Source organism: Camellia sinensis, chromosome 2 (assembly GCF_055761805.1).
Source record: "Camellia sinensis isolate YWXY chromosome 2, ASM5576180v1, whole genome shotgun sequence".
In the NCBI taxonomy this organism is placed as follows: Eukaryota; Viridiplantae; Streptophyta; class Magnoliopsida; order Ericales; family Theaceae; genus Camellia; species Camellia sinensis.
This window is the reverse complement of record NC_138962.1, coordinates 53,596,424-53,668,512: the sequence shown is the minus strand read 5'-3', so window position 1 is coordinate 53,668,512 and position 72,089 is coordinate 53,596,424. Positions and strand designations below refer to the sequence as shown.

Below are 72,089 nucleotides of genomic sequence, written 5' to 3'. Positions count from 1 at the left end.
GGGGAAGTATTTTGTGAGTGGTAACACGTGGCAAAGGTGACGTCGAAGTGTCAGTCAAGGTGTCATGTGGCTTGGTCACGCTGTCGAGATGATCTCGACTAGGTCGAGGTTATCTACAGAGATACTGGAATTCGAGATAAACAGATAAGCGGCAAGAATCCTAGAATAGGGAAAGATTTCAGTCTAGATAAGGATAAGGCTCAAGGAGAGTTTATCCCTATTTAGCTGAGGGTCCAAGATGAGCATTGAGCCTAAGTTCATTGGAGTGAGGCTTCTAAAGAGATCAAGTCGCTACTAGATATAAAAGTAAGACACCCTCATGGGTTCGAGGTAAGTTCTTTCTTGTGAGTTTAAGCACAATTTGTTATCTGTGAGAGATATTGATTACTGATTTGATCGTCAGAGTGCCCCCAGGTGGATGACCCACCGCCAAATTCTCATCTTCTTGTGCAGGTTGTTGGGCTTAATCTATTCTGCCGGTACTCTCCAACTGAGTTCCCCATTTGGTTGTGTGATCAAGAATCAATACCCACAATTTGGCGCCGTTTGTGAAAACTTAAGGAGAATAGATGGCCAACGACAAACAAGAAGAAAAGATTAGGGATGACATTAACAGTGAGAGTTGTGAACATGCAGATCCTAACATCGGGAAAGAAAACCGTACTGAAGGAGCACAAGATCTGAATCTTGGTGAGAAGGACGTCGGCAAAGAGGGTAACACCCCAAAGAAAGCAGGCCGAGATGAGTATTACAACGAAAACGACCTCCAAATACAGAAGGATAGATGCTTGAGAAGGGACGGCGAGATGAAAGAAATGTCAAACAAGTTGGCAGACCTATAATTGGTTGTTAACTTCATGATACAAAATAACATGATGCAACCACCGTTCCCGTTGCAGGACACGCGGGTGCCAGCAGCCAAGATTGACGCCCAGTAAGGAGGGCAGAAAACAATCCCAGCTGTCCCACAACATGGCAAGGAAAAGGAGCACTTACATCGGCCTTCACGGGATATCGGGCAAGCAAAGTCAGTAAGAGGTGAGTCACAGAAGACGCCACGAACCAAGGGGACCTATGCCAAAGAACCTCGGCATATCCAAGGGAAAGGACTTTGCTTTGATACGGTAAACGAAGAGAAGTCCAAGAGGATGCACAATAATGCGGGAAGCAGCGCACCAAAAAGGCTGAAATCTGTTGATAGTCGAACTCCAGGCCGAACGAAGGAAGATCTGAGAGACTACCTCCAGAGGAAGCGACTCAACGTCAAGGTTACATCCCCCGTCAAGTCGAGAACACCGTTCTCAGTGGAGTTGGATAGATTTGAGGCCCCAAAGAAATTTCACATGTCGAGGTTCCAGATTTATAACGGCAAGTCTGATTCAAACTTTCATGTTGATTTATATTTGAATTCGATGGCTTTGTGGAGTGGGAATGAGCAGTTGTTGTGTAAGGTATTCCCCTCATCCTTTGGGGAGATAGCATCTGATTGGTTTCATAAGTTGCTGAAAGGAACTGCAAAGAGTTGGGAAGGCCTAGCCGAGATGTTCGTGGCCAGGTTTGTTACAAACAAGTTGCAGCCACTAAGGGTAGACTCCCTACTGGTTTTGAACGTTAGCAAGGATGAAAGCCTCAAGGCTCATGCCAAGAGGTATTACGAGGTGCTCAACTGAATTCCTGCCTGCAACTAGGAGCTGGCGGTCGTGTCTTTTGAGAATGGCTTGGATGACGAATGCCCTCTTCGAAAATCGCTGACAAAAACTCTACCAAAAACTATGGAGGAGCTCATGGAACGGATCAAGAAATATGCCAGGGTAGAAGAGGACACACAAGAGAAGAAGGCACTAAAGCAGGAGAAGAGAAACGGCTCGCTGAAGCGAGGCCGAGGTAACACTAGTTCTAACAGGCAAGAAACAGGGTTGAAGGCTACACAGGTAGTCACCATTATGTTCAGGATCCCAGTGTACAAAGTTTTGGAAAGGATCAGGAACCAGCCGTATTACAGAATGCCGAAGAAGATCCCCAGCGAATTTGTAGGAAGGAGCCTTAGGAAGCATTGTGCTTATCATAGCAAGGATGGACACTTGACTCAACGATTTAGGGCTCTAAAGACGTACTTGGAGGATTTGGTCAGACAGGGTCACTTGAGAGACCTAGTAGATGAGACCAGGACAAGGGAAGAGCAAGCAAGGCTACCCTAAGCACCGGCAGCACCACATCCACTACCACCACTGCCACCTCAGCAAGCAAATGGACCTCGGGTGATTAATGTGATTCACTCTAAGGTGAATGAGAGTGATGTACGAGGGAGACTCAAAGAGTGAGGCACCTACAACATGTGTATTAGGTCCAGCAAAAGAAGCCTAGGACAAATGAGTACTAGGGACCAATTGTTTCTTTTACTGAGGCAGACCTGGATATAGTGCAGCATCCACACAACGATGCCCTAGTGATAACGCTGAAAATTGGAGAGTGCTAGGTGAGGCGCATACTGGTTGATCAAGGTTGTTCTTATGACATCATGTATATTAAATGTTACAAGGAGCTTGGCCTTCACCCAGATGATCTGGAACAATCTAACAACCCGATGGTTGGATTCAATGGAACGTCAACGTGGCCTCTAGAAGCCACAAATTTGAAGGTGCAGGCAGGCACCAAGAAGGTAAGCACGAAGTTTAAGGTAATTGACACCCCTTCCTCTTATAATGTTACCTTGGATAGACCATGGTTGCAAGCAATGAGGGTTGTTCCTTCAACATTACACCAGCTGTTGCGATTCCCAACCGAACATGGGATTGAGGAGGTTAGAGGGGATCAAGTGCAGTCAAAAAATTTCTCCATGGCAGCAATGAAGTCCACCTACAATGTGCGAGAAGCAGAGACAGTAGAAATTGAAGACGAGGATATGGAGGTGCTAGATGATGTCAGCAAAGAACCAACCGACAAAAGTGAGAAAGCTTTGAAGAAGATTCTGGTCTAAGAAGATGATGGAGAGCACTTCTTCCTTCTCGGCTCAAGCTTAGCCGAGGAGGAGGAAAGGGAGTTAGAGGCTTTCTTGCGAGCAAACATATAAGTATTTTCTTAGACACCCTATAAGATGCCAGGCATCGACCCCGAGGTCACTTGCCATAGGCTCAATGTAGATAGGTCGGCTAAACCTGTCATCCAGCAGGCGAGGAAGACAACATTAGTACATGTGGAAGCAGTTGAAGAGGAAGTGGACAGGCTGCTGGAAGCCCAAGCCATCCAAGAAGTACACTACCCGACCTAGTTGTCTAACACATTGGTAGTGAAAAAGAAGAACGGCAAGTGGAGGGTCTGAGAACACCCAGACTGATCTTGTCAGCAAGAACACCTTTTTCTAAAATCAAAAAGGATTTCTCCTTCACATAACTTTGTAGTTTCTTTGCATCCAAGTCAATTTGTGCTTGATCTGCATTAAATCATGGACAATATTTAAGCACGCAGGATTCAAGAACTACAAAGACAATAACGTATTTGGAGAATAATGGAAAATAAGCTGTTAGTGTATGATATGTCATTCAAAAGCTGAAGCAGATAACAACAATGGCATTATTCGACTTCAATATCAAAGCTGGAAAAAAATAATTAATTAGTTCAAACATCTAGAGAATGCCTAAGAAATTACTTGGAACCCCAAAGACATTAGCATTTGCAACCTGCTAATGCCGAAATAGATGTTTCTCATGGTGATCACCTACTAGCTATTACTGCAAAATGGACAAACCTTTGAAAAGAAGTTAAGTTCTTTCACAAAAATCATAAACTAAACTATGCAGCAAGTTGAATACCTTGATGTAACGCAACTACGTGCCAACTTCATTTTATTCCCTTCTCCCCACATTTTCCCCATCCCTTTATATAATATAGATTTTTTTTTCTTTTCTTTTTTGGATCGTTTTTTGATTGGAAACAAAGAAAATTTCATTAAAAAGGGGAAAAAAAAGAAAAAAAAGAGGATCAAGTACAAGAGGAGGGGGACAAGAAGTACATTGAGAAAAAAGAAAAGGAAAAGAAAATAGACCTTTGCCATTATCACAATAGTGATTGCTCAAAAGACAAAGGTTTTCTTCATTTCTTCCAATATATCCCCACTTCCTCTTTCCTGAAAAATTAGTTGAAAAAGCTGTCACCATCAGGCAAAGGTATTCAATTGATTACCGAGAATGGAATTAATCCCACTAGGCACATCTAAGCAGTAAACAAAGTACCTCCCACTCAAGCTTTTCAAGGACCACTGACTTTAGAAAATTTACTAGGAATTGTAAGAAGATGAGTTCAAGTTCTTATGACATTGGACTTATCATTCCTCATTTGTTCTTCAGTCTCATCATCCATTTCACAACATAGATTACTTTACCTTCAAAATAAATGGGTAAAAGAAAAACTTTAAATAGTAACAAAACTTGTACATAGAATTTTGCTTGTCATCAAATTGGAAGAGTTCAAATGGAGAATGTACTACTTACGATTACTACTATCATATTAAATAGTTAAAATAGATGTCAACAATTAGTTTATCCTTGATTGACAAATAAGATGATATAGGGACCTATTAGGAGAATACAACAATTAGTTTATCCTTGATTGACAAATGAGATGATATACCGACCTATTAGGAGAATAATTATAGGAGGCATTAGGAATTGTGGAACACACTTCACTGGGATCGGTGAGACATGAATAATAGAGAAAAACAATAAACAAGAATTGTTAATCACATGCACACACAAGGATACAAGATTTATGTGGTTCACTTCAAAATTATGGCTATGTCTATAGTCATTGTGGTTTCACTATGATTAGAAAGAATTACAAACCAGATACAGAGACAGCCACCACCCTCAAACTACATGTACATAGAATTAGGGTCACAAGTGTAGAGATACCAAAGTACTTAGCAGTGGAGTGGTTAGTTGTTCAATACTTATCAATATCCACACTACCAATAGGAAGTAGTATTGTCACGACCCAAACCCGACCCTATGGGTTTAGCACCGTAACCGGCCAGTAATCCGAGATTACCGAAGGCCTGCAGAACAGTAGAATAGTAAAACAGAGTACAGGGCCTGGCGGAAGCCAAAACAGTAAATAAACAATGTCCAATGAGCTGTGACAGTCTATATGCAAAAAGACTTTTCATACATTTGTACATAAACAGTGCAAAATAGTATGCACAATATATACAATTATTCAGACTAGGGACTCCATCCATTACATAGCAATACGGTAAACGTTCAGTCTATACAATCCATTCGATTATAACAAACAGCAAGACAGTGCAGAAGGGGGAATTGTAAAACACCCCTAAGCCTTAACACGATAGGCTCGGAACCTCGCAGTGAGGCACATAGGCTGGCTTGACAAAACTGGAGTAACCCTGACGCTTCTAGCCGCGGTCTGGTGCCTGTACACCTACATATATATATATATATAAGCAGTAAGCTAAAGCCCAGTGAATAACATAATGCGTAAAGAGGTTAAGAATGAATGTCCTTACAGTATGAAAACAGTTCAATTAAACAGTATTTCAGTTGTTCAGTCAGTACAGTCATATGTGGTACACCCATTAGCATAACAGTACAGTAAGCAGTAGGTCTTAAAAGACCGAACAGTAATGATGGCCTTCAGTCAGTAAACGGTAGTGGTTCCAACAAGGGAACCGACAGAGATTTCTGTCACAGTAACAGTAAACAGTAGGTGCTAAGGATGCCACAATACAATTCAGAATATAGGACATACATTCATTCAGTTAACAGTATTCAATTCAGAAACAGTACAGCTCAGTTGTTCAGAAAATAATCATTTTTGAACATATCTTTACACAATCGTTACTCACAGAGTTCTGGGTTACAGTAAGCTAGAGCGTGCCTCCCCAGTCGCCAACCCTACACAGTTAACAGATTGAACACACTAAGCTACACAGCTGGGAAAGATAGTAACTTAACCCCTAATGCCTCGGTGTGTTCTACATCTATATCCTCAGTAAGATGCCTTAAACTAGGCCTAAGAATGCCTAGAATGGGATGAGGATGCAAAGATGTACTCAAAAAGCAGTTTCAGAAGTTTCAGAAAAACAGAGTCCCGCTTGAACTCAGGTTTACCCGCTTGAGCGGACATGCAACAAAGGTACACGCTCGAGCGTAAACTCTCCCGCTCGAGCGTACTGTAAAAGTACTGGATGGGTGAAATCTCCGCTCGACGGGCGCTCGACGCCCGCTCGATCGTGAGACACATGCCTCCGCTCGAGCGCCCAATCCTACGCTCGAGCGGACTGTAAAACAGTGCAGAGAAATACTGGATGCTTGGATGCCACGCTCGAGCGTCATTATCCCCGCTCGAGCGGAAGTACAAAATCTGGGAATTCCAGATTGCACCTCCAAGCCAAAACTAGGTTCAAATGCATCAAAACCGATCCTCTTGGGCTGAATTTCCTAGAAAACTCTTATAAACTCATAGTAAACCATGATTCAAAGCTCAATTTGAGAAATCAAAGCCCAAGGGTGTTTAATTCAACTCAATTTCAACCAATTTTCATGAACAAGGAGAGTATGGAAACATGCATGAATTCAAACCAATTCAAAGCTTCAATTTCATGCTCCAGTGAGCCAAATCTTTCAAGACATGATGAGTTCATGGTCTTTTGTAAAAATATGGGCATGCATGTACAATTTGATGATAGATAACTTCAAAACTTCAAAATAAAGGCATGCATGCATGAGCTAGGCTCCAATTCAACATATATGGACCAATTCAAGGCTCAAATCACTAGAGGCTCAAAAACTAAGCATGAACAAGTTCAAATACAGTAATAGAAGGTTAAATTCTCTTACCTAAGTCTAGTATTCAAGGCAAGGAAGCTCAACTATGCAAATCTCTTACAAATTCTTCAAGTTTCTAAGCAACTTGTGAAGAACTCAAGCTTTCTCTCCCTTTCTCCCTCTCAAGTCGGCAAGAGCAAGGAAATGGTTGAACAAAATGTTGCCTACGTATCTAATGAGGTTCAAATATATTATATTTAGTGGCCACTAAGTGGTCTAATGGTAATTAAGTCCAAAACTCGCAATCCATCAATATTTAATCTAATTTAATCATACCTAATCAGTTTTCAGGTAATTATACCATAAAATCACATTAATTATGATGATCATAAAACATCAATCAATTCCCGGTTCGGCCGCCGATAAGGCCTTCAATTAGCAGTTTAAACATAAAACGTGAACAGATCAAATAATCAATCAAACAGATAGAATACAGATTAACGCACATACTCAGTCAATTCAGTTGCAGTTTTCAGTCAGTCAGTTCAGTACTTTAATCAGTTCAATTATCAGTCATAATTAGTTCAGGTATCAGTAATCAATGTTCATCGATAAGCAGTGATGAGGGTTATTACAAGTATAGAGAACCATGTAATAATAGAAAGCAAAGAACATAAAAGCATGCAAATAACTAGGAGTGCAATGACAAGTATTAGGTAAAAGAAATTATTATATTTTGCAACATCTAGTTAACTCGTAAATACAAAATTCATAATTTTAAAAAAGTGGTTCATGTACTAGATTTGTGTAAGTGTCTTGTACCTCCATCAATTTGAAATTATTTTCCCTATTTCCCACTTTGTTGATATCCCCTCTTTAAAAAATTTAGAAGAGACTAAATAATTTCTCCCAAAATTGGCGACTCTTAGCTGTAAAATGTTATCCAACTAAGCATCAATTATAATTGTATGAATCAGTAGGGCCAAGAAAGATGAAAAAAAATATTGTTCATAATAAGCCATACCCAACCAAGTTCTAATCATCATTACAAATCTACAACCTACATTATCAATGCTCTCAATTATTACATTGACCTCTGAGACATTTGGCATCCATGTTAACTACCATTCCCTTAATTTTTAGTTTCAGAAGAAACTCCCCTGCACCAACATCACTAACAACCTCTTTGTTGTTCTTGCCCAAAATTCTTGCAACAGTTCATTACCAGCAAAGTTGTGGGATTATTTTCCATGTGTAATACAGCTGGAGCACCTAACGTTTCATTTCCCTTAATGGATTAAATAAATAATAATAGTTTCACATGTATGCAAACTATTATTATTTATTAAAACTAAATGCATTGTATCTTAGGTTAATATATAAAGCAAGTAAAATAGTCTAAATTTTCAAAGAAATTCTGCTTGTACATTGTGACATTTGATCAAATACGTAGCATACATGAAGAGAAGTTAAGGAAATCTAAGAAAATAAACCCCAAACAGAAAGAGAATAAAGATATACAAAGGGGCAATCAAAAAACAAAGCAATCATAAAAAGGAAATGAAACAAAATATTCAAAACCAAACCGAGAGAGAGAAGATGAAAAGTATATTCATAGCCAAAACCGAATCAATAGAGAGAGATAGAGAGGGGATCAAAAATACCTCGTGATGTTTCTCAATGTCTGTCCCTAATTCTTGAATACTCGAAGAGACGACAGCGGTGCTAACGTTAGCTCGGAGATACGATGTCGGTAGGAGCGCTGAAGAAGGAGAATGGGCAAAGTCGGCGGCGGCGCTGAAAAGGGAGTAGCTAGGGTAGAGAGCAAGGAGAGCAGAGAGTGAATGTGTGTTTCTCAATTCTCAATGTCTGTCCCTCTTCCTACTACTACCAATACCATCGTAGTCCGACTCTCCCCTCACAAAATCCCCCAATTCTTCCCCATCATCCTCTTCCCCGATTCCAAAATCAAGAGTGCTCTCCTCAGCCGTCGTGTTCTTCTTGATGAGTCGCTTCCGAGGCTTCGACTTCACATCCGAATCATTGTAGATTGGGGTCGGAGAGGGGCTTTGAGGGAAATCGAAGGGCCTTGTAGAGATGATGGAGATGGATGATTTGAGAGGGGTTTTGTGAGAGAGAAAGAGAGAGAGAGAGAGAGAGAGAGGCCTTTTTTCTTTCTCTTCAAATGGGAATTTTCTCTCAAATTAGGGCTCAAAATGGTGAAGTAAGGTAGATCAACATCCTCACCCTTTTCATCTCCGATCTGTCCCTCCCCACTCAAGTAAGGTAGATCAACGCTGGGAAGATTGAGTGGGGAGGGACAGATCAGAGATGAAAAGGGTGAGGATGTAGATCGGCAATGGAGGAGCATCGATGGATGGTGAGAGTTTTATTCCATCAATTGCTTTCATTTTTCATTAATGTTGGGGTGAAGATGTATATGTTATTTTTTTAATATATATATATATATATATTTTTTGGTGAATTGGCGCCATAAAATTTTATTTTGGCGCCCTTCTTTTTTTTTCTTTTTTTTTTATCATACAATTTACAACATGCATTGTGCGTCGTAAAAAGACAATACTTTTAACGGCAAGTAATGTATGTGTCGTAAAAAGTACAATACTTTTAACGGCAGGCGCTGTGTGCGCCGTGAAAAGTGAATACTTTTCACGGCTAGCATATGTGCGTCGTTTATAATTAATGTATTAACGGCACACCATATGCATGTCGTAGAAAGTTTTATTATTTACGGCATGCATTGCAAGCCGTAAAAAAATCATTGTTATTACCATTCACGGCCTACGCAATAGAGGAGCCGTGGTTGGAGAAGTATTTACGACACGCAAAAAAAGCAAGTCGTAAAAGTGAGAAACTACGGCGTGTAATTATTGTATGCCGTTGATGTGGTGCCGTAAAAAGTCAGTTTTGTTGTAGTGAAAGTTAAGGGAACCAAAGACAATCATGATTGATTATCTAACAGGGCCAAATGTAGAGCCTCTAATAACGGAATACGAAGCCATGTGCGTGGAAATGGGTCCCAAATGGATGAACGCCATAATTGTGTTCCTCAAAAAAGGCAAACTGCTGGACGACCGAAAAAAAGCACACAATACCAGGTTAAAGTCGGCCAGGTTCTGCCTGTCAGCAGAAGGCCATCTGTACAAAAGATCATTCACTGGACCTCTACTCCGGTGTGTGCATCCCTCTCAGGTAGAGGACCTTTTATATGAGATCTATGAAGGAATTTGTGAAAGCAATGTAGGGAGTAGGTCACTTGCCCATAGAGCTATCTTCCAGGGATACTGGTGGCCATACATACAAAAAGATGCTGAAGCCTATGTTAAGAAGTGTCAGAAGTGTCAAAGGTTTGCATCGCTGATACATCAGCTAGTAGTCGATCTAAACCCAATGTCCAATCTTTGGCCATTTGCCCAGTGGGGTATAGACCTGGTGGGATCACTGCCCCAGGCAACTGGATAGAGAAAGTTCTTGCTAGTAGCCATAGACTATTTTACAAAGTGAGTAGAGGCTGAACCTCTTACGAAGATTCGAGATATTGATGTAAAGAACTTTATCTGAAAGAACATAATAACCAAGTTCGTGATCCTAAAGGCCATTATAGCAGACAATGGCACTCAGTTTGATAGTAAGCTGATTAAGAGATTTTGTGCAAAATACAAGATTAAAAACTATTACTCTACTCCTAATTTCCTCTAGAGTAATGATCAAGTAGAAGCATCCAACAAGACCATCTTGGATGGGATCAAGAGGAGGCTGGAAGCAGCCAAGGGCAAATGGGTTGAAGAATTACCTAATGTGTTGTGGGCATATCGGACTACACCGAGAAGATCAACTGGGAAGTCCCCTTTTGCCATGGCATATGGCACTGAAGCAGTCATCTCACTGGAGGTCGGCATCCCTGGAATCGGAACCCAGGGAGTGGAGAATGGGACCAACGAGGCAATCTTGGCCCGAGATCTGAACCTCTTAGAAGAAAGAAGGGAGAGAGCAGCTTGCTAGGGCTTACAACAAAAAGATCAACCCAAGGGAGTTCAAGATCGGGGACCTCGTCCTTAGAAAAGTCATCGGCAATAAGAAGGATCCCAAGGAGGGCAAGCTTGGTCCAAACTGGGAAAAGCCTTACAGAATCATCTCGGTTGCCAGCAATGGAGCATATCGGTTAGAAGACAGTAATGGCAAAGAGTTGCCAAGACCCTGGAACACTTGCAATTTGAAGTTTTTTTATCACTAGTTTTTGTTTTTTGAGATTTATGTAATTATTTTCTTAGCCGACGTTTTAATAAAACACTAGGTAGATTTTGTTTTTTTATTCTTGTTGAAATTTGTGCGATAAGATTGAGCAGTCTCATGACGATGTTTCTGAACGAAACATGACGACTAATTTAGACTTGCCATATGGTAGAGTTGAATTCAACTTACCTATGGTAGAGTTGAACTAAGTTTACGATATTTCCGAATGAAACATAACGAATAACTTAGACTTTTCATATGGTAGAGTTGAACTAAGTTTGCGATATTTTCGAATGAAATGTGATGAATAACTTAGACTTGCCATATGGTAGAGTTGAACTAAGTTTGCGATATTTTCGAATGAAACATGAAGAATAACTTAAACTTGTCATATAGTAGAGCTAAATTAACACTTGTCATATGGTATAGTTGAACTAAGTTTGATCTAGTTGGATTAACAAAGACACCAAGGTAGATGACCTCAGCTAAAATTTATTTGAATCAACCGATGTATCCAGATAAGGAACACTCGAATTATTTGTTACCCAAGATCACCAACCAAGTTGATAAAAGACAGTAAGTACAAGTAAGGAAACAATACTTATTGATTATTCAAAGAATGTTTTTGAAATGTCCGTTGGCCGAGTTCACAACAAAAAATGAACTCCGAGGTCCGAGATGACCGACTAAGGCTGCACCCGAGATGAAGTGGGTCCAGGGTAATACATGTCGGATGTGTTCCAACCCGAAGTGATTACAAAGTGTGGAAAAATTTCAAAAATATTCTAAGTGTGGAAACATGCAAGATACAGAAGCAATGAAGTAAGCATATACACAGAGAAGCATTCAAGACTTAAAGAAAAAAAAGTATACATTTATAGAAGAAATTTGTTCAAACTACAAAAGAAGGCACATTGGCCAAATTGAAACTTAAAACTGTTCAAAGTTACAACTGAAAGAAGAAAAGTACTAAGAAAGAACTCTAAGCAGACTGTCCTACTTTGGCGGTTGACGGTGTTCTAGCCTCGACAGACAGTGGAGCAGTCTTCTCGGTAGTCTTTTCAGCCTCAATCTCAGCGTCGATCTCGAGAAGGGTCTCATCAAGGCTCTTCTCGACGACATGGACCTCGGCTTTAGAAGTGGTCTTTTTGGGAAAGACACTGTTGGAGACCTCGTCCTCCTTATCTTGAGTTAAGTCCAGGACTTGATCATTTAGAGTGAGGGACTTAGCCCTAGTAGCAACCTCCTCCTCTTCATTAGTTTCCTCAGCCTCGGCTTCCTCCTCTTAGGCTTCAGAGTCTTTTGGAGAGGAAAGGAAGGGCACGCTGAACTGGTTGATTTCTCAAAGTGAAGAGTCCATTGGGACAGACAACTTGTTAAGCACCGCCGTCCAGCCGAGGTAATAACCTCGGTTAAAGGCTTGATTAACCTAGGCTTTGTATGTATCCCGAACGGTGGCTTGCCCTTCTGAGAATGCCTTTTCGTCGACCGCCTTGATCTCGGCCTCTTTTGTAGCCAAGGCCTCCTAGAGCTCAGATTTGGCTTTCGTAGTTTTGACCCCAATGTCCTTGATCTTAGACTTGAGTACCTCGGCCACAACCTCGGCTGCCTCAGCCCTTTCTTCAACCTAATCTTGTGCGCATCTGATGGCCTCGGTGTTGTTAAAGGAAGCAAGGTAGCCAGCAACATCTTAAGTCTTCTAGACTAACTCAATTTTTAAAGCCTCGGCCTTTACTGCGAAAGAGTGAGTATGTTGGATGGCCTAGAAGGAAAGGAACAAACAAGTTAATAAAATTGCTTAAAGTGCAAGGAGTTAAAACATGAAGCTAAATAAAAAAGTATAAGTATTGAGAACTTACCAAAACAAAGTGTTACATCATCAGCGCGAAATTTTCATATTCAGTGATCTTGGTCATACAATTAAAATCGATAGGCATGAGAACAGTAGTAGAAAGAACGGCGCCGACCTCAATACTGTCAATTGCACTGTCAGTAGCAGTTATTGGTCAGTCCCCAACCACGAATGTAGGGGCCCAGGGATTGGCTTGAAAAACACCTAGCCCTACTAAACCTTCTAACCTCGACTTCTTGGAACATTGTTGGTAGGAAGGCTCGGCCTCAGCAGGCCTCTTCTCGACGAAAGTCGTGTTTTTCTCTATCTCGACCAATTTGGAGATCGACACGGTATCTTCGGAGTCTACTTGGGTGGCAGAGGCTTTTGATTTGGCTCTTTTGACTCTTTTTGGCTTGGGATTTGGTTAGGATTGAGAGAAGGAAGAGTGAACAGTAACAACTCTTGGAAGGTTGGCTAGTAAATCTTCAATGACAGCTTAACTGCGGCCTATATCGTCAGCTATGGCAGCGACGGTAACTCTGGGGCTGAAGTGAATTATAAGCAATGCGATTGGAGGATTATTTGGATCATACACTGATGCCTCTGAATTTCAACGCATATGATTTTGGGTTCGTCCGGCAAGGGAATTGAGAACTCGACGACGTCGCTGGTGCTTGATGGTGGAATGAGTTGAACTAGAACTGAAGTGGATGGTTGGTCCACTAGATCTGATGAGGAGGCCTGATCAGGCCTTGGTGAGGAAGTAGCTAGTTGAGTGGCTGTCGAAGTCTTGCTCCTTCTGGGAGTGTCGGGCAGAGGACTTCGGTAGATCGGTATGTAATTAAGCAGTAGTGCGGCTTTGCACTTCTCAATTGGCAAACCCAATAGCCTTTTTAGATCTTTGCTGGGGAAGAAAGTTTGGCGGAAGTCTTTTGATGGTTGGGAAAGAACTGCAAAAAGCAAGAAACAAACATTAGTACAAATAGATAAATTAACAAGTCTTAACAGAGATAGAGTTATAAGATGACCTAGTTTTTACCCTCATCCTCTCTAAACACAGCTCGACGTAGAGGAAAGAGATGAAGATCGTCATCAAGCGCAAATTCCCAGTTGTCCGAGACGATCAAGTAGTCATCTCCAACACCCTTGTTGGAGTCTGGGAGGTCGGCTGTAAGTTTGAAGGTAGTGGATCTAGGTTTAAGGTAGTCGTGTAGCCTTTTTCAGACTTAAGGCTACACATGGTATAACAGAACTGGTTGTCGGCAAGTGTGATCCTAACATTTTCTCGTCATGCTAGTTCGATTATACTGTTTATGACCCTATATGAGTTGATGGCTAGTTACATGAGGTTAAGTTTGTAGTAGTGGAGGATTTCTAGGAAAAGAGTGTCTAAGGGGAATCGAAATCCACAATTAATGAAGGCAACTACAGGGAAGGGCATGGAGTCTCCATCAAGCATGATAGAGTCCTTTTCCCCAGCCAACCAGATTTGAACGTCGACTGGAATGGAGAACTCCCACCTAAAGTATTCAAATTTGGTCGGGGTGTCTACTCTATACCTGAACATACCCATAATGTCGGCTTGATGAAACTGGTACTAGATTTCAGAAGATAGTATCTGGTATGGGTCTGAAAACTTCGACTAAAACCTAGAGAGCACTAGGTTAAGGGCTTCTGAAGATCAATGGGAGGATTTTTATTTCAATTTTCCTAAGAAACAGAGTTCTAAAATCAAACCCCAAAGCCTAAGTCTATGCAGAAACAAGAATCGAATATAGGAATCTGGAAGCCAAGCAAGAAGACCAAAAAAGAAACATGATTTAGAAATCAAGAATGAAGTAGAGAAGCAGAAATATATGTGCATACAAAGAGCAACCAAAATTCATGAACAGTGCATAGGTGTGTGCAAGAACCATGAACAGAGTGTGAAGGCACGAGGGCAAATTGAACAGCACAGAACAGATTCAAGAACAACAATGGCAACCAAAATTAGGAGATAAATGAAGAAAAACAGAGTATAACTATGAATATAGATTCAATGGCGGCAGATACAATGAAAACATATGGAAAAATTCTAAAAGAAGTTATGTTGAAGAGCATGGCTAGAAATTAAAAAGAAGTTTGGGACTTATCGAGTGAAACCGATACAACAGAGCACCGGAATAAGGCTTGCCGGAAACAGACGACAGAAGTTAATGGCGAAAAGCTCGCCGGAAAAGATAATTACAACAGTTATAGGGAGCTCAAGAACACAACAATAGAGGATTTGAGAGTGTAGAGAGAGAGAGTTTGAGCACACAGAGAGAATGCAAGAATGCGAAGTGAAGAGACAGAAAGAGAAAAAAGAAGTTTTGTCAAAAATATGAAAAGGCGACAAAACATAATGAGTTTGCCTTGGATGACATGCTTGTCAGGCGGCATGGGCAGGAATGACGCACGCTGATAGCGCATGTCAGGTACAAACCAATAAAGAAAGGACACGTATATGAAATGGTTTGAAGAACTATGCGTGACAGCTCATGCACAATTAGAGCTCTTGAACTCCTTGATTAATGAAGCATTAACCTCGGCTAGAAGAGCGATCTTGGTTGAGATGCTTAAAGAACTGGATTCTTGGTTCTTGATCCTTGGAAAAGTGGACAGCTGAGTCCAGGTTACTTAAAGCCGACGAGCAATGATCTCGGTCGTAAAGAGGAAATGAAATCTTAGCCAACATGCAATGTGGGCAAACGATATAGGTTCCATTACCTTGGGTTGCCAAGGTAATAGAACCTAGGAGACAGTTGTAGGGAAGTATTTTATGAGTGGCAACATGTGGCAAAGGTGATGCTGAAGTGTCAGCCAAGATGCCACGTGGCTTAGTCACGCTACCAAGATGATCTGGACTAGGCTGAGGGTATTTGCGGAGATACCGGAATCCGAGATAAACAGATAAGGGGCATGAGTCGTAGAACATGGGAGGATCTCAGTCTAGATAAGGATAAGGCTCAAAGAGAGTTTATTCCTATCTAGCTGAGGGTCCAGAATGAGCATTGAGCCTGAATCCATTGGAGTGAGGCTTCTAAAGAATCAAGTCACTGCTAGATATAAAAGCAAGGCACCCTTGTGGGTTTGAGGTAAGTTTTTTTCTTATGAGTTTAAGCACGATTTGTTATCTGTGAGAGATATTAATTACTGACTTAATCGTCGGAGTGCCCCCGGGTGGACGAACCATTGCCGGATTCTCATCTTCTTTTGTAGGTTATTGGGCTTAATCTATTCTGTCGGTGCTCTCCAGCTGAACTCATACATAAAATTTCCACGTCATTCCTTCCAAAACTTAGTTTTGGTTTTTTTTAAAATCCAACTCAGACAATGTGGCATTCCACAAATAGTCAACAACTACGTCTGAAATCGGTGACAAATGTGATTCAGTGAGCCGATTCGAATGTGGACACGAAAGGATAGAATGGATTAAAGAGGGACAGAGTTTCAAATTTGAATGTTATTCTATGGATTATGCTGTCAAACTTGCGTCTCCATTTTTGGGCATAATCAATGTGTGGATATTCAAAATGGTGTGGATTTTGATATGGAAAATCTTCTTATTTTAGAATGGATTGATATTTGGTTGGAGGATTTGAGAAGGAATTTGAAAAGGGAAAGGAAAGAGGTATTTGAAATTAGGTGAATTGTAGCTATATTTTATTCATCTTTCATCTAATTTTTTCTTTTTCTTTTTCAAATCTCTCCTCAAATTCCTCAACCAAACACAACTTATCAATTTAATTTCTATCACACATATTCATTTTGGGTAAATTCTGAAACATTAATTCTGAGATCACAGACTTTTCCAAAAGATAAATGTGTGATGAGACCAAAGGTTACTGTCTTCAATCATACTAGGAAAAATTATAAAATAGTGGATTGTGAGAAAAATAATTATAAAATTATTGAAAATTTTATGATTTTAATTATTAATATTAATAATTTTTTTGTAAAAATAAATTGTTATGTAATGTTCTCATAAAGTTATAGTGGTTCACATAGGGATGTAAGAAAAATCGAAAAAACTGACCAAACCGATTGAATTGGACTAAACCGGTTATATTTAGTTTGTTTTTTAACAAGAATCTGTCTGTGCGGTTTTTAATTTTTTTTTTTTTTTTTTGATTTTTGGTTCGGTATCGATTCAAACACCTTGTGCACTGAATTAAACCAAAACCGACCGCTTCAACATATATTGTATTTATCATATATATATATATATATATAATGATATTAACAAGTATAATAAATTATTAACCTTATCATCTATGTAATCTAAGTTTGTAAACTTTTATTATATATAATCTTAACTCTAACTCATTATTTAGTATTTTTTAACTTTTTTTTTTTGTTTTTATTTTTATTAATCTAGGAATTGATAAGTATTTATTAAATGGATAGATTGGATATGTTTGAAATGGTAGATAAATAACTAATTTAATATTTTTATATAGATTAGTAATTATATTTAAAGTAGCTTAAGTTTGAAAGGTCCTAAACCAATTAAACCACATCGAATCGAACCGTTTCAATCAGTTCAATTCGGTGTGGTTTGATGGGAGAAATGATATGTATAGATATTCAAAATAATAAGACCGATATTATCAGTTCAGTAAAAATTTTTATTTAAATACCGACCGTACTAAACAATTACATCCCTAGATTCACGTGTCTGAGAAACAAAACGTGTTGGACCTTTGAAATTTTTGGTGGCCCGGAGTCAATACCTTAATAAATTACAACCGTATTGTTGAGATTTGTTTAAAATAGTAATTGTTCTTTATAATTTTAGAAATAACATTTCGTCCTTTTAAGTTTCTACTTATATAAAAAAGGAGAAATTTACAATGTGCACTCTTTCAAATGGTATATATTGTAAAAAAGTTATAATTTTTTTATGATAAATGTTATGATTATTTGTGATGTATGTTATGACATTTTATAGTAAAGTTATAAATAGTGAATTTATGATCTGCACCCTAAAGTTAGGAATGATAATGTTATGATATTTTATAATTTTTGTTATGACACTTTGAGATTTTATTATGACATTTTTCAATGAAAAAAAGTTATGATTTTTATAATAAAAAAAATTATGATATGTTGGATTTAAGTTATGAAAGGCATACCATATGTACTTTTTTGAAGGTGCACATTATAACCTCCCCCAATAACAAATGAGCCATTTTTTTACTAATAAATATCCAATTTCATCTTTAATAATTAAGAAATTTCATCCATAAATTTTTATGTCTAAAACCTTAATTTGTTATAGCGTGGGTCTAAAGAACTCTGCTTAGAACCGATTATTCTTTGTTAAAAAATAAAATAAAATAATAAAATACAATTGTTTGACTATGTACACAAAATGAAACAATCCATTGCACAAAACTTGCATGTAATGTAACTTTTTTCATTTATATATCATCATGACATAAGCACTGGTGATTTTATTGCTAATAAAAAGATTAAAAACAAAACACTGTGATTTTTTTTTATAGAATTTAAAAATTAACTAAAGATTATTAACCATAGAAAAGCAAGGTTTATAAATTTAAAGGTGGTGCTGCTTTAATTGGCAGTAACAGCAATACTCATGCCAGCTTGACAGTGGCCTGGAATTCCACAGATGAAGTAGTTTGGTCCCTTTGCAAGCCTTATCTGATCTCTTCCACTTGTATATGTTTTTGCCCCATTGGGGACATTGCAATTGTCATGATCTGCCTTACCCACAACAACCACATTGTGATTTCCCGGGCCATAGTTGAACTCTGTCAACAAGAATTAAGAAAACGAGCAATCTCTTATTAGATCAATTTTTAATAAGGGTATTTTGGTATTTTTCTTATTTGTGACATGTAATTTTAATTTTATATGTATGTGTAAATATTTAAAGTGATAATCACATGGTAAATTTCACCATTATAATAGACTTGAGGTACAACTACAAATATTGAAATTATAGTGATCCAGACAAAAACATGGTTGATAGATGTTCTTTTGACTTGTATTTAGATCATAAATGTAAGTAGAGAATCGAAAAGGGAAACATTTAGTTATTTATTTATTTATTTTTATTTTTTTATATATATATACATATTTTTTTTTCTAATCCTTACCAAAATCTATGATTTAAATACAACCTTACCAGACATGATTCTTGTGTTCTAACCTTTTCACTTTATAATAATTTTTTCTCTTTCCTTCATTTCCATCTTATGCTATGTTTGGTTGATTGAAATAACAATGAAATGTTCATTTCATAGCCTCCTTACAGAATGATCATTCACTTATAATGGTAAATAATGATTTCATTTGCAATATATTTTATTTTTTTTTTTTTTATAAACCAAATTTGAGAATGGATATTCTGATGAAATAATCATTCTAATATACTTTTATTCCAATAAACCAAACATGACCTTCTTGCATTAAAAAAAAAAAAATTAAAATAATAATAATAAATGGACACATTTTGAATACTTACGAAGAATGTCACCAGCCTTAAAACTCTTGCCATTGGGCCAACCTGAGACACTAAAGGTCCAACCACCAGCATCTCCTACTGTAAAGCTAGCTCCCTGAACCACCTCAAAACGGAGGAGCACCACCATGCAAACCACCAGTGCCACGGCGACGATTATTGCATTGCCTCTTCCCTGATGAGCCATCCTCTTTGATCTCAACAACAAACAATTTAAGTTCAGACTCTCTGTCTTATGGGTTATAATTAATTTGCAAATTCTAGCAAACAGAGGTGGTCTATTTATACTAGTAAAAAAAAATGCGGGCCCTACTTACCAAAAAAAATTTTTGGGAACTTATTTAACTTAATCATTAATGCTGTGTTTAGTTAGGAGATTTGAGTAGGGATTTGAAAAGGGAAATGAAAAAAGTAAGTGAAATGTTCATAAAACATACTTATATTACAATAATCTTCAAATAATTTTAAAATGGTATATTTATTTTTGGTATGACTACATCACGATTCACATTATCTTTTATTTTCTCATATTTCGAATTTGATTACAATAATCTTATGTAGTCTAAAAAAGCAATTTTAGAAATGATATATTTGTTTTTAGAATGATTACAACATGATTCACATTACCTTTTATTTTTTTGATATTTTTTTTTATTTCACTTTTTCTTTGTAATAATCTACCAGGGTTGATTCTAACCGACTCTTTAAACTATATTTGTTAGCTATTATAATTAATTTTATCTTATTTTACTCACTTCTATGGACTAACTACTATAATAATTATTTTAACAACAAAATTTTAGGCTAATTATATTTGGAGAGCCTTGAGAGGTTCTTTAAACTGATTAAAACAAAAAGTAGTAGCAGCACATAGATGAAAAAATTAATGAGATAAAATACAGAGTTTACAATATGTTTATTATTTTAACTAGTAAAAAATAAAAAATAACGGGGGAGTTGCTTTAAGTGAGAAATTATTTGTGTAGTTGATTATTTAACCATTTTGTACGAGAAAGTCTAATTGCACCGAAAGATTAAACACAAAATGAACACATATATCTCACAAGGGTAACGCGCACAAGTCATGTGGGCCCATGTGAGCCCGACACAATGTGAACACATATATCTCACAAGAAATGAGATCACATATTATGTAAGCTCATGTGAAAACACATATATCATTTAGAGTAATGATTGAGACCCCATCCTTATAAGACTCCCACAAATCTGGACCACTTATGATGTGAACCCCACACATACATGTGCGAGCCCCACACATACATAGAGTACCAGAATCACTTGGGGGTGTAGGGGTCATCTCCAAAAAGGGTCCCAAACATTTTCCTATCTTTTGAAGGATGGGGCCCACAAGTCATGCGTGCCCATGTAAGAAATCTGAACAATTTATCTTAGGGGTGTGACACCCTAAATGTTTAATTAAATACCACATAATATAAAGATAATTATGGAAAAAAAATAAATATAAGAGTGGAAATAATAATAATAATAATAAGGAATAAATAAATATAATAATAACAAAACTCATAATAATAACAAATCTAATAATAATAAAAACAAATCCAGCAAGAATCAATGTGTGTATTTGCTGGATGACTAAACCTCAGCCAGCTAGGCTGTCTAGGATTAGGGAGGATGAATCAGCCAATTCAGATCATTAATGCACCCTAGGCTATGTATGTATATATATAAAGGGATGGGTGGGACTGTAAAAAGTATAGAGAGAAATGAAAAGAAAATAGAAAGGAAAAGGGGAGCGAAGGAAACGCCATGAGAAGGTTGCAAAAATAAGAAGAAAGTAATAAGGGTCAATATTAAAGTGAGTTATATTATACCTTGAGTCACCATAATATATTTTACGTATGCTTTGGGTTACCATAAATTATTTTACGCAATCTATGTTTTATAAATTATATTAATATTTTGATTACGTTAATTATTTTCTGAACTCTATATTGCTTAAATTGAAATTCATGGATATGTTTGTTTAACTTTTAGAAATTATTTGACAATGATTTTATAAATAATTATGTTTTGTAAGTACCACCACGAAAGTCCCATGCCTTGGAGACTTAAATAACCATTGGCCTCTGTTTGGCCACTTTGTGATCCTCTATTTGTCATAGATCCATTGACCTCTGTTCTGATTGTCACTCATGTGACCTCTATTTTGTTCTGTTCTGTACTGTGGTTATGGTTATTTATTTACATAATTTCTATATTTCAGTTTCTGCCACTTTGAATAATTTATTTATTCAAATTAAGTTATGTAAATGTTTTAGTTTATCTAACTATCCATGATTATTTCGTATTCCCTATACTCTTGGCATAATATTTCTTACTCTGCTGTATGCTTATAGCTGTTACCCTTTTAGGTGACGAGATGTGAGGAAGATCCGTAACCTCATGTAGTGGAACCCGAACAAAAACTTAATACTAATTTTTGTTTTTCTTTCCTTTTTCCCCTTTTGTTTTTTAACTAAGGGCCAGTTACTGAAAAAAATAAATACAAGCCCTATAGATGTACCTTCTTTTATCAAAATAGTCGAATGAAGTTAATTTTTGTTTAATTATTTTCTTACTTCCATTTTGCTTCTGCCTGCGACATTTAATTTACTAAGATTAAAATTATGTAGTAAGTTGTGATTCCAGCCCTAAGCCCCTGGGTTGGGTCGTGATAAGGTGGTATCAGAGCAACGGTTAGACATATTAAAGAAATAAATATTTACCTACGACGTTAATCCTTTTTTGTGAAATCTCACATTTATTCTAGTGATGTAGGAAATGTCCGAGATTAACCTTGATGAGGCATTTTGGGAGGAGCTTGGGGACATTAATTTGGAGGATATTTTAGCAGAGCACCCCACCCCCGCCTCACTTGAAGGATGAGGAGACTCGGAAAATATAATTAGAAGATTACATCCAGACCTTGCCCAATAGATGGGTCGGCCGATATATGTACAGACCGATCCTACTGACGTACCATACTTATTGTGGAGGCACAGTCATGCCTACACGCGTAAATGCTTTCTCGGACCCACCCTGGCCTCGGCCTTGCCCCAAGATATGACCGCCCGCACTACATTATTGGCTTTTTGCCCCCAGATTTTGTTGCCAAAAAGGAAAATGTGTACCCCGAGGGCTACATCTTCACCGATGTCCCTAACCCGTTGAAAATTATTAATATTCAAAATGTTGTTTTTAATAATGACCTATCATACATTGAGCAACCAGGATAGAGCGTCGATCGAGCACTTGGAGGCTACATACAGTCCATCCCCATTTACACAGTCCAGGCCGCATGGGTTTGTTTTGGTGTGGTACAGTTGGGATGAGAATTTGAGCTTTTTATGCAACACTACTTCCTATGGTTGTTTGACCCGTTTGACCTACCACTCTAAATTTGGTAGAAGAAAACTTCTTTTGTACGCTAACCATGATGTGTTCTAATCCTTTTTTTGTTGCATCACAGGGATGAGACACTAACATATTTTGACTTTTGAACAAGGATGTAATATTAATTGTAAAAATAGTCAAGTTGGTATTTTATATATATTGCGCTATATATGCTTATATATATGCTACGTTAGAGATGTAATGCCTCGTTTATTACTTTGTAGAATGGCCAATAATGGTAACGGAAGCGAGTCATCAGTCAGTGGCACTAAATCTATTGAAAGAATCATGGAAAGAGCAGTTACCAGCTTTTTACAAGCCTTGCAGACTAACATCAACAATGGGATGCCGGAACGGCGAGAAGAGCTAGTTACCATAAAACAGCTCCAAGGTCTGAAACCCACCACATTTACCGGCGGTCCAGACCTAATGGTAGCAGACACTTGGGTTAAAGACATGGAAAAGATTTTTTGCGCCCTACCCGGCACCGAAAGACAGAAGGTGACTTTCGCCACTTTCACTTTTAAAGATAATGCGCAAGAATGGTGGCTTCTCACTCTAGAGAAAGAAAAAATTATGACTTGGGCAAGATTCTTGGAAGTATTTTATGCAAAATACTTCCCAGATTTGTTGCGAGAACAAAAGGCATCGGAATTCATACATCTAAAGCAAGAAACCATGACGGTGGCTGAATAGGAGAGCAAGTTTACACAACTCACTCGGTTTGCGACATATGTCATCCCCACCAAAGCTCGAAAAGCAAGAAAATTCGAAGCAAGATTGGATGCTGAAATCAAAGATAGACCTGAGGTTTTGAAACTGCTAACCTATGCGGAAATGGTAGACCGAGCGTACATTACATGAAAAGGAATTAAAGCCTCGCGTTCCAGGAAACCAAGCCAAAAGAAGCAATTATGGGAAAGAGACAACAGGAGATCTGGCGTTGCGCCTCCCAAGAAGGTGAATACGGACATAATCAACTCAGGCAATCAAGGTTTTACTAACCCTAGAGGTGGCACCATTCCAACTTGCCCTACGTGTGGAATGGCTCATTGGGGACAATGCCATCGTGATACGAGAGCATGCTTTAAATGTGGTCAAGTGAGCCACTTGCTGAGGGATTGTCCAAAGCTGACCAATCCTATAACCAGCCCCTCTGGCCCAATCAGAAAACCCACAGAACCTGGAGGAGAGAGGAAGGACCAAAAACGCTAATTTAGGGCTTTTGCCTTGGTACCTGGAAAACCAGAAGTTACTGAAAATGTTGTGTCAGGTACACTTTCTGTCTGTGGTCATTTAGCTCACGTTCTCATTGATTTGGGTTCAACTCATTCTTTTGTTGCACCACCCTTTGCTGCCAAGCTGGTATCAACACCCGAACTCTTAGGATATACATTATCTGTGTCTTTTCCTTTTGGTAATTCTGCCTGTAGTACTGATGTGTGCAGATCATGTACTATATCCTTAAAAGGCAAAACCTTATACATAGACTTGATTCCCCTCCACATTAGGAACTTTGATGTAATCTTAGGGATGGATTGGCTGGCTGCCAACCCCGCCTCTATTGATTGTAAAACCAAAAAAGTCTTCCTCAGGTTACCAAACCAACCCGAGCTTGTCTTTGATGGGACTGGAGTTTCCAACCCTCTGTATTATATCCTCCATGACAGTTCGACAACTTCTAAGAAAGGGTTGTTGTAGTTATATTTGTTATGTGATCGATACATAAAAAGAGGCCCCCACCGTTGATACAATCCCCGTCGTACGAGAATTCCCGAATGTTTTTCCTGAAGATCTACCTGGTACCCAACCAGTATCAAAAACCCCTTACCGCATGTCAACAACGGAACTGAAAGAACTGAAAACTCAACTCCAGGAACTTTTGGACAAAGGTTTCATTCGACCTAGTATCTCACCCTGGAGAGCTCTAGCACTATTCGTAAAGAAAAAGGATGGCACGATGAGGTTATGCATCGATTACCGAGAGCTAAACAAGGTCACCATCAAGAATCGGTACCCTCTGCCACGAATCAATGACTTGTTCAATCAACTTCAAGGCGCTCAGGTATTCTCCAAAATCGACTTGCGTTCTGGTTATCATTAACTAAAAGTCAAAACGAAAAGCATCGAAAAGACTGCCTTTAGAACCTGTTACAGGCACTATGAGTTTCTCGTCATGCCATTTGGCATCACAAATGCTCCAGCGGCATTCATGGACCTCATAAACCGAGTGTTAAAATCCTATCTTGATGAGTTCATCATCGTCTTCATTGACGACATCCTCATATACTCTAAGTCACCGGAAGACCATGAGCAGCACTTGCGAACGGTTCTACAAACACTACGAGATCACAAACTTTATGCCAAGTTAAAGAAATACGAATTTTGGATCACTAGTGTACACTTCCTCGGTCACGTCATTAACAAAGATGGCATCTCGGTTGACCCCCAAAAAGTTACAGCAATCGTGGACTGGCTACGACCCACTAATGTGTCAGAAATACGAAATTTCTTGGGTCTGGCTGGCTATTATCGACACTTCATATAAGATTTCTCAAAGATAACATCACTCTTGACCCAACTAACTCAGAAAAACACACCATTCGAATGGACAGACAAACAGGAGCGTTGCTTCCAAGAATTAAAAAGTTGACTTATGTCAGCTCTTACACTAGCACTCCCTATAGGAGCAGATAGGTTCATAATTTATAGTGATGCCTTATACAATGGTTTGGGTTGCATTCTTATGCAAAATGGAAAAGTCATTGCTTATGTCTCACGCCAACTAAAGACTTATGAGAGAAACTACCCAACCTATGATCTAGAATTGGTTGGAGTGATCTTTGCCCTCAAGATCTGGCATCATTATCTCTACGGTGCAACCTGCGAGATTTACACTGATCATAAGAATCTTAAATATTTGTTTACATAAAAGGAACTGAATATGAGGCAACGGCGGTGGCTAGAATTTATGAAAGACTACAATGTAAAAATCCATCACCATCCAGGCAAAGCTAACATAGTGGCAAACGTACTAAGCCAAAAGATGACCAGAAGTTTGGCATGTACCATCGTTCCCCGCAAGATCAATGGACTGCTCGCCAATATAACTGTGGAACTCGCATTGATTGAAGAAATTAAAGTGCACCAATATGAAGATAAACTGTTGAAGAGAAAGTACGAGGAGCAAAGGAGTACGCCTGATCCTGATTTCACTATAAACAATGGGATACTAAAATTTCATAATCAAATTCGCATACCCGACATTCCGGAACTCAAGAAGAATATATTGGTGGAAGCTCATAGCTCGAGGTTTGCAGTCCACCCTGGTAACACAAAGATGTACCATGATCTGAAGGAACATTACGGGTGGATAGGAATGAAAAGAGACATAGCAAGCTATGTCACCAAATGCTTTCATTGTCAACGTGTTAAAGTAGAGCATCAGAGACTTGCAAGCCTGCTGTAACCACTCCCTATACCTGAATGGAAATGGGAATACATCACTATGGGCTTCGTGGTCGGGCTGCCTTAGTTAGTCTCAAAAAAATGATGCAATATGGGTTATAGTCGACCGATTGACGAAGTCGGCGCATTTCCTGCTAATCAAAATCATGTACTCTCTTAATAAGTTTGTCACTTCATACATCAAGGAAATTATTCATTTGCATGGCACCCCAGTATCATTTGTGTCTGACCGAGACCCCCGTTTTGTGTCTCACTTCTAGAACAAATTGCAAGAGACTTTGGGGACTACACTGAAGTTTAGCACTGCTTATCGCCCGTAAACTGATGGGCAATCCGAAAGAACAATCCAGACTTTGGAAGACATGTTACGTATATGCGTGTTGGACCTCAAAGGTAACTGGGATGAACACCTAGTTTTAGTGGAATTCGCCTATAACAACAGCTAGTAGGCAAGCATTGGAATGGCACCATAAGAAGCGCTGTATGGAATGAGGTGTCAATCACCTCTGTGTTGGACGGAAGTCAGAGACAGGAAATTATTAGGCCCTGAGATCGTACAGATAACGAGTGATAAAATTTAACTCATTCAGCAACAAATTTGCATTGCCCAGAGCCGCTAGAAAAGTTATGCAGATACACAGAGACGGAACTTGGAATTCTACGTAGGGGATCATGTGTTCCTCAAGATCTCACCGACAAGAGGAGTTATCTGATTTGGAAAGCGAGGAAAGTTAAACCCACGTTACATCCGGCCATTCGAGATACTAGAAAGGATTGGTCCTGTAGCATATCGCCTTACACTATTACCTGAACTGTCCAATGTCTACAATGTGTTTCATATTTCAATGCTTCGGCGGTATCTTCAAGATCCAGAGCATGTGGTTGATTATGAGGACCTGAGAGTTCAAGAAGATCTCTCTTATGAAGAACAACCCGTGCAAGTTCTCGATCATTGAGATCAGGTTCCCCGAAACAAGACTATACCTCTTGTAAAAGTCTTGTAGAGAAATCATCAAGTCAAAGAAGCTACATGGAACACGGAGAATCAAATGCGAGCCAAATACCCACACCTCTTCGAAAATTAAGGTACGTCAAGTTTGGGGACAAACTTTTATTTAAGAGGGGAGAAATGTGGCACTCTGAATGTTTAATTAAATACCACATAAATATGTATAGTTATATATAAATATAATTATGGAAAATAAATAAATATAAAAGTGGTAATAATAATAATAATAAATAAATATAATAATAACAAATCTAATAATAATAAAAACAAATCTAGCAAGAATCAACGTGTGTATTTGCTGGATGACTAAACCTCAGCCATCTGGGCTGTCTAGGAATAGGGAGGATGAATCAGCCAATTCAAACCATTAATGCACCCTAGGCTGTGTATATATATATATATATATATATAAAGGGATGGGTGGGACTGTAAAGAGTATAGAGAGAAAGGAAAAAGAAATAGAAAGGAAAAGAGGAGCGAAGGAACAGCCATGAGAATGTAGCAAAAATAAGAAGAAAGTAGTAAGGGTTAATATTAAGATGAGTTATGTTATACCTTGAGTCACCATAATATATTTTACATATGTTTTGAGTTACCATAAATTATTTTACGCAATCTATGTTTTATAAATTGTATTAATATTTTGATTACGTTAATTATTTTCTGAATTCTATATTGCTTAAATTGAAACCCATGAATATATTTATTTAATTTTTAAAAATTATTTGACAATGATTTTATAAATAATTATGTTTTGTAAGTACTACCACGGAAGTCCTATGCCTTGAGAGACTTAAATAACCATTGGCCTTTGTTTGGCCACTTTGTGATCCTCTATTTGTCATAGATCCATTAACCTCTATTCTGATTGTCACTCATGTGACCTCTGTTCTATTCGGTTCTGTACCGTGGTTATGGTTATTTATTTACATAATTTCCGTATTTCAGTTTCTGCCACTTTAAATAATTTATTTATTCAAATTAAGTTATGTAAATGTTTTAGTTTAACTAACTATCCATGGTTATTTCGTGTTCCTTATACTCTTGACATAATATTTCTCACTCTGTTGTGTGCTTATAGCTGTTATCCTTTCAGGTGATGAGATGTGAAGAAGATCCGTAACCTCATGTAGTGGAACCCAAACAAGAACTTGATGCTGATTTTTGTTTTTCTTTCCTTTTCTCCCTTTTGTTTTTTTACTGAGGGCTAGTCACTGAAAAAAATAAATAGAAGCCCTATAGATGTACCTTCTTTTATCAAAATAGTCGAATGAAGTTAATTATCGTTTAATTATTTTCTTACTTCCATTTTGCCTCTACCTGCGCTATTTAATTTACTACGATTAGAATTATTTAGTAAATTGTGATTCCAGCCCTAAGCCCCTGGGGTTGGGTCGTGACAAGGGGTGTTCACAGTTCGGATTTGGACGGTTTGCCGATCGGTTTGGACTCGACTTCATCTATTCAATTTGGGAAAAAGTGAACCCGCAATCGCCCATAGTGCGGTTTGTGGTTTGTATGGATAGGGTTCGCGGATGTGCGGGTGGTTTGCGGATTAGACTTTTTTCTTCAAAAATTTATTTTTGAGCCTTTTTTTCTCCCATTTTTTAAATATTTATTTTGGGCCCTTTTCTCCCCATTTTGTATAATGCTACAATATTAATAATTAAAAATTATAAAGTTAAAAAACAACCAAATCAATTCGTAACACAAACAAATCATTCAAAATCCTAAATCAAATCATAAACTAACACAAGCACATATTTCAAAATCTTAAACTAGAACTCCGTATTCATTAAGGACTTTAAAATTCCAAATCAAATTTCATCCGGGACAAGTTCTGTTATGAAACAATAATAACATGATCAGTATTTATTTAGTTTCAGTTGATATAATTGTGATGACCTGGTACGTTATTTGTTTTGTTCCATTTCGTTTAACCTTGGGTTTGCCTTTATTAGAGTGTCGGATTTAACCGGGAGCCTTGTTAATGGTTTGGGTTTGTTGTATTTGGAAGTTTGTTTCAAAGTCCTTGCTTTTATTTATTTATGTGTCAAGTTTCTCATGTTTCGGAAGGTGCGAGGTTAGGTCTGGAGTGTTCGGTGTTGAGCTAGAAAATTTCCTGGCTGGAGGACAAAGTCGCACGTGTGGGGCCTTGGGTCGTACGTGCGGGAAGGGGGCCGCACGTGTGGGAAACAGAGGAAGTCCTGGGTTGGCTACTGCATAATATGTAGGTGCGGAAGAAAGTACGGGATATGGGTGTCGCACGTGCGGGGGTGATTGCCGCACGTACGGGAGGCACGCTCTGCACGTGCGGGAATAAGTGCCGCACGTGCAGGAATCCCTGATGTCCGAAAATCTGATTTTCTTTTCTTCCTTAGGCTGTGTGAATACCACTTTTTGTATATCTCTCTCTCTCTCTCTACAAACCCATTTCTCCTCCTTCTTTCTACACTTCCCAACACCAAATTAGATTAAAACCTTGATTTCTTTAAATCCATTAGAGTTTTGCCCATAGGTCCTTCATCAAAGTTGGAGAACTTTTTGAGGGCTTCGTTATGTGTGGTGGAGATTGGATTTCAACACCGTTGGATTTGGAGCTTTCATTTCTTTTTCCTCCAAAAACTTGAGGTAGAAATTTTCTTAGAGTTATATATATATATATATATATATATGTTTTTACAAGATTTAGTTGATTTTTGAAATTTCTTTTGATAGCATTAAAACTTGGTTGTTAACTCAAGAATGTGGGTGGTTTGAGAGTGGATTTCCTCCTTGTTCCTTTTAAAAATAATTTCTTGGGGGTTTTGAACTACATTGATTGAGAAAAAGAATGTTTTTGAAGAAATCTTTCCAAATGATTTGGGTGTGTAGTTGTGGTAAGAAAAACCTAAAGATTTGGGGATTTTGAAAAGTTGATGAGAATCCATGGATAACATTGTTATTATATTATCCTTTTGTGCCAAAATGAATAAGTAAATGAAGGATTTCTCATCCCTCTCTCTATATATAAATGATGAATTTCATGAAATATGAGAAGTGTTGATTTTGGGAGTTATTGTACAAAGATGTTGATATAGTCTTGAAATGGCTAAATTGTTGAGAAATGTACGTAATGCGGAAATGTTGTTACTTGTTGATAGATTTAAATGAATACGTGGCTATTTTGTGAAATAGCATTGAAAGGAGAAATGGGAATTTTGATTGTTATGTAATTATTGTTGAGATATTTGAAAATGGAGAAATGTTATGTGGCATTGATAATTATTGTATTGCATACCCATTCAATTAGTTATTACACATTTTGAATTGAGTTTGGAAACTTTTGCATTGAGAAAAAAAAGTTTGTGAATAAATTTTTCATGGAATTACTTTGGAGTAAATACGTTGATAAGTCCAAATAAGCAGTGTGAAATTGATTAAGTTGGCCTAAGTGTCCGAGGTGAAAGACCGAAAACACGCGCGGATGAGGTACCACTTCTCTTCCAGTTAGCAACTGGTAAAGTGAGATTTTGGTAGTGATAGTTATGCCTAGTTGCAGACACCAACTTAGAGATCACCTAAGTCGTATTTACTGCCCTTTAAACTAAATTGATAATTTTTGAATTGTTGAGATTTCAAATTATTATTGAGCATGATGGTTTTCAAAAGACATAAATGTGTTCTTCCTTCAAAAGCATTGCATGGCATATGCATTTCATTTGATGAAGCTTGTATAAAATGTATATACTTTGTTAAGAATTTCCTATTGGGCTTTATACTCACCCCTATGGGATTTGGTGCAGGAAAGGATATGGCGATTTCGCCAAATTAGGGCGTGGACGTATTTGTTGAGAGCATATGGCTCTTATTTTGTTGTGGTATATTTTGCTAGCCAAGGGCTATAACTGTATGGGTTCAAGAAACCAATTTTTGTGTAACCGGACTTAAGCCTTGAAATTTGTAAGCCTTGAGGGCATTTATTTATTTTGGATTTGATGTTCTACATGCTATAGATTCATGCACTAGAAATCATTGAATGTGTAATTCGCATGTGGAACAATTTTGTACAAACCTCATGATTATGTAATGTAAATATAGGGGAATTATTCTGGTTTACCATAAGAAGTCGTGGTTATTGTTCTATCTTTATGTTTGAATTTTTTTGGGGCGTTACAATAATACTATTAGCAAATGTAATGTTAGAGTAAGTTTAAAGAATAAAAGGTGTTTTGTGTTGAGCAAAAATATCTAAATAGGATATATGAATGAAATCAACGTTTAAGATTAATAAATAAAATAAAATAAAAAATGCGGGCGGGTTCATGCGGGTGCGGGTTAAACCCGCAACCCTCAAACATGTCATATTTCAAACTGCATCCGTCCGCATTGTGTTTGTGGAACCGCCTATTTGTATGCAGGTTGAGCGGGTTTTGCAAATCGAATAAACTGTTGCCCACCCCTAATTTATCTCCATCCTTGTGGACTTAATAACTAATTATGGAAGGAGTTACCATATCATTAATTTTTAGGGTGAAATACCAATAAATCTTAAAATGTAATTTTGAGAACTGTTTAGTCCTTTCTTTTTTCTTATGAATTCAAATGTCCTATTAAATTGAAAATTATACAAAAAGGTAGTTACTTATACATTTGGGTTTAATTTTTAAGAGATAAAAGTGGATTTCTCTAAATATGAAATTATACATTTGGGCAATCCACACTATAGAGGTTTGGATTTTTCCTTCTTTTGGAACATATCCCACATTACAAACAAAAACGTAACATTCCAATGTAATACACTAAAAAACTCCTTGGTATACTTTTCCCAAATGTAACACTCTAATGTAACATATAAAAAAATTTCTTAATGTGTTTTTTGCAAATTTGATACTCCAATCAATGTAATCTTAAACGTAACATTCCAATAAAATACACTCTAATGTAATACACAAAAATATTAAAAAACTTCTTACCATACTTTTTCCAAACGTAACACTCACAATTTGAAATTACACATTTGTCCAAAACTTACTAGGGAATTTTTGTACTCCTTTTGAAATGGTTTGAAGAATCTCACATCCTTTTAGAATGGTTTGAAGAATCTCACATCCTTTTTTTGAAGTATTACATTGGAGTGTTACGTTTGAAAAAAAAAATACATTAAGAAGTTTTTTATATGTTACATTGGAGCGTTACACTGAGGAGTTTTTTTAGAGTGTTACATTTGAGAAAAATACACTAAGGAATTTTTCTATATATTACAATGGAGTGTTACACTAAAGATTTTTTTTTTTAGTATTATATTAGAGTGTTACCACTACAAAAAATTCGTTTTTTTGCGACGGTAAAATACCGTCGCCAATACCAAAGAAGCCGTCTCAAATGTTTTTTTGCGACGGTAAATTGCCTTTAGCGACGGTAGTAGGGGGGTCGCAAAAGACGGGGTAGCTAAAGGTCTTTAGCGACGGTAAACGCCGTCGCAAAAACATTGGCGACGGCAAAGATGCCTTTTAGCGACGGCAAATTGCTGTCGCAGTAAAGGTGTAAAAATCTGAAGTTTTTGAGACGGCAGTAAAATACCGTCGCTAATATGGTTATTTGCGACGGGAAAATACCGTCGCAAAAGGGTTTATTGAGACGGTATAAAATACCGTCGCTAAAAATGGTTATTTGCGACGGGTTTATTACCGTCGTTAATACTATTATTTGCGACAGAAAAGTAAGCCGTCTCTTAAAATATTATTTGCGACGGTGATAGTACCGTCGCTAAAGGCCTTTGTTCATATGGCCAATATCATTGGCGACGGCTATGCTACCGTCGCAAAAACCTATTTCTAACAAAAAATGCAATTTTAAAATTATTAAAAATATGCAAATTACCTGTATTAAATAAAAATAACTAAAAAAAATCGATAACTATATAATAATATAAAAATTCCTGTATATAAATAAAATTTCATCCTTAATTAAAGTACTCTTCCATTCATAACAACACATCATCAAAATTATCCAACCACATAATTTTACAAAATACATACATAATGTTGTTCACAAATCTAAATAATGTAAATCAAAAATAAAAGTTTTCTTCATAAACAAAAGTCCGTCGCAATCTTCACACAGCTGCATTCCACAAGAAGCAAACTGCTACTCAGGAAATATCTGAAAATAAAAAATAAAAATAATTAGTGACAATATAATTATGTATTAATATTTTAATTAAAAAAAAACATAAAAAATTATTTATTATATAATTACAAAGATAGTTAAGTAAATAATTTTGGCTAGATAGAAATCCGACCCTAACTCCCAAACCAGAAACCCGATTCGAGTCTCATCTTCTCCCACAACTCTCTCGTGCCTAGGCGATCATGTGTGCTAAGTTTCGTGCTAAACCGACCCCTTTTGGTGATTTTGGAGCGTCAACATCTCGAATTTAAGTTTCTTAAGGAACTAATTTGCCTAAACCGAAATATGGCTCTAACTCCCAAACCGGGAAACCGATTGGAGTCCCGTCTTCTCCCACAAGTCTCTCGTGCCTAGGCGGTCGTGTGTGCCAAGTTTCGTGCTAATCCGACCCCATTTGGTGATTTTGGAGCATCAACACCTCGAATTTAAGTTTCTTAAAGAACTAGTTTGCCTAAACCGAAATATGGCTCTAACTCCCAAACCGGGAAACCGATTGGAGTCCCGTCTTCTCCCACAAGTCTCTCGTGCCTAGGCGGTTGTGTGTGCCAAGTTTCGTGCTAATCCGACCCCATTTGGTAATTTTGGGGTGTCAACACCTCGAATTTAAGTTTCTTAAAGAACTAGTTTGCCTAAACCGAAATATGGCTCTAACTCCCAAACCGGGAAACCGATTGGAGTCCCGTCTTCTCCCACAAGTCTCTCGTGCCTAGGCGGTTGTGTGTGCCAAGTTTCGTGCTAATCCGACCCCATTTGGTAATTTTGGGGTGTCAACACCTCGAATTTAAATTTCTTAAAGAACTAGTTTGCCTAAACCGAAATATGGCTCTAACTCCCAAACCGGGAAACCAATTGGAGTCCCGTCTTCTCCCACAAGTCTCTCGTGCCTAGGCGGTCGTGTGTGCCAAGTTCCGTGCCAATCCGACCCCTTTTGGTGATTTTGGGATGTTAACACCTCGAATTCTAGTTTCTTAAAGAACTAGTTTGCCTAGAGTGAAATTCGTCTCTAACTCCCAAACCGGAAACCCGATTGGAGTTCCGTCTTCTCCCTCAAGTCTCTCATGCCTAGGCGGTCGTGTGTGCCAAGTTCCGTGCTAAACCGACCCCTTTTGGTGATTTTGGGACGTTAACACTTCGAATTCATTTTAGCTTAGAATGTAAAGTTACATTTTATACCTGATCTTCTGGTGGTGGTGTATATGGATTCTCGTCTTCTGCAGATTCCCTAAATGCCCGGTGGCCACTCGATGCATCAGGAGCCTATGATAGTCAACGCATAATGTGTTAATCTTTTATACATAATGTTGTGTGACAATTTAACTATCAAACAATTTAATTTATATCGAACCTGTCTGTTAGGATCCACACTTGCCCCCTGTGACACAAACGCCATCATCTCAGCTCTCAGCTGCTGTAAATGTGTAGAGAACTCTGCTCTCATCTCCTCCCTCAGCTCCTCCCTCAACTCATCCCTTAGCTCCGCACGAACTTGCTGGGTGATCTGAACAATAGTCGATGGCTGGGGTGCTGACTGTGATGGCCCTGCACCATCTTTATACACTGCTCTCCGAGGCACAGTTCTCCCGTATGTGCGACAATATCCATGATTGTCATGACCTATCAACTCATGGAAAATGGCATTCCTAGCCTCCAAAGTCCGACAATCCTCAGGTAGCATAGAGAGTTGGCCATTAAACTCATCCTGTATTGAATAAGAGATACAAGTATATGCCAAATTAAGATAGTTAACACAAAAAATAAAAAATAAACTTTACATACAATCAAAGGTCTTTGGAAACTACCAAGGTCAGGATAACCTCTGGGTCATCTGCTCTACGTGTCATAAGCCAAACATTCATCTTATCAGTAGACTCCCCCTTATTGGTCATCTACATTTTTTTAGAAATATGAAAATTAGAATCCAAATAATTTCTAAATATACAATGTTTATTTATATACAAAAATAAAACAGTAAAATATCAACCTCATGCCGTATCTGAGCGAAAGTAGTACGCCCTGTGGTATGAGCTATGCCGTGAGCTCGCCGATTTTTAGCGTTCCTAGTTGCAATTTTCTATAATAGGTTCAACAAATGTAAGTATATAAATATGATTTGTATGTTTACATATCATACATATAACTTATTTGTATACCTCAGCATCGGAAGTACGCCAATACTCCACAAGTTCTTCCCACTGGCTTGGCACAATGTGCAAAGGAACATCATCCTTCAGATTAGGATCTTCACTTCTAGGCTTGAAATACTTACACTTAATCTTATTCTTGTGATCCTTCCATATGCTGTTACAGTTTTTCATGCAGATTGGCTTGTACTCCTCTGGACATATATTCAAATTGTCCTATAAAACACAATTTCAAGGTTTAAATAATAATAACACAATTTTGGAATTTAAATTTTTGGACAAAAATATACTTTTACCTTCACATCCTTCCAGATAGCATCAAGAATATCATCAGGCACAGTGTTCCAGTCAAGAAAAGTAAGAGGAACAATGTTACCATTTCGCACAATAATGCCAAGTTGAGTAGTTAACTTAGACACGTTATCTCCTATTGGACAGTAATTTTCATCAAATTGTATGTCCAATTTGGCACCGGTACCCCACTCCCTAATGCCCTTGGCACATCCTCTACCACGCCTACTCGAGGTTGATGAAGAACTAACATGACCTGTGAGATACAATAAGAATAAACAATATGCAATGATAATAAACAAATGCAAATTTAAATAATGTCAATACAAATCAATTTCTTATACCTGAGTGAGGCTGTGAAGAAGTCGAAGGATCTGAAAAATACAATGAAAATAAACAAGTTATATGTAATGAGAACAAATAAATATATATTTAAATAATTTTCATACAAATCAAAGCAAATTTATATACCTGCGGATGGCTCATAAGCCGATGACTCTAGTCGGGATGATAGCTGCTGCGGTGCCACTGATGGTGGACGCACCGATGGTAAGCCTAGAGGCTGAGTAGCTGATAGCTGGTGTGGTGCCACTGATGGGGGTCGATGCGGTGGCACTAATGGCCCCTCTGATGGTGCTCGCTGTGATAGCTGAGTAGATGATAGCTGCTGTGGTGCCACTAATGGTGGTCGATGAGGTGGCACTAATGGTGCTCGCTGTGATGCCTCCTCTAATGGTGGCACTAATGGCCCTTCTGATGGTGGTCGATGTGATGCCTCCTCCGATGGTGGTGCCGCTGATGTCCTCTTATGTACCACGTCGGACATCATGCGCCGGGGATGATCAGGTTTCCTCTTCCTTCCCATAATAATCTGCAAGCAATATAACATTAATTAGAAACATAGATAATGGTTTGTCATCAACTATAATATGACATTAATTGAACTAATACAATTACAAAGACAAAGTAAATTAAGAAACTGATGATTAACTACAACCTTGGCCTTAACTGAATTACTGATGTTGATTAAATATCAACCTATTTGAACATCAACTGTTTCCCCTTCTGTGGCTTCCCTCACCCAACCAACTTCTTCATCACGAAGCATTATATTTTCTTCCAATTGTTGGCTCATATATGGCTCAATTTGTGGATCAGTCGAACTCATATCAAATAAACCTCTTTGAGACATCTTCACCGCCACTTGCCAGTCTGGTTGTAACGGGTCTGCAACATACCAAACTTGCTCTGCTTGGGATGCCAAGATCAAAGGTTCATTACTAATTCTATCATCTCGATACAACAAATGATTGAAGTTGACTAACGTGAAATTGAAGACATCTTGTATCTTCCCGTGAATGTTGTCAATCCAATCACACTTAAACAACACATGCTTCTTCTCATTGGAATATCGAATCTCAACAATATCTGTCAATTGTCCATAATAGTACACAGACCCCACACGAGGATTCTTGTCTTTCCGACTAGCATAACTTATAGTATCTGCCTTCAAAGCCACACCACAATTTTGTGTGGCTCGACGGTCATCCATGGCCTTTACTCGATACCGAAACCCATTCATTATATACCCGTTGAACCTCCTTGCCAGGTTATGAGGACCATTTGCCAATACAGTAATCTCTTCAGAAAATGTGACATCACTAGTCCTTCGCAAAGTTTGAACCTATTTTAAATAATAAAAATTGTAAAATTTAAAATATAGTTCGACTTAGGTAAATAGAATCTGTAGATTTAAATACATACATGTTCCTTGAACCAAATGTGAAAAGTTTCAAAATGTGCACGCCGAAGCTGATGATCGTCAACACGAGGCATTTTGACCTTAAGTTCTTCAAGGTGTTTGCTGTGTAAATTGAATTTTTATATAAAAACAAAATTTGGTTCAAAATTCAATGGAATATAATAAAATATTGAGTGACTAACATAACTTACTTTATGAATGGTTGAACCGCGGCTGTATTGAATAAGACATACCGATGAGTTTGTACCCAAGAAGTGTTATCAAGATAAAAGCTTGTGATTTCACCAACAGCACGACCTAGATTATCATCACCACTGTAGTTTCTCGTGGGTCGATTAGATTTAGTTTCCACATCATTGAGATATTGTGCACAAAAATTCATGCATTCTTCCATAAGATATCCTTTAGCAATTGAACCTTCTGGACGAGCTCTATTACGCACATATTGCTTCAAAGTAAGAAGATACCTCTCAATTGGATACATCCATCGAAATTGAATCGCTCCACCCAATAATGCTTCGTCAACTAGATGTATAGGCAAGTGCTCCATTATATCAAAAAAGCAGGAGGAAATATTTTCTCTAGATGACAAAGTGTTACGGCGATACGATCTTGAATATATTGCAAATCTGTTGCACGATTGACTTTGGAACACAATTGTCTAAAGAAATTGCTCAATTCAATCAAAGGTTCAATTACATTCTTCGGTAACGATCTTCGAATGGCCAATGGAATTAGTTGTTGCATCAGAATATGACTATCGTGGCTCTTAAGACCCCCAATACTTCTATCATGTAAGCGTACATGACGCGATATATTGGATGAATACCCGTCGGGAACTCTAACTTCCTTCAATACTTTCAAGAACAAATCTTTCTCATCCTTGGTCATCGTGAATTGTGCCGGTGGTAAATAAGCTTTATTCGACCCTCTTAATTGCAAATGTAGGGGTTTTCTAATATTCATTTCTTGTAAATCACGCCGAGCATTAACACCATCCTTCGATTTTCCTGCAACCCCTAATATTGTCCACAACACATTATCACAAACATTCTTCTCTATATGCATCACATCAAGGTTGTGTCTAATTAGATTGTGCTCCCAATATGGCAGTTCATAGAAGATACTCTTTTTCTTCCAGCTATGGGTGCGATGTCCAACTTTCTCTTTCTCTACTTGTCTCCTATGCCTCTCCTTAAGGTCATCCCTCTTGTATTGGGTTAAAATACCCTCAGATTCTAATTGTAGCAGCATCTCAGTTCCAGACAACAATTTGGGTTTGAATCTGACTTCCCGACTACCATCAAATGATACTTTATCCTTTCGGAATTTATGGCCATTAGGTAAAAATCTGCGATGACCCAAGTATGATTGTTTCCTACTATGCTTCAACCAACACGATGTAGTTTCTCTATTGCAACAAGGACATGCATATTCGCCTTTAGTACTCCATCCTGACAAGTTTGCATATGCAGGAAAATCACTAATTGTCCACAGTAAAGCTGCATGCATTTGAAACATTTGATTTGTTGATGCATCAAATGTGGAGACACCGTCATTCCATAGTTCTTTCAACTCCTCAATCAACGGTTGCATATACACATCAATCTTGTCACCAGGTCCTTTCGGGCCGTCAATAAGCACAGATAAAATTAGAAATGGTTGTTTCATGCACATCCATGGCGGCAAGTTGTATGGAATGAGTACAACAGGCCAAGTGCTATGAACTATGTTCATCGTCCTGAATGGGTTAAAACCATCAGATGCTAAGCCAAGCCTTACACTTCGGTAATCATTACTAAAGTCAATATTCCGACGATCAAAATCTTTCCATGCAAGGGAGTCTGCAGGATGCCTAAAGACACCGTCATTAGTTCGTTCCTCTGCATGCCATCTCATTAACTTAGCCGTCTTGGATGACATAAACAGCCTCTGCAACCTTGGCTTTAAAGGAAAATACCTCATTTGTTTTGCAGCTATTTGTTTGCCACCGTTGTGAGGACCATTTGAACCACCATTACCATTTGATTTCCATCTTGAACTGTTGCATATGACACATTTATCAAGATTTGCGTCCTCGTTTCGAAACAACATGCAACTGTTGGGACATGCATCCCATGTCTCATATGTGAAGCCCAAATCTGTTGTGACCTTTTGAGCTTTATAATATGAGTCCGGGAGTTTCACACCTAACGGGAACGCCTCATTCAATAACTCAAGCAACATGTCAACAGACTTGTCTGTCCACTGATTAAGCACCTTCAAATGTAGAAGCCGAACAATGAATGACAAAGCAGTGAACTTTTGACAACCCGGATACAATTCACTTTGTGCATCTTGAAGAAGTTTGAAATAGTTTGCAGTCTCTGCATTTGGACCGAGCTGGGGTTCAGATGCATGGGGATCAGTGCTCTGTGCTTCATTACCGTCAACACTTGTACCGACATGTGGATTTCCCACAGCCCCTTGTATCATTCCAACTACATCGTCGCCAATGTCTAAATTAGCCACTGTTTCATTCGCTCGATTAGCATGCAGAGATACGTAAGATTCCCCATGATTAATCCAATGTTTGTACTTTTTAAAAAAACCATTCAAAATCAGATGGTTCCGTACACCCTCTCGCACAAGATGGTATCGATTCTCACATTTTCTACACGGACAACTAATCATCGAACCTTCAACCCTATTGGTGTAGGCAAACACAAGGAATTGATCAATCCCATTAATGTATTCCCTCGACATCCTATTTGGCAAATCAATCCAACTTTTATCCATCATCGTACTTCCCTTATATGTGTTTCCCACTATTAATTTGCTTCAGGCAAACTTACTGTGAGATATACATCTCACATACAAAACAAATATGCCCTAGAAAAAAATATAATTACAACAAATGTAAGTCATAATGAGATGTAAGGGTAAAAATATAATTACAAGACATAATATCACATATTAATTATCCTAAGGGAAGAGGGGATTGGTAGCTAAACAATTAATAGCTTTAACTTAGGCACCAACCAAGAATAACCGTCCAAACAAACGCACAGATATAACCGTAAATTCAGAAAATTGACTCAATTTTCTAAAACCAAATAACTCAATTTTTTGAAAAATTGATTCAATACAGAAAATTGATTCAATTTCTAAAACCAAATAAGGTGATGGGAAATGGAGTTTAGTATTTCATAATTTGCATACCACGCTAAATGGGAAATGGAGTTTAGTATTTCATGATTTGCATACCACGCTAAATGGGAAATGGAGTTTAGTATTTCATAATTTACCTTATTTGGTGCCTTTTTTCTTATCGGAATGTGAAATAAACTTTGACTAACTCAGTTGATATAAACTTCAAATGATATGCACATCGGTCCCAAGATGTACCAAAATGTCAAACATTTGAGTCATTTAATGAAACAGTTTAAAGATGCATCCACCAAGTTGAAGAACAAAATTCAATTAACAGAATAAGTTATTTTTCCACAGGTCAAAAACATTATGCACACATTCCCTTAATAAAAGGTAATGTTGCAAGTACATTACCTTAAGGAAAGGTAATGTTACAGTGGACTATCAGTATCCTACAAAAAGCCAAAAATGACCAACAACATCAAATAGGAGAAGAATGAGAAATTTTGTTGCAAGTCCACATAAGAGGAGAAAGAAAGCTTGAACTTCAGGGCCTGTCTCTCCAGGGCCTGTCTCTCCAGAAAATATCCTTAAATTTTTTTTTTAAGGTGCTAAAATCACAGAATAGGCACTTAAAATTTATGTGAAAATTTACATATTTTAAGTGTCCAATCTTCAAATTCTATTACATTTGAGTTGCTGTCAAAGTTAGATATGCCTAGTGTTTTTTAATCTTCTATAATTCATTAATTTTGTTATTTTGATCAACAAACTTCCATTACTTTCTCACTTAATTTCTTGATTATTAACTTTTATTCTAAGGTCCTACAACATTCTTGACATCCACCAAGTTGAAGAACAAAATCCTTGAAATAGATGATCTAGCTATATCCACCAAGTTGAAGAACAAAATCCTTGAACAAAATTCTTGACATGGGCCTTTGAATTATAACCAAAATCCTTGAAATCAATAAAAAGCATCTTCACAGAGAGGGGGTAAATCCAAACCACCTTGGCCACATCAGGCACTCGCCACCACAAGGACAATGCTACAAGGGAATACAAAAATAGATGATCTAGCTATATCATTATATATCTTCACATAGCAACTTTTACTTCTCCTGTTTTCCTTATGCTTTTTTTTTTATTGGGGAGCAATAGTAAATGTGAAAATAGTAAAAACTTAGAATTGGGTACTACTAATTTTAATTTCTTGCTAGGCAGTAGTGATGATATTTGAAGTTAGAAACCACACCAATTTGTCGATGGTGGATGGAATATTTGTGGTCATTTTCTACATACAACTCACTGTTTACTAAGCCCAAAACCATCATAAGAAGGAAAAGTTATGGAACAAACCACACATAAATAAATAAATAAAAATTGAGTCCAGTTGTGTTGGATGTCCTAATATAGCAAAGATGAGTTATTGTACCCACAAAAGCAAATTATAATGAACAAAGTCAGAAACTATGTCTAGCTGTGCACTATCTACCCAGTTATCTTCTTTTTCTATTTTTAATAAGACATCGTAATAACTCCTTACTTAGCTTCATGTACGTCAAGCAAAATACAATGAGTAATTATGATGAAATCCCAGTTAAATCATACCCATAAGGAATTTAGATGAAGCAAAGTGAAAAATAAAAGGCACACATGAAGAAAATATGCAAAGATGTTACTGGAATAAAAACACTAGTGGTTCAAAAAACAAAGAACAATAACTGTGCACATATAGTGATTAGTTTACAACACCTTGCTTTAGGGCAAACGGCTGCTGGAGATAATCAAAAGCTTCAGGAATTAGTTCTACATTCTCCAATAATACTTTTTCTGCATGAGAAAATCATCAAAAAAATTTCAATGCACATGCCATCTAAATGTAAAAAGAAACATCTTTGTACATATCAACGTAGGGATGATAACAGCAGACAAACTATTATATAAATAGATTTTAGATAGGTTGAAGAACAAAATTCAATTAACAAGTTGAAGAACAAAATTCATTTAAATAAGTTATTCTAAGGTCCTACAACATTCTTGACATCCACCAAGTTGAAGAACAAAATTCAATTAACAGAATAAGCAACAAACAATGTCTTAGATGCATCACCTTCTATAAATTCAAAATTCAAAATTTCGTTGAAGAATGATTTTCGACCGAGGACAAAAACACAACACAACGAGGAATCATTTTCGAAAGGAAGAAGACGAACCTAGAATGGCCGTTAACAGTCGCTCACAGCCGCTCGTCAGTCGTCGTTCACCGTCGCGGCTGCTCGTCACTCCGGCGAAGGCTGTCGTTCAATGATTTTGATTTGAGGATTTCGGGGATCAGTCGATTGGGAGTTGGGGGATTTTAGGGATTTCGGTTTCAGGGATTTTGATTTGAGGAATTTGGGGATTTTAGGGACTTCAACCGCGAATTGGATAGAAATAGCGGGATAAGCGAAATATTCATTTATTTGCGACGGTATATTTTAACCGTCGCAAATGATCATGATTAATGAATGAAACGACGTCGTTTTGTCCTTCGTTTTTGGCGATGGGCTTCTGCCGTCACAAATGGTCCACCATTTGCGACGGTAACTTCTTACCGTCACTAAATAACATGTTTGCGACGGTATACCGTGCGTCGCCAATGTTTTTGGAATTTTCTTTTTACAATCTTTAGCGACGGAATCATCCCCGTCGCAAAAAGCCAATTTTTTATCGACGGCAAACACACCCCGTCTCAAAAAACTTCTTTGGCGACAGCAAACACACCCCGTCGCAAAAAACCATTTTTTGCGACGGCAGTCACCCCGTCGCAAAAACCTCCGTGTTATTTGCCTGATTTTCTTGTAGTGTACGTTTGAAAAAAAAAATACACTAAAGAGTTTTTTTAGATTGTTATGTTTAGAAAAAAATACACTGAAGAGTTAGGTTTTTTTTTTTTTTTTTTTGGTAACATTACATTTGAGTGTTATATTAGAGTGTTATAGTGTTAAACAAAGCAACCCACACTTACCTCGTCACCAATAGTGCACAGACAACCACCGGCACCGGAAAATAAAAGGCAACCCAACAAATTTCAAAAAAAATAAAATTAATTCTCATGTTACAAGAAAACAACATCAGCAATTGTAACTAATCCACCGTAGATCATTCTGCAAAAATCACACACACAAATGGAAATGTAAAATGTTACCCTCTACACTATTACGCACACATCAGCAAAAATAATCACACCAAATCCCACCAAAGGATAAATATGTAAACTCCACCCATGCCAAATTAAAGGAAAATATTCCTTACCAACTAAATAGGACCAAATGGCTCATAAGAAAAAAGATTTTTTATTAATAAATCTCATTTAGAGGTATTCTAACCTAATAAGTCCACTACGAAAAATTATAACCTAGTTAGTCCTATGTATTTATGCTTTTATTCTATGAGGTCATTTTTTCCTGATTTGTACTGTTTATTGGATTATTATACTCTTATATCTATTGTTGATATGTATTACATAGAAAAAGGATATATGCATTTCCTTTTGTTACTACCTCTATTTTGATAGTTACTATTATTCACATTTTTCTTTTTGATCAGCTTCATTCATATTTGTAGTATTGTTTCATTGTGCTAGGGTTCGAAACTCTCTATTTGATAGGGTTTAGAAACTTTAGTTTACAAATGGTGGTGAAATAATATTATGTTCCTCCATTGTTGTAGTGAAACTTTGTGTTCCTCCATTGACACGTTGTGTTTGAAGTTCTGTGTTCATTCATTGTTACTCTGTATTCAAAACTCTATGTTTTTCCATTGTTATAAGTCGAAACTCTATTTATGTCCAGTCAATTTTGTTACAAACATATTCTTCAAAGGTAGGTTTGGTTTGATTTGGATTGGTGGAAAGGTGAAATTACATAGATTGTTAATGATAGTGATAATGATAAAGATGATGATGATGAAATTAAGGTTGTGGGTGATTTTTTTTTATTTTTAGAGTGATTGAGTTTTTTTTTTTTTTTTTTGAATTTCTAATTTTATTGCTGCTATTGTTTCTATTTTTTTGTCAATCAGTGTGAATGTTTACATTTCACATTGTTTGAAAGTCTATTGGTTATTTGTTACTATACTTGTTGTTTGAATAATCATTTTTTGTTACTATTAAACAATTGAAATAGTTATTTTTTTTCAATTTTCTTTCATGTTGTAGTGTGAATATTTGTAAATTGTGAACATTCACATTGTATTTTGGTATGAGTTTTTTTTTTTTTTTTTGAAGTTTTTTCAAAAATTAGTTGTATTTTGTTGTTTTTTTTTTACTAAGCTTGTTGGTTAAACAATTATTTTTGTTACCATTGAACAATTGAAATAGTCGATTTTTACTTTTTTTAATTTTATTTTATGTGTTCACATTGCAGTGTGAATGTTCACATTGGTATGATATATATTTTTTTTAAACTAGTTGTATATTAATTGTAAATTGTGAACATTCACATTGTATTTTAGTATAAGTTTTGTTTTTTTGAAAGTTAATTTTATGTTTGTTGTTTTTGTTACTATGTTTATTAGTTGAACAATTATTTTTGTTATCATTGAACAATTGAAATAGTCAATTTTTACTTTTTTCAATTTTGTTTTGTATTTTCACGTTACAGTGTAAATGTTTACATTGGTATGAATTATTTTTTTAAGGTTGATTGTATGTTTAATTTAAATTGTGAACATTCACATTGTACTTTTGTATGTGTTTTGTTTTTTTTAAAGTTAGTTGTATGTTTATTGTTTTTTGTAAATATTCACATTATATTTTGATTTTTATTCAGATTTTTTGTTGGGTTATTTTTAAAATTTTCAAATTATAAATAGATTTAAAATTCACAATTTGAGATTTTTTTCATAGAATACGGGAGAGATTTTCCCCTTAGAATAAATGAGAGATTTTCTTTATGGAATAAGGAAAAGATTTTCTCTTTAGAATAAGGGAGACATTTGCTTCATAAAATGAGGAATTATTGTTATGTATTAATTTCAAAATAGAAACATATGCAAAAAATTAGAAATGATTATTTAGTCATATTGCATTAAATAGGACTTAATGGAATACTCAAAAAGAATATGCATTAGATGGAATAGAATACTTAAAAAGAGGATTTATCAAAAAATCACCCTAAGAAAAAACATAAGACTAAATATATTAACATTCCCCAATTAATGTTCCTAATTTTTTCTAATTTTACCGGTAATTTACCAGTAATTTTTCCTAATTTTTATCATTATTTTATTTTAGAGACATTTATTTATAAATTTTTCTTCTCATGTTTATGTTTCACTTAATCCAAATTATTATTTTTTATGTTCCAATAAATTCTATGAGTAACATAGTTATCAAAATATCCCTAATAACAATAGGGTAAATCGCAAATTAATGTTCACATTGACAGTGTAAATGTTTTATGATGTGAACATTCACATTGTCAATATAAATATTCATACTATTAAATTTATTTAATGTAAATGTTCACATCACCAAGTTGTTAAGAGTTCAAAAAATACCCCTAATAATAATAGGGTGAATCGTGAATTAATATTTACATTGACAGTGTAAATGTTTCATGATGTGAATATTCACCCTTAAATACCTCTGTGCACTCTTTTAATATACCAATAAATTTTAAAATGTCTATTTGGTTTCAATATTTTTTAAAGATATTGATAAGTGAAGGGAAAAAAAAAAAAAAAAAAAACTAAACTAAACTTAAAAATAAATAAATCTAACCAATAAAATTGATTAGTAAGTCCTCTAATATTTTTTAGAGCCAAAGAAAGACTCTGAGGTAAGATTGTGAGAAAAGGTATTGATGGGCAATTTTACATATCAAAAATAAATATTAAACTGCACCTAAATTTCTTAAAATAAAGGTAAGTCCAGGTTTTGATCAATGAGAGAAATGTGAAATTAAACTAAATTTAAATTTTAAATTTTATATTAATTTTGATAATAAGATTGATGATTCATGGAATAATGATAATTAAAATGAACTAAGAAATTAAATTGGCAATTAAAATGAAGTTTGATATATTGATTTTTTTTTTTGGAAAATCCTAGGGTAATGAATTCATCACTAATTATATAAATAAAGTTTCAAATTGGATATCAATTGTGTTATGGTTCGAACGACTCAATATTTTACAACTACAAGTTTAAAGCATTGATCAAAAAGATTACCTCATTCAATGTACAGGAATGAACCATCTCAAATAGCACGAGTCGTTCGCTCTAAATTAAGATAGCAACACAACTCGTCTCTCATAGTATAACTCGTCTCATACTTTGAATTCGAAAGAATAGAAAACCATTGTATGGAAAGTATTGAATAATTACAGAAAGTAATATACTTGAAAAGAATAATGAAAAATATATTTAAAAACTTCTTAAACACCATACTGTTGGAAAATGGTTTTATATAGGCATAATTTTGAGCCCATTTTGGGTGGCCCCAAACGTCTTTTGGGGTGGGTCCGAAAAGGTGACGTGTTCCTTGCCACGTGGCAAGTCACACGGTGAAGACGGAACGTCAAAACCATTTATGAGTGAATGGGAAGTTGATGTCATTTTCGGGTTTAACATTAATTTTTAGACAAAGTTCATTTGAATTTTTCAATAAAAATTATTGTGGAAATTTAATTTTAATATAATTTTATTTTTGGTTTCCTAATATGGTTTCCTATAATAGATTATATAGTTTAAATATTAAATTCCAAACTATTTGTTATTCTTTCCTCTATTGACTTTTTTGTTTAAACTATTCAAATAGTTTAAATATTAAATTCAAACAATTTTGAACTTTGCCAATCCAACGGTTCTGTGTTCAAAATTGCTTGGGGGAAATAAACACTGTTCCATGTGATACGGCAGTTTTGCACCTTTTCATTTCCTTTTGCACCTGTTCGGGTCATGTGTAATTGCCTATAAATTCTACATTCCAGCAATGTTAAGTATCCGGGAAAAAATTCAGTCTGTAGATTTTTGATATTGCTGTCCATTTTAGTCTAAGTACATATATTCTTCATTTTAGTTTTAGAATAAATAAAAGAGAGTATAGATCACAGGTTGGGTTCGCCGAACAAATTTATTTGAAATGCTTCTATAAATTTTTGTGAAGATCATTGTATCCTGGGAGATAGACGCCATTCAACCGTAAGCACCGTAGCGGGGCGAATCTGTCTTAAGGACAGAGTGTCACACACTCGACTTGGTCTTGTAATTTTTATTTGGTTCGACAAAATAAATTCGGTATATTATTTATTTATTTTGTTTGAGTTTATTTCAAGTTATTTTATATACACAGAAGATTGTTCCAACAATCTTAAGACAGATTCGAATTATTCTGTTTACAGAATTTTTCGTTTGTTTTTCCTTTTTCATTCATCGTAAATAATTTCGGAAGAAAATTATTTTCTGTGGATTTACAAAATAATATTCTGGTTGGAAAAATAAATAGTGGTTATATGCTATTTGACAGATAGTAGTAATATACTGTCCCTTTTCTTTGACAACAACTAGTAGTACGATACTGGTGTCATTAACAATTCAAAATATATTTTTGTGGAATTTTTTCAGAAATTAATTTTGGGTTTTAGAAATTATTTTCTAAGTTTTCTTTAATTAAAATTCTGTTTCAGTATTTTAATTATTGAAGTGTTACTGAAATTAATTTTCTTGTGTGGAATTAATTTGGTTAAATAAAATTTTATTTTATTTCCAAATTAATTGAAAAATAAAAGTTATAGTTTTTATTTCTTTTATTTTTACAGAATTTAATTTTCTGTGTGAAATTAATTTGTTTAAATAAAATTTTATTTTATTTTCAAATTAATTGGAAAATAAAAGTTACATTCTTGTTTCTTTTATTTTTACAGAATTTAATTCTGTGAATTCGGTTTAATTTTCTGTGTAGTGTAAATTCTAATTATAATTTTGTTTTATATATTAGAATTGATGGCTACTGAAACAAATGCCCAAACAAGTACTACTGTGGTGGCTGTAATGACGCCAACCCCCTCTCCTGTTGTAACAGTACCGATAAATCATGGTGAAAAGCCAGAGAAGTTCTTAGGAACTGACTTTAAAAGATGACAACAGAAAATATTGTTCTATCTTACAACTCTGAATCTGGCTCGTTTCCTCCGTGAAGATGCTCCTATCCTGAAAGAGAATGAAACCGACCGGCAAGTGGTTGCTGCGGTTGATGCCTGGAAACATGCCGATTTCCTTTGTCGGAATTACGTCTTGAACGGACTTGACAACACATTATACAACGTCTACAGTCCAATCAAGACTGCAAAGGAACTTTGGGAATCATTGGAGAAAAAGTACAAAACGGAAGATGCCGGCTCAAAGAAATTTGTGGTTGGCAGATTCTTGGATTTTGTAATGGTTGATTCAAAAACTGTGATCAGCCAAGCTCAAGATTTCCAACTCATCCTGTATGACATTCACGCAGAAGGTATGTCTCTTAGTGAATCATTTCAAGTTGCAGTCTTAATTGAAAAATTACCAAAAGGCTGGAAGGAATTCAAGAACTACCTCAAACACAAGCGCAAAGAAATTTCTATAGACGAGTTAATTGTGCGTTTGAGGATTGAGGAGGACAAGCGCAATTCTGAAAAGCGGGCTGGTAAGCTTCCTATGGAGTCTAAGGCAAATGTGGTGGAACATGCTTCAAAAACTAAGAAACGAAAGTCTTCTGGAGAAAGTTCATCACAAGGCTCAAAAGGGGGGGAAAATAAAAAGTACAAGTTTAATGGCAAATGTTACATCTGTGATAAAGAGGGACATCGGGCCAAAGATTGTCATAGCAAAGGCAAAAACAAAAGAAGAACAAGCAAGAAGCCTGCTCAAGCCCACATGACTGAAGTGGACAATATTTCCAATGGTGTCGATGACATCAAACTTTCTGCAGTTGTTTCCGAGGTAAATCTTGTTGGAAATCCTAAAGAATGGTGGGTGGACACTGGTGCTACTCGCCATATTTGTGCCGACAAAAAGATGTTCACATCTTATTCTTCAGTGGACAATGGTGAACAACTTTTTATGGGCAACTCCTCAACTTCCAAAGTTAAAGGACAAGGAAAGATTATACTCAAGATGACATCTGGAAAGGAACTCACTCTCAACAATGTGTTACATGTACCGGACATTCGCAAGAATCTTGTTTCCGGATCTTTGTTGAGTAAGAATGGGTTTAGGCTAGTATTTGAGAGTGATAAATTTGTACTTACTAAGAATGGGATGTATGTAGGAAAAGGTTACATGTCTGATGGCCTTTTCAAGTTAAATGTAATGACCGTTGTACCCTCAGTTATTAATAATACTACATCTTCTTCTTACTTGCTTGAGTCTTCAAATTTGTGGCATGGTAGACTAGGGCATGTTAATTTTGGATCTTTGCGTAGATTAATTAATATGGAATGTTTACCTAAATTTAACATTGATTCAAATCATAAATGTGAAATTTGCGTTGAGGCAAAATTATCTAAAACTCCTTTTCATTCAATTGAAAAAAGTACGAAACCACTTGAATTAATTCATAGTGACATTTGTGATTTTAAATCAATTCAAACTAGAGGTGGGAAAAAGTATTTTATCACTTTTATAGATGACTATACTAGATATAGCTATGTTTATTTAATTCGAACCAAGGATGAAGCTTTGGAAACTTTCATTCAATATAAGAATGAAGTTGAAATCAACTTGGTAAGAAAATCAAGAAACTTAGAAGTGATAGATGTGGTGAATATGAATCACCTTTTGGTGAATTTTATAAAGAACATGGAATAATTCATCAAACCACCGCTCCTTACTCACCTCAGCAAAATGGAATTGCTGAAAGAAAAAATAGGACTTTAAAAGAAATGATGAATGTCATGTTAATCAGTTCTGGATTACCTCAGAACTTGTGGGGGGAAGCATTACTTTCTGCTAATTATATTTAAATAAAGTACCCCGAAAGAAAATAAATCAAACACCTTATGAAATGTGGCATGGTAGAGTACCATCCTACAAATACTTAAAAGTGTAGGGGTGTTTGGCGAAAGTGGCTATTCCTAGTCCTAAAAAGACTAAGATAGGTCCTAAGACCATTGATTGCATTTTCATTGGTTATGCCAAGAATAGTAGTGCATATCGGTTTTTGATTCATAAATCAGAACATTCTGAAATGCATGTAAATACTATTATTGAATCTCGGAATGCATCTTTCTTTGAAAATGTATTTCCAAAGAAGACTGGACAAGAGACTAGTACTAATAAAAGATCTTTTGATGCTATTACTAGTCAGGATCAAGAACATGATCAAGAACAAGAGTTAGATCAAAATGAGGAAGAGGAACTTAGGCGTAGTAAACGTGCTAGAACCTCAAAATCTATTGGTCCAGATTTTCTAACATATTTGTTAGAAAATGAGCCTTTAACTTTTAAAGAGGCTATGTCCAGTCTTGAAGCTCCTTTATGGAAAGAAACTGTCAACAGTGAAGTTGAATCCATCTTGCAAAATCACACTTGGGAATTGGTGGATTTGCCACCAGGTTGTAAACCTCTTGGGTACAAGTGGATTTTCAAAAGAAAATTGAAAGCGGATGGATCAATAGACAAATACAAGGCAAGATTTGTAGTCAAAGGTTTTAGACAAAAAGAAGGTCTAGATTACTTTGACACATACTCACCGGTTACTAGAATAACATCCATTAGAATGCTAATTGCCATTGCATCTCTATACAATCTAGAAATTCATCAAATGAATGTTAAAACCGCTTTCTTAAATGGTGAGTTAAATGAAGAAATTTACATGGAACAACCAGAAGGGTTTTCTGTTTCAGGAAAAGAAAAGAAAGTGTGTAAATTGGTTAAATCATTATATGGTTTAAAACAAGCGCCAAAGCAATGGCATGAGAAATTTGACAAGGCAATGATGTCAAATGGATTTAAAATTAATGAGTGTGACAAATGTGTTTATATTAAAAACACAGATAAAGGTTATGTCATTATATGTCTTTATGTAGATGATATGCTCATCATAGGTAGTAATAATGATATGATTAAAACTACCAAGAAAATGTTAAATAAACATTTTGACATGAAGGACATGGGCATTGTTGATGTAATTCTTGGTATGAAAATTACCAAAACATCAAAAGGATATGCTTTGTCACAATCTCATTACATTGAGAAAATACTTGACAAATTCAGCAAAGATGATGATCATCTAGCTAGAACACCTGTAGATGTTAATTTGTATCTTTCTAAAAATGTACAGGAAAGTATTTCTCAATTAGAGTATGCCCAAATTATTGGAAGCTTAATGTACTTGATGAACTGCACTCGCCCAGATATAGCTTATGCAGTAAGTAAATTAAGTAGATATACGAGTAATCCGGGAGTAGAACACTAGAAAGCAATTATAAGGGTTCTAAGATATCTCCGATTTACTCGTAACATTTGGCTGAATTATACTAGATATCCAGCAGTACTTGAAGGATACTGTGATGCAAATTGGATATCGGATACAAGAGACTCGAAGTCCACCAGTGGGTATGCCTTTACTCTTGGTGGGGCGACTGTATCTTGGAAATCTTCCAAACAGACTTGTATTGCTAGGTCTACTATGGAATCTGAATTCATAACTTTAGACAAAGCTGGGGAAGAGGCAAAATGGCTTCGCCACTTCCTTGAAGATATTCTAATTTGGCCAAAATCGGTGCCTGCTATATGCATACATTGCGATAGTCAATCAGCAATAGGTAAAGCACAGAGTCATATGTATAACGGTAAGTCTCGACACATTCGTCGTCGACATAATACCGTAAGACAACTACTCTCTAATGGAATTATTTCCATAGAATATGTTAAGTCTAAAGACAACATAACGGATCCACTAACCAAAGGGTTAGCAAGAGAGTTAGTTGAAAAGTCATCGAGGGGAATGGGACTTAAGCCTATTAAATAGGAGTTACCACAACGGCAACCCAACCTAGTTGACTGGAGATCCCAAGATCTAGGTTCAAAGGGACAACCGAGTTGTGATTGACTCAGAAGGATCACTGTGGAGTCCAACTCCTACCCATTTCTATGATGAAATAAGTGATGTCTGCAGCGATTTAGGTTAAGTAATACTTTTAATGATTCTTATATCTAGGTAAACCTAGTGGAGTATGGCAAGATACTTTTCATAAGAATCACCTATGTGAGTGTGAACTGGGCCGGTTCTATAAGATTTGTGAAGGGCTACAAGTCTTTAGAGCACTCATGATAGACCAGGTTGTTCAGGGCCAAAATGAACACAATAGTGAGAACTAAACTGTGTCTGGGAATATACTGTGTGAGCTCTATTGTCTTGGTTTACACAAACGGCTGAACAGTTCAAGACATCATGTTCATTGGTTAGCTAGTAAATCCGATAGTGTCTCACAAGGGAAGGTTCAAAGCCAAAAGCTACCTATCCTTTGCAGAATATTTTCAATTTCTGTACTCTCTCTAATTAGATCATGTTGTTGCATTTTCTCTCCGTCAAATTCCATTCATGTGGGGGATTGTTGGAAAATGATTTTATATAGACATAATTTTGAGCCCATTTTGGGTGGGCCCCAAACGTCTTTTGGGGTGGGTCCGAAAAGGTGACGTGTTCCTTGCCACGTGGCAAGTCACACGGTGAAGACGGAACGTCAAAACCATTTATGAGTGAATGGGAAGTTGATATCGTTTTCGGGTTTGACATTAATTTTTAGACAAAGTTCATTTGAATTTTTCAATAAAAATTATTGTGGGAATTTAATTTTAATATAATTTTATTTTTGGTTTCCTAATATGGTTTCCTATAATAGATTATATAGTTTAAATATTAAATTCCAAACTGTTTGTTATTCTTTCCTCCATTGACTTTTTTGTTTAAACTATTCAAATAGTTTAAATATTAAATTCAAACAATTTTGAACTTTGCCAATCCAACGGTTCTGTGTTCAAAATTGTTTGGGGGAAATAAACACTGTTCCATGTGATACGGCAGTTTTGCACCTTTTCATTTCCTTTTGCACCTGTTCGGGTCATGTGTAATTGCCTATAAATTCTACATTCCAGTAATGTTAAGTATCCGGGAAAAAATTCAGTCTGTAGATTTTTGATATTGCTGTCCATTTTGCTCTAAGTACATATATTCTTCATTTTAGTTTTAGAATAAATAAAAGAGAGTATAGATCACAGGTTGGGTTCGCCGAACAAATTTATTTGAAGTGCTTCTATAAATTTTTGTGAAGATCATTGTATCCTGGGAGATAGACACCATTCAACCGTAAGCACCGTAACGGGGCGAATCTGTCTTAAAGACAGAGTGTCACACACTCGACTTGGTCTTGTAATTTTTATTTGGTTCGACAAAATAAATTCGGTATGTTATTTATTTATTTTGTTTGAGTTTATTTCAAGTTATTTTATATACACAGAAGATTGTTCCAACACATACAACTCGTTCAAACCATTACATGATCAAAAACCAAAGAGAAAACTCAATGTACTTGGTTAGGGTTTTATCAAAACCTTAGAAAGAGGAGAATTAGCCACTCATGGAAGAGTGGGAAGAGGTAGAGGAAAATGAAGCCACTGTGAGAGATATTCTTGAAGCTTGAAAAACCCTTCTCTTCAAATCCTAGCCTCTCTTATCCTTTAGAAAATTTCAAAACCCTCATCCAACCTTTTTTTCTGCCTTTTATAATTCCCCAGCATTCCAAACATGTGTAGCAAATTTTTCATGCAAATTGAGGCATGGTCGCACATGCGAGAAATGTCACCGCACGTGCGGTGAAGGCTGCGCGTATGCGAGAAAAACCTTATGCACATGCAATTTTTGCAGCCTCTATTTGGCTCATGGATGGGCTGCACATATGGGAATGGTCTTTCACACGTGCAAGAAGTGATGCCAATGATGGTTTTGGTCTTCTTTGTTTTCATCTTTTTTTTTTTTTTTTTTTAAAATTTGCCCCAAAACGACAAGTTAGGGTTTCTGGGTTTGGTGATTGAAGATGAAGAGAATGATAGGAATGTCATTTTCTATTTTAATTTTATCTTAATTTAAAAAGAAAAATAGACCCAGTCTCGAACACGGCAAGTGTTATACAAATTTTGTTAGTTTGGACGAAAAAAAGTAACAATTGCACTTTAACCCAAAACTGCAAACGGATAAGTGGCTATTTCAAAATGATAAGAGATAAAGTATAATTGGCCTAAACCACAAGGATAATACAGATTTTGCCCAATAAAAAGAAGAAAAAATTTAAAATGATATTTTTACTCCCACTTGACCCTTTTTTTTTTTTTTTTTGATTAATCCATTTTGCCCTTTTAGATGTTCATGTGCTTCTTTGTATTAGATGGATCGGTCACATGCTGTAAGTTAAACTTGTCAAATAATTAACTTATCATGCATTTGGAGCATGCATGATTATATTCGACGAGATATCTAATTATTTGTCAATAATAGGGTGCATGCGTGCAATCATTTAAAAGAAAAAAAATAAAAATGAAATAATCTCACATTACCACATGTCGTTGGACATGCATACCCACACACGGGACCACATTAAAATTTGATTAAATTACTAATTAATTACCTCGTTACACAAAGCATTTGAAATTATACGTGGTTGGATAAAAAATCTCACTAAAACAACATAGTGCTACAACAAAGGCATGGACCAATGCCATACATGATACATTTATATTACATAGATAGTGGTTGACGAAGGCATGCATACATAAATATGCTGCTCATTCAAACCAACTTTATTTCCTTAATATATATGCTCACTAGTACCTACCTCCATCACTCTCTCTCTCTCTCTCTCTCTCTCTCTCTCTCTCTCTCTCTCTCTCTAAACATATATATATATATATATAGATGGGATGGGAGCATGAAGAAGAGGGTATGGGTTGGTTAAGCTGCAGTAACAGCAATCTTCATTCCAGAACCACAATGGCCAGGGAGAGAGCAAATGAAGAAGTTCTGACCCTTGACAAGCTTGATTTGATCTTTCCCAGAAGAAAACACTCTGGCTCCACCTTGTGCCTTGCAACTATCATAACCAGCCTTGTTCACACTGACCACATTGTGTGCCTGTGGGCTGTAATTGAACACTGCCACAAAATTCAAAACTTATTTAGATCATAAACATATATATATATATATATATTGATTCAAAAAAAAAGTAGTACAGGAACAGAGGATTGTTATAAACATATACTAGTGCAAGAGTTTTACTGTATAAGATTTTAATAAGAGGATTGCTATATATCATGATTGATTTTAGTAAGAGGGTTATGTGACTTCACACAAAATAAACAAATGAAAAGTTGTGTGTGTGTGTGTGTGTGTGTGTGAGAGAGAGAGAGAGAGAGAGAGAGAGAGACTCTTCATAATCAAAAAGATTAATGGTAAGATGACTAAATTTTGTATTAAATTATTTAGAGGGCTATTATGTATCACTTTTCTTCTCTCTTTTTTTCTTCTTTTTCCACTCTTTTAGAAGTAATGCTACTTTTATCATCTTTATATGTCATTTTTAATATATCACTTCATGTGTTAGCACATTATTTGACATAAACATGAGTGGTAGAACCCATTACACCAATGATGGATTGATTATTTTAATCTATTTTATTTTTATTAATTATTTTAAGGCCTATTTTGAGAAGTGAGTTAAAAGTCACTCCCTAACTTTTAACTCACTTCCCTCTCTCACAAAAAAATTAAAAAATAATTTTTAACTATCTTCTTAAAACATCCCTAACTAAAAAAAAGCTTTCCAACCCAACTTCCCAAACATCATAGGTCTAATAAATTTGAAGTACATGTACACAAATACAATAATTATATATCAGCTATGTTATTCGGACTTGGTACACACATTGGATATGAATGCATGTCTTGGTTTGTGTTTGTAGAGTAATTTTTAAAATAAAAAATATGAAAATTTATTTGATTTACCATTTTCAGAAATAGTTTTGAAAAATTGTTTTAGAGATAGAGTTTTAAAAAAATTGATTGATTTGATGTGTATGAAAGAGAGAGTGATTTTGAAAAATAGAAAAAAATTGTTTGATTTGATTACTCTTGAAAATTTGTTTACAGAGAATTTTTTCCAAAAAATTTTCTGAAAAACAAACCAAACAAACTTAAATATTAAGGGTCGTTGAAGTGAAATAAATAAGTATATTTTTTAATTTTTTTATAAAAAGATATGTAAAAAAATAAAAAAATGAATCTAAATAAGTATATTTATTTAAAGAAAGCCAAACAAACACTTAGTATTGGGATATATATATATATTAAAATAAGATATGAGTACATGACTCATTATAGACACACAAGTGTATGTATATATATAGGAAAATGATACGTAGGGTCCGTTTGGGAAGAACTAAAGTGGGTTTTTTTGGTTATTTTAGTCACAAAAGACAAAATAGGTTATTTTAACCACAAAAAACAAAACATCACATCCAATCTATAAACATTACACTCTTCTCTTACAAAAAAAGTCAAAAAAGCCAAAAAGCCAAAAAGCTCTTCCCAAACTAAGCTTTTTAGCCCAGGTTAAAATAACCAAAAAAACTAAAAAGCCAAAAAACCAACCCACTTCCCAGACGAAGGCGTAGTCTACTTTGTGAACTCATTTTCTATGCCAAATGATATGCAAACAAGATAATTGGTTCATGATTAGAAAATAATGAGAAATAAAGTTGACTTATATGTTTTAATGAAGTGTTATATTATATTATATATTATATAACATTACGAGATAAGATGTAAATTATGTAGAAATGTAATTGAAATTAAGGGATGGTTTGGAATGATCTAAATAAGTATATTTTTTAACTTTTATGAAATATGGGTTGGATATGGGTTGGGTATAAGTTAGATTTAAAGTGATATAATAGAGAGTTGATGTGATTTAAATAAGATAGTGACTTTTTAACTTTTAAAATTTTTTAAATTCGGACAAACAAAACCTAAATAAAAAAAATTTAAAGTGAAATTTTTATCAATTATTTATGTTAGAGGTTATAAAAGTTCCTTTTCTAGCACATGTAAATTTCTCACTCCTCAAAAATGGTAAAAAATTAAAAGATCTAAGGGTCCGTTTGGCAAGTTGATTTGTGTGGTTATTTTAGTCACAAAAGACAAAATAAATTATTTTAGTCACAACAAACAAAACATCACATCTAATCCATAATCATCACACTCTTCTCTTACAAAAAAAAAAAAAAAAGTCAAAAAATTAAAAAGTTCTTTCCAAACCAAACTTTTTAACCCAGACTAAAATCGCCAAAAAAATCAAAAGTTAAAAAATCAACCCACTTCCCACACGGAGGCTAAATATTTAAATTGAGTATGAGTATTGACCACAAATTTCACACCTTTATATATTTGTCATTATTCTGTGGACACGAATAATTTGAAAAATAAAAAATAAAATAATGCATGCAATACATTAATATAATATAAAAATTAATATAATAGATCTTATTTGCTGTGAAATGTGAAAAACAAGAAATGTTAACCACTTTAACACTTCTCCTATAATAATCTTAGAGTAAATTACACTCCACGTTAATTAACATTTCTCCTATAATAATCATGAGTAAATTACACTTTCCAATACAAAATTTATTTTGGTTCTTATTGTTCCAATTTAAATAATTTAATTCTTACATTTTATAATTAAAAAATTAAAAAATTCTTACACTTCAAATTTAATTTCAATTTAATTTTTTCGTCTAAATTTTTGTTATATTTTTTCTACTTGTATGCCTCAAAATAAGTATCCCAAAATTTTAACCTCTAAACTCTAAAGCCCCCTTTGTTTGGGGTTATAAGGAGGGGATTGGGTTTGACAGTGAGGAGTGAATTGAGATTAGGGTATTTGTTTTTTAGAGATAGGAAGGGGACTAGTAATCCCTTGGTATTAGTAAGGAAGAGGAAGAGGGATTGGTAAGAAGGAGGTAGAGATGGTATTAGAAAAATAGTGAGGAGAATAGAAATTTTTTTATTTTTTTTATTTTTTATATATTGGAAATTTTTTTAAAATATAATGTTTATTTTTTTATATTTTTTTATTTGTTTTATTATTTTATATAAAAATAATTTAACAATTCATCACTATTAATCTCCTCACTATACTAACAATTCCTTCATTATTAATTTACTATCCATCTCCTTTATTTTACCTTCCAAAACAAACGGGAGGGGGACAAGGCACTTGACCAGTTGTCCATGTACGTGTTTCTTGAGACAACAACGAGAAGATCAGAAATTTAAGATTCGAGTTGCATTATAATCTAATTTACTAACCCCAATCGTATGGCAAATAAAAAAAAAAAATTGAGTTGATTGATCAAATTGAAATTAAAATTAAAATATCAAAGACTAATTATTCAATTTAAAATAATAAAAAAATAAAATAAAATTCGAATCTAAGGTCTTGTTTGGAAACCTTCATTTTTAGTCAAAAAGTTAAATTAGTTAAAAAACCAACAACTCATACCAAAAAGTCAAAAATTTTCTTTTCTCTTTACTTTTTGCACATCTTTTTATAAAAAATCAAAAAAATCATCCCAAACATACTAATTTTTTTTAGCTCATATTTTAGCTAAGTAGCTAAAAAATTACTCAATTAGTCTGTTGCCAAACGAGACCTAAATCTTACCGAGTATGTCACCAGCTCTAAAGCGCTTCCCCTTGGGCCAGCCGACACTGTTAAAGGTCCAGCCACCGGCACCACCCACCGTATAGGTAGCTGCCTCTGCAGTCACCACCATCAGGCACAGCACCACCGCCGCCGCCGCCACCACTGCACTGCCTCTTCCCTGAGACATCTTCTCTCTCTCACTACACTAATGACAAGCAACAACAAAAGATTGGGAAAAAAACCTAAAGAGAGTGTGTTAGCTTGTGCGTGTGTGAGACAGAGAAAGAGAGACTTCTGTACATTTCTATGCAAGTGGAAGCATGCCCATTTATAGAAGGGGTTGTCTTTGGTTGGGTGCTTGGATTTTGGTTATTTTTTAAAAAATTAAAATCTAATTTAATAAAATAATAATAAATTAAATATACTCATCATTTTCATATAATTTTATTTTTTATTAAGTGAAAATCATTTTTAAAAATATTTTTTATATTTATTTTTTTCAGATTAATTTTTATTTTTGCGAAAAAAATTCAAAATATTGATTATGTAATTGAAACCAAACAAATATGATCTTGAATTTTTACGCATTATTTAGGAGAAACATGAACATGTGTGGATCAGGTGTAAATCTTAAAATGCATTAATTAAGGTACTATTTGGCATCTCTTATATTTAACGTGATTGGTTTTAGTTTTTTGAATTCATTTTTTTAAAAACAGAGTTTTTTATTTTTCATATTTTTTTTTGTTTTTAGTAAATACTTTTTATATTTTAAACATTTTTATTTTTATTTTTTTAGATGCACTCTAGTTAGATGTATTTAAATAATAAAATATTTGTGAAATTTTTTTAAAAAAAATTAATAAATATACAAAAATATAAAAAAAATGTACTGAATTTTCTTATTTTTTTGGTATTTAGTGTATTTTTTAACAATTTTTTTCACAAATATTATACTTTTTAAGTGTATTTATGTTAGGTGTGTTTAAAAATTTTAAAAAAAAATCATTGAAAACATTAAAATACATAAAATAAAAAAATAGAATTTTCTAAAAATTGTTTTCTGAAAACCACAACCAAACAAGTTGATTAATATTTTTTTTATCCTTTTACCTTTTTTTAAGTCACATTATTTCTCTTCTTTTTTTGGACATCTTTTTATAAAAAAAGTTAAAAAATATAATTATTTAAATTATTTCAAACACCCTCTAAATCTCAACAACCTCAAGGAGTTGACTGAGTGATAAATATTTAAGAGGTTAAAATCTAAAATCTTGAGTTCAAGCCATCTTAAAGGTTGTTAAAGATTTACTTGATTATTAATTTTAAGATCTTAAAATTAGTCAAGATAAAACTAGTTTTAGATGCCCATTTAGAGCTCGTTTAGGATGAAGATTTGGGATAATATAATTATGACTCTGTTTAGGAAGTGGGTTGGTTTTTTAATTTTTTGACTTTTTGACTATTTTAGCCAGGGCTAAAAAGCTTAGTTTGGGAAGGACTTTTTGACTTTTTAGCTTTTTTGACTTTTTTTGTGAGAGAAGAGTGTAATAATCATGGATTGGATGTGATGTTTTATTTTTTATGGCTAAAATAGCCTATTTTATCTTTTGTAGTTAAAATAGCCAAAAAAACCTGGAATAGCTCTTCCCAAACAGACTGTATATAAGATAAAATACGTCATTTTAATCAAATATGATAAAAGGTCACATTTAATTTATAATCATTTTATTTTTTCTCTTATAAAAGTCAAAAAATCTATCTCAACCAAAACTTTTTAATCCCAAACTAAAATAATTAAAAATCTAAAAAATTAACTCACATCCCAAAAATAAAAAAAATAAAAAAAGTTCTCAACTGCAATTTTTTCTTTTTTGGTGAATTTTTTTGACAGGGGCAATGTTGGGTAACACCTAAAATAATCACATTTTTATGAACTTTTGTTTATTTTTGTACTTTTTTTATTTGTTTAGTTGAGCAGAATTTTTAAATGTAATTTTGAAAAAAAAAATTTATCAAAACGAAAAAAAGTTAATAAAAAAAATATTTTTACGAAGTTTTGGACTTGGGTTTTTTTTTATTTTTTTCACAAAAAGACAAATTTTTTGTAAAATAAAAAAAAAAACACATACAAACAAAATATCACATCTAATTCCATAATCATGTCACTTTTTCTCTCATAAACATCATATCTAACTATAAAAAAATCTAACTATCTTTTCAAACACAAAAAAAAATTTCTCCACTAATATCCTACAACTAAAAAAATCTACATAAAAATCCACTTCCCAAACACCCACCTAATAAATGTCAAGGTGACGAAAGTAGGGAGTGTTTTGGCTCTGAAAAGAATAAGGTCTATCAACTCATCCTCGTTCGCAATAATGACGTATGATTGAGATCGAATATGTATAATATGAAATTTATATATAAAATAATAATTTTAAATAATTATAGATTGTTAAATTTGAATTTGTAATATTATTATTCTTTTTATTTTAAAATATTAATTTTTTATTCTATTTTTTTATTATTTCAAAATATTAGTTTCTTTTCTGAGGTCAAGACACAATAATATAAATTTTTATTTTATCTTTCTTTTAAAATTATTAAAAATATAAAAAAATATAATTATGAAAATTGATATTACCAAAAAAATATATATTATAAAAAAAATTAAATTCCCTAAATTATTATTTTGCGACCGAGGGGATGTAGAAAAAAAAAGAAAGATAAATGTGGGGTGGGGGCCACTAGATGAGACCACAGGGGGTGCTGGTGAGTAAAGTTATGAGGGTCCACGTGCGAGAAACAGAATGTGTCAGACACTCATGCTTTGTTTCCTGCTTTGTTTGGTTTGTGTTTTTTAAAAAATTTTGAAAAAAATTTTTTACAAATAAGTTTTCAAAAGTAATTAAATCAAACAAATTTTTTTAAAAAAATTTCTCAAAACTTGTTTGGTTTATAAGTTTTTCAAACAAATCTCTCTCTCATACACATCAAATCAATTACTTTTTCCAAAACTCTCTCTCAAAATAATTTTTCAAAATATCTTTTGAAAAAAATCAAACCAAATAACTTTTCGTACTTTTTATCTCTAAAACTCATCTCCCAAACTCAAACCAAACATACCCTGAAATTTTGGTGGTCCAGAATCAACGGTAAACAATTTTAGATACTCGAGAAATATTTAAAATTTTATTTAATCCCTATATTATCATCTAATTTTATTTTAGGATAAATTATAAATGCATTTATTGAGATTTGATTAAAATATAAATCGCCCATGATAGTTTTAGAAATTATATTTCATCCCTTGATATTTTTAATTTTATAACAAATCGTTATTTTTATTAATAAATTATTAAGTCAATTAACAGTTTTTAATGATGTTATAAATATCTTTTAATTAATAATTTAGATAATTTTATTATTGTATAAAAGAGCAATAATGAAATTTTTTTAGTTAATTCTGTTAAATAAAATTTTTAACAAGGAATATTTATAATTTTTTAAACTACAAGAAACAACCTGTACTTTAATCAAACTTCAAAAAGGGTATTTATAATTTACCTTTTATTTTTAGAAAAATGCCTTAGACCCCCAGCTGGGGGTGCTGGGGTCTTCTCCTATTGGCCCAAAAAACTGTTTATTTTTTTTTATTTTTTTTTTTTGATTTTCGGCCATTACCAGCCCCCCACGTGGAGGTGGGGTGCTGGGGTCTCTCCTGCTGGGGTCTCCAGCAGGACCGTTATTTTTAAGTATTCGCGTATATAACATTTTATACTCTTGAATTATGGTTAAATTATTTATTTAATTTATAAATTATTGATTGAATCTATTATATTCTTAAAATATGTAAATCAATTTCTGTTTAATCTTTAAATTATCGATTAAATTTATAAATTTCTAAAATATTTAATTCAAACCTTTGTAGTCACTAAAATAATTATAAAAATAAAATCAAGTCCATAAATATTATAAATTAGTAAAATGTCCTAAATAGTTAAGATTTTATTTCAAAAAAATTAAAATTTTATTTTGCATTTAAAAAGTGTTTGTTTCGCTGTGTATTTAAATTAGTATCAGAACTTAGTTTCTCAGTCTCGCCAATAAAATTGTATGAATATTAGATATATTGAATAAGTAAAATCAAATAATTTAAATAATAACATTTACAAATAATAATAAAATAAAATAATATATTAATCAAGATATAAAAAGAATTCAACGAAAATTTTGAACACAATCAATTAAAAATCATAAAAAAATCCGACATATAATATTAAACAAAAGCAAGCAAGTTGCCATTGTAAAATATTGAATAAAATTTTAAGATTTTTTTTAAAATAAAATTTTAACTAATAGGGTCTTTTCAGCAATTTATAATATTTATGAGTTTATATTTTATTTTTGTAATTTTTCGGAGACTAAATAAATTTAAATTAAATATTTTAAGGACTTAATAGATTAGATAAATTACAAATACACCCCTTGAGATTTAATTAAAATACAAATCACCCCCTGTAATTATGAAATTACATTTTGGGATGTTTTGAAAAGTTAGTAAAAAGCTGACTTTTGACTTTCTACCAAGTTTTTTGGCTTTTTTGGGAGTGATTTGAGAAGTTGGTAAAAAACTGACTTTTTTGATTTTTGGTTTAATATTTATTTATGGCATCAAATCAAAATAAAATGATCAATATACCCTTGCCAAACTTTGAAATTTTAGGTAATTTGTTAACATAGAAGGTATTTAGGTACTTTCACGAGGTAGCTTTTTTGTCACTTGCCAAATGCAACAAGGCAACGTTTTTGGCCAAGACAGCTTTTTTTTCACAATGCCAAAAACGCAGCGTTTTTGGCATCTTCCCAAAATGACACTTTATCTCATGAGGTTACTAATTTCATAACAAATCACTCTTTTTATTAATAAATCATCAAGTCAATTAACAGTTTTTAATGATATTAAAAATATATTTTAATTAATAATTTAGGTACTTTTATTATTGTATAGGAGAGTAATTATGAATTTTATTTTTTTAATTAATTCTGTTAAATAAAAAATTGTAATAAGGGATATTTGTAATTTTTCAAACTACAGGGGACAATATGTATTTTAAGCAAACCTCAAAGGGTATATTTGTAATTTATCCTAATAGATTCAATCGATAGTTTAAGGATTAAATAGATTTTGAATTATATATACTTTAAAAACTTAATAAACTCAATCGATAGTTGAAGGATTAAAGTGTAATAAACTCAAAATAATAATAGGTTGTCAAAATTTATTTAAGTGTAAAGTCAATTAAAATTTGAATTATTCAATATTTTTTGAGTAAATTTTTAAATAATTTTTTTTTAGTATCTAAAATTATTGCACATTAGATTTAAGAGACAATCATATGATTAGTAAAATATAAGGGGTAATGTAAATAGTGGCTGTAACCGGAACTATGTGAATGTGATTATAAATTCTTATAATTTTAGTATTTGAAATGGATAAAGGTTCTTATAACAAAATAAGCATTAAATTTTTAATTTTGTTAATTTAAATTTAAATTTTTGATTTATTTTTAATCTAAATTATTTATTTATTTTTGTTAAGTAAAACTGACAGGATTCAATATAGGTGTAGGAAACATGTCTAAACTACCATTTTTTTTTATTAAATTTAATGATTAAAATGTCAACTTTTTTTTATTTTTTATTTTTATCATTTTTACTTAACCAAAATAAATAGATTGTTTAGATTGAAAAAAATATATTTAAAATTAAGATGTAAATTGATAAAATAAAAAATAAATATTTTATTTTATTTTAATACTCAAACTCCAAATTTTTTTATTTATAATTTTTTTCAAAAAATAATTGAGTCCACAATATTTAAAATTTGAAGCAACCTTGCTTCAAGTCCACATGGAGGGTTCAGTTTCCATTGCCGTAGACCTACCACATATTTGTCTCGATCGTTTGAATGGTTCAAAGTTGTAAAACTCATCGTGAATATCATTTATATAAAAAATTAAAAATTACATTTTTATTATTAAAAAAATATGGAAGGCAAGTACTACTTTAAAGATTTACCCGTCCATGATTCATACAAATATAAATTGATTATGTCACTATTAAAATCTAATTAATTAAATTTTTACATGCATAATTTGTTTGACAATATTTATAATATATACTATTCAAATCATTATGATAGACCTGTGTGATGGGCCCACACTGCAAATTGAACCTTTAATTCAAAACATGAATAGACTAGCTTGTGTCTCAAAATTTTAGTTTCGTTTGACATTCAGCCTCTGTTTGGCAAGTTGGTTCTTAGGCTTTTTTGGCTATTTTAGCCATAAAAGATAAAATAGGCTATTTTAGCCATAACAAACAAAACATCACATCCAACCCATAATCATTACATTTTTCTCTCACAACAAAACTCAAAAAAGCCAAAAAGCCAAAAAGCCAAAAAGCCCTTCCCAAACCAAGCTTTTAAGCCCAGGCTAAAATAGCCAAAAAAGCTAAAAAGCCAAAAAGCCAACCCACTTCCCAAACGGAGGCTGATTATTATAGTTAATTATTTTATATTAGAATTTTTTTAGCTTTATTTGATTTTTGTTTTTTGACTTTTGTAATAGAAAAGATATAATAATTATTATTTAGATGTGATATTTTATTTTATTGATTTATATAACTTATTTTATCTTTGTGTATTTTTTTAGCTCCAAAATGAAAACTAAACGAGGACTTTATCATATTTCGAGAATTGTCAACCAAACCAATCCATTAATGCCTCTTTTGGAAAGAGCTAAAATAGTCAAAAGTTTTTTAATTTATTTTAAGTTATATAATCTCTCATATTTTTTTCATACATTTTTCAAAAAATTCAAAAAATAAATCAAAAAATGTACTTCCAATTATTTTCCCAAAACATGCCTAAATAACATCGATACAAAAATAATGATATATAAATAAAAAGATTTATATATAATGATTTGATTCGGTCGAAACTTTTCATTTTAAAACAAAATATTAATAAAAATAACTTATATTTACAAAAATAATAATACCATATTATTCTTGTAATATTTTTTTAAATAACTTTGATTTGATGTATGAATAGAATTTTTTCGATACAAATGATATTGTACCAATTAACAATAAATTTTTTTCCTTCAAAAGCGGCTTGTCTTGAAAGCATTGAAGATGATCATTAAAATTGAACCAACAACCCACCCACCACCTCAACAGCCCATTCTCATCAATTTGGACTTTTTAGTGTCACCCTCTCTCCCCATTTTCTCTTTAACTTTTGTTAGGCTCTTTTCCAATAAAACACTTAAAAAGTCTTTTTCTTTTTACAAGTTTGGTAACCAAAAATTATGGTAAAAGTTAGTCCCACCTCTAATTATATAAAAAGGGAAATTATTCCATTAGAAAATAGGTTTTCCTCTAATTGTATGCTATTTTTTAAATAAATGGTTACTAGTAAATTCTTTATAAATAAAAGCGTTTGAAATTTGAAAGTCTTTAGAGTAAGGTCTCGTTTGGGAATAAGTTAATTTAGTAATTTTTTGACTATTTGGTTAAAATATGAGCTAAACAAAACTAGTATGTTTGGGATGATTTTTTGATTTTTTAAAAGATGTGCAAAAAATAGAGAGAAAAGATAATCTTTGACTTTTTAGTATGGTTTGTTGATTTTTTGACTTTTTAATTAAAAGTGATGGTTCCCAAACGAGGTGAGTGAAAATAAGTCAAATAGAGTTTAAATTAGGCATGTACACACTATAATATTCAAAAATATATCAATTCAAGACTATCTACTTTAGAGTTACATGTTGGACGTTGGGTCAAATTTCAACTTCTACATCTATTCTAGGATAATCAAATTTCAAAACCTAATTTAAATTTATCAAATTTAAAGACCTAAAATTTACACATAAAAGGGTTAGGGCTACCCTATTGGTGAATATATTTTGGGTCAAACATACCACCAAAACATTTATATGTCCAACAAAGGGCTTTTTGAGTAGGTACACTACAGTAAATTAAACATTTATATGCCCAATGAAGGGCTTTTTGAGTAGGTACACTACAGTAAATTATTAATTAAATGGAAATCGCATCTAATCAACTTAATTTAATTCTTTTAATAAAAACTGATGAGTAACTCTCCCTTGAGGTTGATCTCAAAATTTAAACTCAATCAATTGTGTTTGGTTTGAGTTTTTTGGATTAAGTTTTTTTAAAATTGAATTTTTTGATTTTCGTATTTTTTTGTTTTTAGTGAATATTTTTAACATTTAACATTTTTTTTACTTTTTTAGATGTACCTTACTTAGATGTATCTAAAAAGTAAAAAAATTGTGAAAAAATATTTTAAAAAATTAAAAAATACATAAAAATACAAAAAATGTTCTGAACTCTCATATTTTTTTGTATTTTTGGTATTTAGTGAATTTTTAAAAGGTTTTTTTCACATTTTTTTTTACTTTTTAGGTATATTTATGTTAGTTATGTCTAAAAAGTAAAAAAAAAAATTAAAATATTAAAAAAATTTAGTAAAAACAAAAAAATATGAAAAATAAGAAAATAGAATCTTTTGAAAAGTATTTTTTGAAAAACCTAACCGAGCAAGCTATATGTATGTAGATTAATGGGATGATACACCAACACTCAAAAAAATAAAAGAATGTTAAACAATGTTTTTCCTAATTACTTATTTATTTTTTATGTATTTTACTTAACAAAAAATAAATAAATAACACTCCAACTGCCATAACTAAATATTTATGGCATCATCTCAACTTTAAAATAAAAATTTAGATCCCTCAATTTAAAAATTGCATCATTTTTACTCTAAGAAGAGGTCATTTGTACATATTTATTTTATTTTATTTTTAAGTTAGGTGGTGTAAATGTATAATTTTACAGCTAAAGGGGGAAATGTTATTTATTGGTGGTTGAGAAGATGTACGTCTAATTAAACATAATAAATTTGTAAATTAATATCGGGAAAGCACCAATAAATCTTAAATTTGGAAATATTAACCCATTTAGTCTCGAAGGTTTTTTTGATGGACTAATAGGTCCTATTTCTCTGAAAGCTTACTATAGGCCTTTTTATGTCAAACATTATTCATCAAACATCAAACATTAGCAACGTCAGAATTATTTATCAAACATCAAACATTAGGAACGTCAGGATTATCCGTATAATGTCGGTGAAAACATTAGCAACGTTAAAATTATTCATCCAACATCAAACATTATCAACGTCAGGATTATTCATCAAACATCAACCATTAAACATTAGGATTATTCATCAAACAACAAATATTATTCATCAAAAATCAAACACAACGATTAAACATCAAGATTATTAATCAAACATCAAACATTATTCATCAAACATCAAACATCAGATTTATTTTTAAAAAAAATTGAAACTATTGCTCGAGATCCACCATCAAATTCATTAGAACATCAAACACTATTCATCCAACGTCATATTCATTAATCTAACATCATCAGATTCATTGATGTCCCATTGTTAAGTTCCTGCTACTGGTTCAATTTCAGTTCACCAGTTCGTTCAGATTTCTTGAAGAATGAAAGGAAGAAGAAAGAAAACCCACAGAGAGAAGTGGTTTTATCGGCCGAACCCTAAGGCAATCCTGCAAAGCTCGGAACGGCGTCGTACCGTGCCGCGATCGGAACTCCGTCCAGTGCAAACAGGTCTCCGGCAACGGTTTGGCGTCGTACCGTGCCGCGATTGGAACTCCGTCAAGTGCGAACAGGTCTCCAGCAACAGCAAACCGTTTCGCCTCTGATGATTCGAGTGATCATCCATCATCATCATGTATGTGAAACAACTCAAACCCTAACCCTTCTCTCCAGCAATATATATATATATATATATATAAATATATGAATCTATTGGTATATCTGTGTATATATCAATCTATTGATGATGTTCAAATATATTGGTGATGATGTTCGAATGTTGATTGATGTTGGAACTCCGTCAAGTGCGAATAGGTCTCCGGCAACAGCAAACCGTTTCGCCTCTCATGATTCGAGTGATCATCCATCATCATCATGTATGTGAAACAACTCAAACCCTAACCCTTCTCTCCAGCAATATATATATATATATATATAAATATAAATATATGAATCTATTGGTATGTCTATTTATATATCAATCTATTGATGATGTTTGAATATATTGGTGATGATGTTCGAATGTTGATTGATGTTTGTTGATGGTGATGATGTTTTAATGTTTGATATTGTTTTGATGATGATGTTATGATGTTAAAAAAGGACTAAATGGTTTATAAAAAAATACTTAGGATTAGATGGAGTAACATTTTTCAAAATGGGACTTATGAGTAATTTTTTCTTTTTTTTATTGCAATATTTTTGCAATTCAGTTATTCTGATGAGAAATTAATTTAAATGACCAATGGCGCATTGGCTGCAAATTAACTAAATTCCGTGATAGTTTTTCATTCAAAATCCGTTTCTTAAAGAAGAAAGGTTTTATTTATTTATTTATTTTTATAAATAAATTATAAATATTCTGTTTGGTTTGTTTTTAGAATTTTTTTCAGATTTTTTTCTCTATAAATTTAGAAGTTAATTTGATCATTTTGATATAATTTTATCTATTAAGGAGACATAAATCATTTTTAAAAATTTTAAAATATTTTTTTATTATTTATTTTTTTCAAATTAATTTCTGACTTTTTTTATTAAAAAAAATTCAAAAACTATTTCTGAAAACCATAAAAAGTTCTCGTACCGACTTTTTATCTACTGTACCACCCATGCAAGATAAAGATAAATATTTCTGTTGTATGTGTCCGTGGAGTCGCATAGCCACCGTTTGGGAAGTGGTTTTGTAGTTTTTTTTGGCTATTTTAGTCACAAAAGATAAAATAGGTTATTTTAGTCACAGCAAATAAAACATCACATTCAACCCATAATCATTATACTCTTTTTCTCACAAAAAAAGTCAAAAAAGTCAAAAAGTCAAAAAGTCCTTCTTAAATCAAACTTTTTAACCCAGGCTAAAATAGCCAAAAAAATCAAAAAATCAAAAAGCCAATCCACTCCCTAAACCAACCCATAGATGAAACCCCACTTGACTTTAAAAATAAAAAATTAAGCAGATCAATATAATATTTGAATAGTATTGGGCATCTCTATAATTTGAGTCCACTTATGCTTTTGAAAAGGAAAATAAAAGTGTTACAGTTTTCAATTTACAAAGAAAAATGAGAGGGTTTAACAAATTTAAAAATTCAATCCTTATCAATCAACTATGAAATTTGTGATTTTTTGGGGGTGGGTGGGGCGCTTTACAGCAATATTTTACCAATTCATCATTTCAATTATTCTGATGAGAAATTAATTTGAATGACCATTACACATTGGCTGCAAATTAACTAAATTTCATGATAGTTTTCATTCAAATTATTTACTTAACAATGAGGGTGAGGGGAGGTTTTTGGAAAATGCTAGAGATCCCAAATTTTCTACCAAATAAATGACCAAATGTCTCACATGGGTGTGGGGCCCACAAAATTGCGGACCCCACACCCATGTGAGACATTTGGTCATTTGTTTAGTAGAAAATTTGGTGTCCCTAACATTACCCGAGGTTTTTTCATTTTTTTTATGATGATAGAGAATTTTAATTGGCTCACCCACTCATTTAATATAAGACAATGTGAATAAATTATGAATACATACCAGTACCGACAAATCATGCTTATTGATTATCCCAAAAGACTTGGCTCTTCTTTAAATCATGATTTGGACTGGAACGTGTTGTTTATCTTCAATCTAATTTTAATGATTTAAATTGTTTATTTTGTCGAAGTTTTTGTGTATATCATTCATATGAAAAATTATGTCAAACCAGTTTCGTGTAAACTATTGAATCTATCACATTTGGTTCTAAAAAAAAAGACCATAAGTGTAATTTTAAATATGGAGTATTTTTTTATAAATCTTTTTTCACATACTTATATTCTATTTAGTTCACATTTTTTTTGGGTGAATAAATTTATTTATTTAGTCCACATTATTTTCTTATATTCCAGTAAGCCTTATGAGTGACATAATTACCAAAATACTCCTAATAATATTCATATAGTGTGAATGTTCCATGATGTGAATGTTCACACTGTCAATATGAATGTTCACACCACTAATGTGAATGTTAACATGTCAATGTGAATGTTCACACTGTCAATGCGAACATTCACTTATAAAATATGAATGTTCACGTCACCAAATTATTAACTATTCAAAAAATATTTGTAAGGTTAGAAATATTCATAAAATACTTTTAATATGAGAATTAGGATTTGATAGATCAAATATTCAAATAATAAGATTTATTGAAATACAAGAATATCTCATGGACTAATTGAGATACAAACATTTGAAAAAAAAAATTCTAATAAATCTCCTAAATAGACCATCTATTTTTTAATGACAAATGTAAAAATTGAATAGGATATAAATATCGTATTAACTTAATTTTTTATGTAAATAATATATATAAAAGATTCTAAA

General features: G+C 34.1%; 4 protein-coding genes across 5 annotated transcripts; 1 reads left to right on the top strand and 3 right to left on the bottom strand.

Moving 5' to 3' along the window:
* Positions 1-18,459: 18,459 nt before the first annotated feature.
* Positions 18,460-19,565, bottom strand: LOC114289154 (basic blue protein). Its single transcript, XM_028232817.2, has 2 exons — positions 19,382-19,565; positions 18,460-18,665 (listed from the first exon to the last, which is right to left on the bottom strand). The coding sequence occupies exons 1-2, from the start codon at positions 19,563-19,565 to the stop codon at positions 18,466-18,468; spliced, it is 384 nt and encodes a 127-aa protein (XP_028088618.2). The 3' UTR covers positions 18,460-18,465.
* Positions 19,566-25,838: 6,273 nt separating this feature from the next.
* LOC145813691 (uncharacterized) lies at positions 25,839-26,261 on the top strand. The gene has a single exon (XM_082909491.1). It carries the CDS (start codon positions 25,839-25,841, stop codon positions 26,259-26,261), a length of 423 nt encoding a protein of 140 aa, XP_082765617.1.
* Positions 26,262-33,239: 6,978 nt separating this feature from the next.
* On the bottom strand, positions 33,240-43,165 carry LOC145819557 (uncharacterized). Its single transcript, XM_082913526.1, has 10 exons — positions 42,983-43,165; positions 36,344-36,743; positions 36,217-36,246; positions 35,878-36,128; positions 35,591-35,797; positions 35,422-35,511; positions 35,240-35,326; positions 34,786-35,139; positions 34,614-34,697; positions 33,240-33,413 (listed from the first exon to the last, which is right to left on the bottom strand). The coding sequence occupies exons 2-10, from the start codon at positions 36,735-36,737 to the stop codon at positions 33,399-33,401; spliced, it is 1,512 nt and encodes a 503-aa protein (XP_082769652.1). The 5' UTR covers positions 36,738-36,743; positions 42,983-43,165; the 3' UTR covers positions 33,240-33,398.
* A 12,266-nt stretch (positions 43,166-55,431) lies between these two features.
* ARPN (plantacyanin) lies at positions 55,432-59,830 on the bottom strand. Of its 2 annotated transcripts, XR_014360954.1 has the most exons (3): positions 59,508-59,830; positions 55,683-55,938; positions 55,432-55,652 (listed from the first exon to the last, which is right to left on the bottom strand). XR_014360954.1 is itself a non-coding variant. In XM_028232818.2 (2 exons), exons 1-2 carry the CDS (start codon positions 59,674-59,676, stop codon positions 55,739-55,741), a joined length of 369 nt encoding a protein of 122 aa, XP_028088619.2. In that variant the 5' UTR covers positions 59,677-59,830; the 3' UTR covers positions 55,432-55,738. The 2 variants fall into 2 exon arrangements, 1 of the variants encoding a protein (XP_028088619.2); XM_028232818.2 differs by having other exon boundaries at positions 55,432-55,938.
* Between the last annotated feature and the right edge of the window lie 12,259 nt (positions 59,831-72,089).

Excerpts from the sequence above, each read along its gene's own strand:
- LOC114289154 (XM_028232817.2), bottom strand. The coding sequence starts at position 19,565 with ATGGCTCATCAGGGAAGAGGCAATGCAATAATCGTCGCCGTGGCACTG. Across the intron at positions 18,666-19,381 it reads TAAGGCTGGTGACATTCTTC|AGTTCAACTATGGCCCGGGA; the intron begins GTAAGTATTCAA and ends TCTTGTTGACAG.
- LOC145813691 (XM_082909491.1), top strand. The coding sequence starts at position 25,839 with ATGACCAGAAGTTTGGCATGTACCATCGTTCCCCGCAAGATCAATGGA.
- LOC145819557 (XM_082913526.1), bottom strand. The coding sequence starts at position 36,737 with ATGGGAAGGAAGAGGAAACCTGATCATCCCCGGCGCATGATGTCCGAC. Across the intron at positions 36,129-36,216 it reads TTCTTCACAGCCTCACTCAG|GTCATGTTAGTTCTTCATCA; the intron begins GTATAAGAAATT and ends TGTATCTCACAG. Across the intron at positions 35,327-35,421 it reads TCGCTCAGATACGGCATGAG|ATGACCAATAAGGGGGAGTC; the intron begins GTTGATATTTTA and ends AAAAAAATGTAG.
- ARPN (XM_028232818.2), bottom strand. The coding sequence starts at position 59,676 with ATGTCTCAGGGAAGAGGCAGTGCAGTGGTGGCGGCGGCGGCGGTGGTG. Across the intron at positions 55,939-59,507 it reads TAGAGCTGGTGACATACTCG|TGTTCAATTACAGCCCACAG; the intron begins GTAAGATTTAGG and ends ATTTTGTGGCAG.